General features: G+C 35.1%; 3 protein-coding genes and 2 pseudogenes across 3 annotated transcripts; 1 reads left to right on the top strand and 4 right to left on the bottom strand.

The window, feature by feature from the left end:
- Window positions 1-11,527: 11,527 nt before the first annotated feature.
- LOC140037955 (replication protein A 70 kDa DNA-binding subunit B-like) lies at window positions 11,528-14,859 on the bottom strand. Its single transcript, XM_072083141.1, has 11 exons — window positions 14,819-14,859; window positions 14,570-14,720; window positions 13,374-13,644; window positions 13,198-13,294; window positions 12,974-13,074; window positions 12,796-12,874; window positions 12,568-12,697; window positions 12,333-12,481; window positions 12,110-12,230; window positions 11,742-11,969; window positions 11,528-11,599 (listed from the first exon to the last, which is right to left on the bottom strand). The coding sequence occupies exons 1-11, from the start codon at window positions 14,857-14,859 to the stop codon at window positions 11,528-11,530; spliced, it is 1,440 nt and encodes a 479-aa protein (XP_071939242.1).
- Window position 14,860: 1 nt separating this feature from the next.
- Window positions 14,861-28,047, bottom strand: LOC113735908 (uncharacterized). Its single transcript, XM_072083142.1, has 6 exons — window positions 27,886-28,047; window positions 27,643-27,769; window positions 18,544-18,705; window positions 17,745-18,433; window positions 16,261-17,331; window positions 14,861-15,931 (listed from the first exon to the last, which is right to left on the bottom strand). Exons 1-6 carry the CDS (start codon window positions 28,045-28,047, stop codon window positions 14,861-14,863), a joined length of 3,282 nt encoding a protein of 1,093 aa, XP_071939243.1.
- Window positions 28,048-37,789: 9,742 nt separating this feature from the next.
- On the bottom strand, window positions 37,790-40,476 carry LOC113735909 (mitochondrial succinate-fumarate transporter 1-like; annotated as a pseudogene).
- Window positions 40,477-55,852: 15,376 nt separating this feature from the next.
- On the bottom strand, window positions 55,853-57,958 carry LOC113735910 (uncharacterized; annotated as a pseudogene).
- Window positions 57,959-70,365: 12,407 nt separating this feature from the next.
- Window positions 70,366-70,890, top strand: LOC140037956 (uncharacterized). The gene has a single exon (XM_072083143.1). The coding sequence runs from the start codon at window positions 70,366-70,368 to the stop codon at window positions 70,888-70,890; it is 525 nt and encodes a 174-aa protein (XP_071939244.1).
- Window positions 70,891-72,089: the final 1,199 nt, after the last annotated feature.

The raw sequence follows: 72,089 nt of genomic DNA on the forward strand, positions 1-72,089 counted from the left end.
ATTCTCTGATTACTTTGCATAATATTCTACATGTTTCAGGTTTTCATTGTAATCTTATTTCTATTAGTCATCTCATCAAAGAACATAATTGTGTGGTTATATTTTTTTTCCAATTTTTTATGTTGTTCAGGACCTATGCTCAAGGAAACTGATTCGGGTAGGTAAGGAATGGAATGGTCTTCACTACTTCATCACAAACTATGCCGAGTCTTGTCATGTCAAAACTAATGTAGTTTCAGGATCCAATTTTCTATGGCATCAAAGGGTATGACACTCTTTACACAATCGGTTGGTGTCTATACCTAATTTTTCTCATATTCGTTTTGATAAAGTTGGCCAAGAATGTACTGTGTGCCCTTTGGCAAAGACTTCTGGGCAAGTTTTTTATCCAAGTATTAATAAATCTGTGACTCCTCTTCATTTAGTTCATATTGATATATAGGGGGACTTATCAAACACCTTCAAATTTTGGGACTCATTTTTTTTAAACTCTTGTGGATGATTGTACTAGAATAGTTTGGATGATTGTGACAATCAAGTTGCACTTCATATTGCTGACAATCCTATTTTCCATGAGCGTGTCAACACATATTGAGATGGATCGTCACTTTGTTCGTGGGTGGATTCAGTCCAACGAGTTTTGCACCCATTTTATCCGTTTAGAGGATCAACCTACAAACTTGTTCACAAAGCACTTGGTTTTGATCTTTCTCATCGATTATTGTGCAAGCTTGGTGTGTCGTTCCCCCACACTCCAGCTTGCGGAAGGCCGTTAGCATATATCACTCTTATTTTCTTTATCATCTCTCATGTTATACGATTGGGATAGAATTAATTTTGTATTTTTATACGATAAAGATAGAATTAGTTATATGACAACAATAGAATTAGCGTAGTATTCTAGTACATTAGGTTAGAAGTTTGTAATTTATCTTTGTATATATTCTTAGTTGCACATGACACTTATGTACAGATTAATAAAATTGTCACTTTTTTTTACAATAAATATGCAAATGTTGTCCATCCTTTCGGATGGACAGCCAGGATTACCTCGAGGAGATGAGGAAAAATTGAATTTGACTCCAACCCTTCTTTGACCTGTATATGAAGCAGCAATGCTCTATTAGCAATGGCTTCGGTTGACCTACACTATATATCTAGCTAGATAGAAGCTTATTTTACTACAACCTACATTATTTATCTAGCTAGATAGAATTATATTTTATCAAGTTAAATTATTTTCACTACTTGCAAACCTTAAACATGAAGCTTAAATAAGGTAAGTGTAAGCATTATTGTGATGTTAATTTTTATTATTCCAATTATGCCCTTATTAATTGATTAATGAAGTTTCATGTTATGCCCTTTTAATTTATTGTGATGATTAAAAATTCATTATATCATATCTATTGATTTAGATGAAGTTAATGGTTTATTATTATTATTATTATTACTACTACTACTACTACTACTACTACTACTATATTAAAAGTACCATGAATAAAGTTGCTTTGAAATGTAAGTGTAAGCATTATTGTGTTTGTAACTTTTATTATTCCAATTATGTCCTTATTAATTGATGATTGAGATTTCATATTATTCTCTTTATAGTTTTTAATTTATTATGATGATTAAAATTCATTAGACCATATATATAGATCTAAAAGAAAATGATGGTAGATGACTAGAAAAGACATTAAGCATTAGAGACTAAGTGGGATCTAGTCTTTATTTTTTATTTGTCCAAAATAACTTTCTCCCTAATAATTAAATTTATTGCATTTCAATAAAAATAATAATTGTAGCAGTTATGAAAAAAAACTATAACCTTAATTAAATTTGAATAATGAAGACAATAAATAAAATATAACACTCCAAAGTAATGTGATTCTACTCTAATTTTTTTTATTTTCATTAAAAATTCTTGATTAGTTACGTCTTAATTGAATTTTTAAAATCTTCAAAAATGCTAGTATTGATACCAAAATGAGGTGCTTTTAGGATAATAAAATCTTTATCATTTTTGCTTTATGTCAGATTTTGTCCAAAAATTAAAAAATAAAAGAAAACAAAAAAAAAAAAGAAAAACTCAATTATCTCTACCAATGAAATTTTAATTCTCAAAAAAATGAATAGTTAGACAAAAAAAATTTATATGTAGTGGATCATTCATACTCCATTATTAATACGAATAGCATATGAAAAAAATACAAAGAGTTTAAATTCAAAGAATATATATATCTTCATTTTTCAAAAAAAAAAAGTGCATATAACTTCATATTGAGAAATTTCATCAACCAATTGACAAATTCAACTTATGTAACATGAAAAATAATAGTGGTAGATCATGCAATAGATATTTATGCAAACAATTATTTTTATTTTATTTTTACCCTCCCATCCCTCCGCATATTTTTTCTATTCCTAGCTGTTAAGTGTAGGATTTGAATCCTAAATTTAAAATCGAAAAGAATTCTAAGAGCTCTCTTTTCACCTTTGGGCCAAGTCCAATGATTAGTAAACAATTAACTTTTGCTTAGCGTGCAAATTCAGGTCATCTAACTTCAAAAAAATTTAAAAAATTGTTGGAATATCTAATTAAAAATAAAAAATTGTAATGGTATTATCATAATTTGTTTGTCTTGGAAAACAAAAAAAAAACAAAAGAACAATTAGAAGTATTGACATGGTACAATCCATTCAAAATATTGTTAAATTTTCATCTTCTTTAATTAATTGTCAATGTATCCTCATTTGTTAAAAATTCTTTCGATATTTTATATGAATTTATAGATACAACATTTTGTGAACCTTTTTTTTTCTTTTAAAATAATAGTTTTAAGGACAATTAATTAAAGAAGATGAAAAATTAAATAAAAAAAAGAAAATAGGGAGAAGGTTAGGTTGAGTCGTATGGCAGAAGGAATTATCAGTAGGAGGTCCTCGGTTCAAGACCTCCCATTTATTGAAAAAGATAAAAATAAAAATAAAAGGGAAAATAAAAAAATTCAAGTATTAAATTTGTTTAAAATTTTGATGTATAAGAAATATTATAGCTTATGATTTATAATCATATGCAAGACATATGACCTGTTACTAGTTAACATATAAAGTTTCATCATGTTAATTTTAGTGATCATCATCTTAATTTTTCAATGTCGGTCCAAAAAAGTATTATACCACTTGCATGCCTTAGACATGACGCTCAAAAAATGATCGTTATAAAAAAAACAAAAACTCATATACCATACAAGTATAAATCATGGCAGCAATAAGGCATGAATCAAATTATCAATGTTCCAAAAATTTTTTCCATACAATTTGAAGTGGGCTAGGGGACTAGGGACTCCTTGACAAGTTTGATCATTTTGTATGTTAATTCGTGCAACTCAATACTAACCATTAAGACTTTCAAGAAAATTTACTTTTTCTAATTGGTTCTTGGCAAATACTATATATTGCCAACTTCAACTCCCAAGTTTTAAGGAGCGTAGAAGAAAGACTAGGAGGGTGTAACCGCGCTATGCGCGGTGGATCAATGCAATTATACCCTGACTTGTATTGGTCATTGAGAGTTGGTATGATGTTAGAATAAGAAGAAACATGTAAACTGTATAGGTTGTTGAGTTTGGATTAGGATAAATATGGAATTATTAAGGTGAGAGTTGGGTGTGGAAGTGAAATAGGCTGAAATCATATAATGAAAAGTAAAAACAAGAAAGGAGTAAATGTAGGAGAGTGGTGTATATGATAGCTGAAAATGTTAGAATGGTCCAAGCATTAAAAGTTATAAATGGAAAAGCGGTAGAAATGGTTTGTCAGTTGTTGATGTTGATTTCATTTATATGTAAAGTTTTATTTATAAAGTAGAAGGTGATGATTTGATAAATTGGATATAAAATGGTGGATAATGGTAAAATATATTGCGGAAAATTTTTTGCTTTTGAAATGTATGGTATCACATTCCAATATAAATTTTTTTGGTAAAATAAATGACAGTTATATATGAAGTTATTACTTGAGTTTGCCTTTTCAACTACCAAGGAATGAATATCCTCTTAAGTCACTCTTCCAATAGAGCTAGTTGCCTCTGCAGAAGGGAGTTCTTCTTTTTATTATTCCCAAGTGGAACTAAAAAGAAAAGATGCGAAGCTAAAGCGAAGAGAAGGATGTCTCAGGGAGGCATCCGAACGAAGCACTCAATACTTTAAGATGAAAGGAATGTATAATACCTTATAGTGGTGGAGAACGGAGGCAGGATAACACCGCAATCGTTAGTAGGTTAGCCTTGGGTAATTTCCCGCTTGAAAGCATGCCATCACCAATTGAATACCTTCTTAACCCGATTAATTTATAATTGATTTTTTTCTTTTTTTAGTATTTTTAGCTATGAAGCCATGTTTATTGATTAATCACAGAGTATTAATAAATAAGGATAACATAGTTTATGAATAATGTTATAGATACAAAAAGTTAATGACTAATTATAATAATAAATTGGCTAATTACAATAATGGATATGAAATACAGGGTACCAAGGGAAAATGTTTTCAACTCCATTGCTGTCAAATATTAAAACAGTAAAGATGGTCTTCGATTCTGGAATGAAAATAAGGACGTCATTGTGTTGGAGTTGATGTTGAAGAATGAAAGCTTTCCAATTTTTTTTGAGCCGCTTGCCTTTCATTCCAATTTCTGTTATGTTATCTCCAGTTTTGAGAGCTATAAGTGGAGTTTTTTGTTCATTGAGAAAGTAGTCAAAAAATCGTGGGATTTTCTGATACAAAAAGTAAAAGTTAGGGAGCTGAGTTGAAGGAAATAAGTTAGGTAGGGAATAATTTTAAGGAAAATATGATGAGGGGAAATATGATAAGGATTCTTTACCAATGTATACGGGTCGGCTGAGTGAAAGCTTTGATAGAAGCCTACTGAAGTGGATAAATCTTGTGAGAAATGAGGTTGAAGTGAAGATGTCACTATTTCTTCATGAATTGGTGGACCGGCATGAGCTGCATATAAGAAATATTTTTGTTGGAATAAAAAATGTAGGATTGGAACATTAGTATGAAATAGAAAGGATAAAAATGTATTATGAATGTCTACAATCTTGCTGAAGATGAAGGTTGGTTAGGGGCACTGTCCAGCTGAGATTAACTTGTTGTTGTAATTCACAAAAATTAATAACATCAAAGAATAAATTCCCAATATGTCGAAGCAATAGCATGTGATGTTCGTTAGTAATATTCTGTTCACAATATTCATCCCATCATGCTCCAAACGAGTCATCATTTACTGTAATATTCCATTGTTTTGTTCCATGCGTGAAGATAATTGTATGACGGCCATGTTGAGATAGTAATGATTTGAATAGGAGGTAAAACCTGCATATGATATTAAGATAACATGGTTTTTAGATGAAATGTAAATTAGAGAAAAATTTGGAAACATATGGTATTGAACAAAAAGGAATGTACTTGGCCTCTATTTTTGCATCTGATGAGAAAGCAACATCTTTGTGAAATAGTGCTTGCCATTTTGAAGAAAGTTCAGGTATGGATTTGTTGTAGTTGTAGTAAGGTTTAAACTTCAAGTGAAAGATGAGAGTTTAGAAATGAAAAAAGATTTTGAATCTGAAGGAGTTATGAATGTATGGTAAGAGTAGAGTTAGAAAGACTGGGATAGAAAAGATACGTATATATAGAGAACGAAGAAACTTAGAAGAAAATATTTTTTAACGTAATGAATGTATAAGAACAGGAATGATTAATGAAGATGGTTGAATATATCAGTTTATAATTTAATTGATACACAGTTACAGTTTGACAGAAAGTAATGATAGGAGAAAATGAGTTGGTGCATATTGTCAGACTAATAAAAATGAGATAAGGTTGCCGTAAATGAGAATGATTCAAGAAGAAAATATTTTTTAACGTAATGAATGTATAAGAACAGGAATGATTAATGAAGATGGTTGAATATATCAGTTTATAATTTAATTGATACACAGTTACAGTTTGACAGAAAGTAATGATAGGAGAAAATGAGTTGGTGCATATTGTCAGACTAATAAAAATGAGATAAGGTTGCCGTAAATGAGAATGATTCAAGAATGAGCACGTGGTTTGTTCTGTGAATCTGTATTTTTATACGTGTAAGAAAGGTAAATTGAAGAAGAAAGATAAATGGAAACAATTTTGATAACATAAAACATTTAACTTGACAAATAAAGGATTTTGCGTGGACAAGAAAAGATTGTTATGTAATCTTGAAACAAGCAACAGTATAGTTTCTGTGGCGATCCCACTTCCCCCTAAGGCGAACCAGAGGGTTGGCGGGCCGTCTGCCTAGCTCTCACTAGGACTCACGCAAGCAAACTAGTCAAATCCTTCCGAAGTATAACCTAGACTATTACAACATCGTTTCTCTCCAAATAAACCAATTACTAAAACCACATTAACTTCAGAGATAACAGTATTATAGGATAGCTAATCGTCGATTCTTAAACCTTACGCATTACAAACCACTGAATAAAATCCGACAATCCCAAATAACAAATTCATATAAGCCACATAACAAGTCTAGGTTTTACACTTTTCCAGCTTCAAGTGGCAATCCAAGACAAAAAGTCGCCTAAACTTAACATATTCCCAATCCGATCTATGACGTAAATATAATTATACATTACAAACCGCAAAGCGAAGTCATCAGATTCAATTACATTCATAAGAAAATACAACTAGGTTTCAGATCGCCCAATTGCCAGGACCTGTCAAGAAAAATAAATGATGTGGGGTGAGCTACACAGCCCAGTGAGGATCCAAGACACTCTAACAATTCAAACAAATCAAGAAAGTCGGGCATATCATATGCATGGTTCAACGTTACACAATGACATGTTATCATGAGGTGATAATCATTATACGGTAATTTGAGACATTTATCATAGTATGAGACATTTAGCATGTATAGTTCATGATTTCATGTTGGCATTTTAGCATGAAACAATTATCATGATACAAGGTAAACATATATTGTAGGATACGGTGTTCCAATGGAACTCTGTCGGTCATCTGCACCTTATGACTTCCGGATCCCCTCGGTTTGACTGGCCATCACCTTATCCCTCCAGTGGTAATACTCGAGTATACCGAAACGGTGGCCCAGGGTTCCAACCTACCCAACCGAGCCCAGTTCTGCCTTGAGTAGGTCAGTAACCAAGGGCAGGGTCCAAGTTCAGCTTAGAGCCTACAACATGCACAGGTAACCAAGTAATTCGACAAAAGATAGAATTCATCATTTGAGTAGGTCGAGTGAGGTAAAGTACACACTCGCCTAATAATGATGGACAACTTCATATAACATGTGATTCATGATAATCAAGTAATCAAGTGGATACTTAGCACGTAAGCAATACAAGTTGATTTCATGGGAGCATGTAATTCACGGATATCGAATAATCATATAGATTGGAAATCATGTGAGTAAATAGTCAAGTAATCAGGTAGTCATGTGGGTTGGTAAACGGTTCACGGTTAACGGTTGACGGTTAACGGTTGAGTAGTGACGGTTATTTGGCAGGCATTTGCCATATTAATAGGCCATCATTGGCCGTTATCCCATTTTTACCATGTGAGAGTCGAGGAGATTCACTCCAATGACGTATGCAACCATAGCATACCAAGTCATGTTATTCGAGCATTTTCAAGCATGGGTATGGTAAATATTTAACACATAGTACTTAACACTTAGTAATCATGAAATGAGCATGTCCTAGACTTATTCCATTACGTATTCCTATATGGAACACTCACCTAGCAACAAGAGCAATAGGTTCAATTTGAAGTTCAAGCGTCCTCTGTCGGATCCTCTTAAAAGGTCCTCATGTGCGCCTGAACAAATAGTAATAGTCTATCATTTACAATCCCTACTATTGATGAAGATCGTATCATAGTACAATCTTAGGAAAAATCTCGTGAAACAAGCCTTAATTATCCTAAATCGAGAATCTCAAGCGGGGTTTCAAAGTACAAGAGAAATTAAGTCTACATCATGAAAATCAAGGATAAAACATTTGAATAATATCGAAGGAATAAGGAGTACTTGAAAAACTCCATTTCCGTGGAATTCGGAAAATTTTCAGTTTTGATACGATATTTTGAAAAATCGTATCTCACATTCTACATGTCAAAAATTAGAAAGCTTGGTACCGTTGGAAACCTCTTCTAAAGTATTAAAAGTTCCTAGAATACACTTTTCTAAGATTCCACATGGAAAACATTCAAAAATAAGCTCAAAATCTCTGTTTTGGTTCCTAAGGCAGATTTAGGTTGGTTTTTGGCCAACTTTGAAAATTCGGAAATATTCACTTGATTGGAACTAGCTTTTGAAATTTGGAACTCTATTTTTGTTGTAATCCAAGAGTATAAAAAAATAGACGGAATGAGAAACAGAGTTTTTAGCACCAAGATACGGTAGCTCAAAGTTACTAGAATTTTCTTGTTAAACAAGGGTTTTCCAAAATCAAGTCTCGAACTTTGGTAATTTAGTTGGGCAGCGAAATGAACTCGGATTGGTACCAAATTTGACATGATTACACTACGATATAAGGGCTATTCCTCTATCAAATTTCATAGAAAAATATGCACAGAGAGTCACTTAACAAAATCACTCAAGTTTCCAAAATTTTAAGGCAAGGCTGCCTTGTGTATGAAAATTTCCTTTTCTAAACTTTTGGCCAAGAGAAAATCCTCTAAACATGGTTCATTTGTATAGGTAAAATCTAAAGAACATTCATGGTACCTTTGGTGGGTGTTTAACACCAAGAAATTTAATTATCAAGTCTATGCCAAGCCTTGCATCAAATCTGTCCAAAAGTTAGGATTTCCAAGAGCAGGGCAGGTTCCGTATTTTGATCACCACTCACTCAATTCAACTCGGAATTGAGCATGGTTGGTGGCGTTGGAAAATAGATTTGTAGGGCTATAATTTCACAGAAGAAACCATTTTCAAATTCCATTCACAAACAACTCGTTTTTGAGCATCAAGATACAAGTCCTGTCTTGTCTCCTGGAGAGAAACGAAACAGGACAGTGATTTTCAATCGAATGGTGTGGCTCACTCAAGTGGAACCAGAATGTGCATTTGGTACCAATGGAAAGCTGGGAATGTCTAGTTTCAAATGCCACTAACAGCACTCAATTTCGACATCGGAGTACAGAGTTATGGCCAAAACAAGGGGACTGCCTGAGTATTACGGGAACAGTTTTCCAGATTTGGCAGATTTTAAAACTCAACATGCACTCACCCAAATCACGTAAAATTTTGAAGAAACTTTAAACACAACCTATATTTCACATTTTTATCAGAAACAAGTCAATTGGACTTCAAGAAAATACACTAAATTGCACGAAAATAGCAGGGCAGAAACGGCATATTCACATGCAACTCCGCATTTGACTTCCTTTTCATTTTTGCCACTTAACTCTACTAAATTAGCACTTAATCAACACAATCAGCATCCAATCCTAGCTAATCAGATCATCCAAGTCATTGTGAGATTTCATAGAGCCACTCACCAATTTTCCATTAAAACTCAAAAGAGCCACCATCGGCTAAGCTGGAATTTTTCCAGCGGCCATGCAGTCCTCCAAACAAGAATCCCAGCAACAAAACTCAAGCTTGTCACCATAAAACTTACATGCACCACCCTATAAGCATTCTACAGGACATAAAACATGGATTCTAGTCATAATCTAGCAAAAGTTTTGGAGTAAAGAACCAACACTGCAGCTTTTCCCTCTCGTTTTGCTGTCCAAAATTTTCCAGTTTTGAGATTGCTTTAAAAGTCAATATTTTCTTGCTTTTAACTCCTCAAATACCACATGCATGTCTAGATAAAAAAGGTAAATGGTATATGAAGTGAGATTTTTGACCAAAACCAACAAAACTTTGAAGTTAAAGCTGCAAACCCTCAACTCTACTCCAACAGCCCTCTATTATCAATCATGATCGGAATTTTCAGCAAAGTTTCCTCAACGCCAACACTTATCTCACTTGGATTCAAGTCAAATGCTACATGTAGGTCAATATTAATGTATTATAAGGTGTAAACAACAACAATATGCAGTTTTTCAGTCAAAATTCATGGAGAAAACTGGAAAATTCTTTCTTTCCCTCTTTCGGCCATCTCAACAGATTTCCAGCAAGTTTCTTCAACATTTGCAGCCAAGTTTGCCAACGTTTCACTAGTTTCAAAGATAAAAATCTTATAAGTCAAGAGATTAAACATATATCATGCATTCCTAGTGAAATTTCTTCCAAGTTTTTGAATGAAAAGCTGTGAAACTCCAGCTCTCCTTCCCTCGGCCAAAACAGAAATTTCCAGCAATAAATCAATCTTTAAACAAGATTTTTCTTCAACAAAACTCACTTTTCTTAACTAAAAACCAGCATGCAATATGAGTAATCAAGAGTATTAGAAGAATGAGGGGTTTTAATACAATTTTTTTTTACCTCCCTTTTCTGCAAAAATCTCAGCTGGAAAATGCGAACAGCTTACTTCATCTCTCTCGGTTCCTCGAGCAAATCGCACCAGGTTTTCTCTTCTTTCTCCCCTCGATACAGCTAATATGAACACCAAGAAACCGCAGTCTCTTCCTCACTCTCAACTCTCTTTTGTGTATCGAAATGAGAAGAGAAAATGGTTTACTCTCTACCTCACTCTCTCGGTTGCAGCTGGGAAACGAAAGAAGGAACCAGAAATTCTCTCGGTTTCAAGACAATAGAAAGGCAGCTGGTTGCATGGTTATTTATTCAAGTATTGAGGCTTTAATGGTCTTTTAACATTAAAAGTATTTATTTCCTAAGGAGTTGGAATCTTATCATCTTCAAATATTGCCTCAAACTTTAGTTTATTCTAATTTACATACCCCTATAAGAATTTTTCTCACACCATCCTAGGTATTTCCATATTCTTGATTTACAAGAAATTAAATTTAATTAATCGTATGGTATATGAAATGTTTTTTTTAAAAAAAAACACAAGAAAATAAAATAAATTCAAAATATATGTAATTTCTCGAATCGATTATTTACTCCAGTCGTGTATTTACTATTTTCACTTAACGAGCCTTCAGAAATTAAATTTCGAAACGAATCGCTTTAAAAATATAACTAAGCTATGGATACATTTAATTAGGCCTAAAAAGGTTAGAAAATAATAATCGGAGAAATCGGATGAGTAAATACATGTTTGAGCCCGTAAAATAAAATAAATAAAATAAGCAAAATTTTCGAGTCCTCACAGTTTTGGACAACAAGAAATCATTATGTAATTCTGAAACAAGGAACAACATAGTTAAATAGCAGTCATTTTATGATTTCTGGGAATCATAAGTTGTTGAACAAAAGACAACAGCAATATTATGATTTCTTAAAATCATAAATTGCTGAACAAAAAGCATAGAAGAGGAATTTAGTTTGAAAGTAGCAATCCTAAGTTTCAAAAGAAACTATAGAACATGAGAACTTAGGTCAGTTTTGGCTTCTTGCTGCTGCTAGTTCCTTCAAGTTGAGAAGCATTCTTTTCTGGTTCTTCAACCTGATTAAACTTTTCATTCAGTGAAAGACGAAACTTTGAAGTTGGATTGTTTTCTTCAATAGTTACAGTGCCTAGAGAACAATGACATTAATTTGGAGTAAGAAAAAAAGATTATTTATCTGTGATAAGTATATTCATATACTTGAAGTTGTGATCTGTGAAGGGCCATCCTGATCTGAACTGATAGAAAGGGAACAATTGATTCATTGACAGAGGAAATTGGGGTAGCAACATCGACAATTTCAGAATAATAAATGATTGTATATCGCTGCTTTGTGTCTGCAACTTGAGTTTGTACTGGCTTAATGTGTATCAAGAACCACTTTGACTCAAGATCTGTGTGGACAGTTTCAAGTGGAAGTTCAATGTTCTGTGAATTAGAAAGTATTTAAGCAAAAGTTTTCAGAAGGCAGAGAATATGGTTTCAGTTTATGATTTAGCATAAGTAAATAATATAGTATTGTAATAACAATTGTTTTGTTAATAATTTGTTGGCAGTTGAACATGAACCTGCTTAAAGTGTTCCATTATTTCAAGAGCATTGAACGTCAGCAGTTGTTCAGCTTGTTCTCCAAAGATAGAAGCTGTGATAACTCCAGTATGATCCCATAAATCTACATCAAATCGACACCTACAAAAATGTTTGTAAATAAAAGCTTAGCATGTGTAAAAAATGATGATGATAGTAAACTGTAAAGCTTTTTTGAAAAAAAAAAGATTGGTTTCAGTAAACCTTGGCTCAGCAGGATGTTTTTCTTTACAAGTATTATAGCTAAAAATGACTCCATGTGCTGCTGCAGTACCTCGATAAAATTTTTGCAGCTCATATACCAGTATTTCTGAAATATGTGCTAGAAAGTGAACTGTTCTTTGACCCATGTACTCTAAACTCAAAAGTAAAAAGTATGAATATGTTGTTTGATAACTAAATGTACCGTAAAATAAGCTATCAGTGAAGATGTTTATACCTTGTGGGAAGGATTAACATTGCAACTTATGGTGGTCTTCTGATCTGGTTTCAATGAAAGTTCTGGATTGTATCTAGTATAAGTTTTCTGTTCCAGAATAACTGTCAACTCCTTGCTATTTCTTATTGCCCTACAATAAAATAAGGTTACAGATGTAAAGAATAAATTATATAGCATGAATCATGAACTACTAAGAATGATAATGAAAGGGAAGAAATAAATCAAAACCAATTCTTTAGTTCCCTTGCTTCTTGAACAGGAGGATCAACGAGGATTGCAGAATCAAACCACGTGGATAGGGAAATGCCTACAGAGAATACTTATTGACTTAGGACCATTTGTTAGACAGAGTTATATATGTATATAAATGTATCAGATGATGGTTAGGGATTAAATTGTAAGTTACCATTGTAGTTGTTGACTTTTATCCTTCGGGCAATAATAACAGGATAGTTGTTCATGGCAGAAATTATCTGTTGTCCTTCATTTTTGATGAAATCATCCCAACTAGAAAGTACAACAGTCTGCGATCAACTATGAAATAAATAATTAGTATTTAATAAGATATATGTAATAGGAGAAATTATAACTACTGATCGTTATATATAAGACAAGAATTGGACATCTTACTTTTCATTCACAAGGACAAACTTTTGAACAATTGGCTCTCTGTAGTTTGTGGTAATTGCCTTTTTCTCCAAGGCTTCAATAACTATTCCAAGGACATCTGCAAAAAAGGAAAATTTGCCAAATATTTCATGCAGAGATATACATAGTATTTATATAGATCAAGTAACGAGATATACCAACTGATTTAGTCTTATCATCCATATATTGTGCCAAATCTGTAAACTTTGTATAGTTGAACTTGACAAGCATCATATCTTCATCATCAATAACCTCTTCAATAACAGTTTTGCTGGTGATTGTCCACTGATGAGTTATTTCAGTAGTCTGATATTTTGGTAAGATCGGCTTCACTTCAGCATTGGATATGTTGTATTTCTTATAAACTTGAAGGATTGAGCTCATTCTAGGGATGTCATTGTTGAGAATAATGCCTTCAACTTTCGATCCCTGTTGTATTATAACATAAGTTTATGTTATTCATGTTTATTTTTTATGAAATTTAAATATGCATATATCTAATATAGATATTTTTGGTTGTGTACCTCAGTGTCAATAAATATGAACTTTTGTTTTTTTTGTTGGGGTGGACATTGATTGAGTAACTTGCTGTTTTTCCTGAACTCTGATTTTGCATGTCCAACTTTGCATTTCAGGCATAATTTCTTTTATTGTCAACAACTTTTCCATTCTGCATTTTCATGGATTGAAGAGAAAAAAGATATCAGAAGGATTCATATATATAGCAGCAATCATTCTTGAAAAAAAGAAAGTTATTATGAACATAAAGTACCATATCAGTCAAAGAATAACATCAGTGCCGAGTTAGCTGAAATATTTCTTGAAATACAACATTTCTAGTCTTGCAATCAACTTTAGTGTCTCCAAAAGTTCCAGCCACAATGAGAATTTTAACTACAGCTGATGTTTTAGCTCTAGATAAGGCTACGTACAACTGTCCATGAGAGAAAACCGGCTCACGAAGGTAAATCCCCACATAATCAACAATTTGTCCTTGAGATTTGTTAATTGTTAAGGCAAAGCAAAGCCGAACAGGAAATTGTGTTCTTATAAATGGGAGGCCATTCTTTTCACTATCAGATGTTTGAAGAGGAATTTTAGGCAAAAAGATTCTTTTTTCTTGGTGCTAGCCAAAAGCTATTTTAGCACAGATTGTATGCTGTTTGAGCTCACTACATATGAGACGTGTACCGTTACACAATCCTTCTACAGGGTTCAGATTTCTCCAAAGAATGAGGGGACAATTTTCTTTAAGCAACAATTTGTGAGGATAAAGACCTTTTGGGTTTTATGAATTGAGAAAATCTTCATAATCTCCTTGGTGACGCTAATCAACAGCTTTATTAGAGCTAACATAAACATGAAGATTTTCGGGAAATCTTTTTATCATGATATCATTTTGCTGATCAACTGAGCTGTTTTTTGGAGTAAGAATGCACATATTGATCATAGTATAAGGATCATTTGAATAAGCCAATAAATTTAGAAATACAGATTCTATCAACCTGGATACAAGAAACGTAAGTCAAGACACATATAAAGGGCAAATTTAGAAAGAGAAGAAGTAGTAAACAGAGACATAGCTGAATGACAATTTTATAACCTGTTTAGAGATTCTTCTTTTTCATAATATGGAATGACCATGTCATTCGGTAAGGTTATTGCCCTGTGCATCAACAGGCTCTCTTCCTTCACCCACAATTAAAAGAAACTCTGAGAATGTTGGGTCCAAAATGGCGCGCATATTTTCTGTTAGTTTCAACATATGAAATTTATTCCATAGAGGTGAATTAGGAAGGCTAGCTTCTATGAGAGTTTGTTTTGAAGCCTGCTCAATCACAGGTAAAGTTTGTCGAAAATCTCCTCCAAAAACTATCACCTTTCCTCCAAATGGTAGCTCAGATTCTATTATGTCTCTAAGCAAATGATCAAAGGCTTCAATAGTTTCTCTTATGGCCATTGATGCTTCATCCCACAATATCAGTTTTGATTCACAAAGTAGTCTTGCAACACTATCTTGCTTACTGAGCTGGCAAGTTTTATTTGTTGATAAATCCAATGGTATTTTAAATCTAGAATGTGCTGTTCTTCCGCCTGGAAGAACAGATGCTGCGACACTGGATGTTGCCACTGCAATAGCAACATGTCCTTGAGATCTTAAAGTAGCTAAAAGTGACCTATAGAGAAAGGTTTTACCAGTTCCACCCAGACCATCGATAAAGAAACTTTGGCCAACAGAAGAAGAAATTGCATGTAGAATTAAATCATAAGCATGCCGTTGCTGAGCATTCAATTTAAAAGGTAAAAGCAGATCTTCTGGTAATACTTCAATATTCCTTTCACTGTCAATTTCCTTTGTTAACTGTTCATGATATGCACCTCTAAAAGTATCTAGAACTAAATGGTAATCATCAATATTTTTACCCATCTGCTCAAGGAATCTGCTGATATCTTTCAAGACTTTATTTCTGATTTCAGCACAAGAATAGTGATAAAGTTCTTGTGATCTTTGATAATCACTACATAGCCGTTGTTCAAATTTGTCCCAGAGTAATTTAGGATCGGTGGGTGAACAATGAACAAGAACAGTAGCAAATAACAATCTCAATGATGATGGCGTTTGAAAAACTGCTGCTTCTTCAAGTGTATCTTCTATATATGTATCAGACTCTAATAGACCAAGGTTCAAAGCAGCTTCTCTGAAGCAATTCATTTTCTGACCATTAACAGTTAAAAGGTCATCAAATGACGTAGGTGCTCGGACATGATTTAGCAACAGTCTAAGATAATATTTTTCTCCTTCCTTAGGAGTAACAGTTACTAGTCTTCCAATAACCTTTTTACATTTTATCTCAATCCAAATTTTAAATTTAGTGGACCAAACAAAATGCTCGGGAAAGTCTCTACAAAAGCACTTCAAATTTTCAACTTTTGAGTTTGCTTTGTTCATTTCAAAGAATTCGGTTAGCATGGTCTTTGAAAAATCAATCTTTTTCATCAATTCCAAAAGATTTGAATTTTTGTTGAAACTGATAAGCTGCTGACCAGGAAGATGAACTTGAAGAGAATAAACTGCTCATTTAGTCGAAATTCATAGATTCGCCAAAATGCTTCATGGGGTGAAATCCATCTTCCCTGCTGGAATTCTTTTATTTCATCGACATCATCAGAGCTTTCTCTAGTAACAATCTTAAAACTAACAAGATCATGCCCTTTGAAGACATATTTGTATAAATATTTCACTAGCTTCAAAGTAGAACAAACTTCTACATTCATGTGGCAATCAAAAAGGGCCAATAGATAAGGACAATATGGAATAACCCATCTATTGTCAAGTTGGTATCTACGTACCTTTATCTTTTTACCATTATCTCTCATCCTATAACATGGATAACTGTCTTCAACATGGACTGTTTGTTCGCAAAAATTTTTTGGATAATGATTCTTGCATGAACCATTCCTCATACATGGGCTAGTTTGGTCCATAACTCCGCATGGACCATGGATCATGTGTTTAAGAACAAGAAAGTATAGATTAGGATATTGATGAGGATTAGGCAGCTCGGCAGATACTATCCTATCATAAGATTGAGGATTCAACAACTTGAATTGTGGTTTCAAAATTAATAACAAATGGGCATGAGGAAATCCTCCTTTTTGGAATTCAATAACATAAACACATGCAGCTACTTCTCCAAAGATTTTCTTATCTAAAAGTTCAGATTTAAGCATTTCAAATTTTGCTCTGAAAACTCTAGATAAAAGACCTGGTCTATCTTGAGGTTTTTCTGTAAATTGCAGATTGTCTTGAATTTCTTTCCACATCGGATTACATGTCATCGTAAGAAAAATATAAGGTTTTCCATACTTTTGAACCAAGGCCATGGCATCAAGATATTGATGCCTTATATCTCGTGGTCCGCCTATGAATGAAGTTGGTAATATTACTTTACGACCAACCTTTGAACCTTCAGTCTGGCCTACTGAAAGACTATCCAACACTTCCTCAAGAATTTCAGTATGAATATCGTTCTGTCTTTTTCGTTGAAAATCCAACCTAGAAGTTTCAATTTTTACATACCCATCAATAGAAAATTGCTTTAATAATCTAAGTGTCTGCAGCAACATGGATTCATCGTTATCTCTAATATGAAATCTATAACAGTAATATTCTCTAGCCAAAACAATGTATTCCTCTTTTTGCCACGGTCAGTAGCTATAAAAAGGAAAGAAATAGTATATCAATGAAGAAATGTATTTATTTTAAATAATATTCAGAAATTTGGAAAGACAACATGTGCATTTGCCTCTTCTTTCCAGATCAATCAAATCAGAGGAGTGCTCAACAGAAGATGGATCATATTAATTTCATCCTCACATAAATCATCACCTCTCTTTCTCTTATAGACTCGTTTAATTCCATGGTACCATCCAGATTCACCCCGAGAAAATAATAAAGGATATTATAAAGGGTCATAACATCCGTAGTAGTGTTGAATCCTATGACTTGTATTTGAGTGACTATAGACCAGAATATGTGCTTGTTTATCAAGAGACTCATCATCACTTTCAATCCATATTGCAGCAACTTGGGAAGTAGAATGGAGATTATATACACGCTGGTCTAGACTTGGATAGCAGCTAAGAGCAATGTTGAAGTTGTTAATATTTGGCACATATCTGAGATCTTTGAAAAATCTAGCATAAGGATTCTCAGAAAGAATATCCATCAATAACCTTAAAGTGCTCTCGCGCAACTTGTCACAGCTAGCTACTCTTCTTTTGAGCTCCTCATCAGTATCAAAAATATATAGCTGAATTCCAGAAGACCTATCACCTGATTGTGATAAGCCATTCAGAAAATGATAAACTTGACCTTGAACACGAAAAGTATAAACACCCTTCGTATTCTTTGTTAATTCGGAATCATATTTTGCAACAAAAGCTGTGAAAGCCAAGTTATTATTATAGGTGCAAGCTAATTTTCTAAAATGCTTGCTTTCTTCATCATTTCCTATGAAAAGACGTATGAGAGCATAAGGCATGCGAGGAGCCACAATAGAGATTTCCCCTTTGGAACAATAAAAAGTAGGAGATTCTAAATTGAACCTCTTAGCCCCACAATATTGACAGTCAGGAGCATCAGGAACGAGTAAAGGTGCATCGGGAATATGATCAATTCTTGAAAGATATGTCCTGGCACTATTACCATTTGCCCCTGTAGATGGATCAATACAGCGGATAGAATAACAAAGTCCGGTTTTGCAAGAGGAGGAAGTATAAAAATGACTTAGATAGTATTAAGGCCACTAATAAACACAATGCAACCTGGTACGCGGGCTCTGTTACGGATAGGATGGCTACATTTTGGCCTGCGAGGAGTAATAGTAGCAGCAAGATTAGAGCGATTTCTATGTCTTTTTCTGCTTTTGGCAGCATCAGCCTTTGCTTGATGTTGCAGAGCTGAATTTTCATGGCAAGGCTGGATAACTGCAATAGTAAATCTTAATAAGATCTCCATTGCAGAATATCTTGCCATAGATATGTTACAGACATGGTGGATAGAACATTTTCTTTTTTTTCTTCCGTGATCAGAAGAAACCTGTGAGGACTCGCAAATTTCTTATATTTTTCTCAAAAATGCCTTTTTATTTAGAAATTATTCATTTATTAAAGCCCTACCACCCAATCACACCACAATAAGTGCAAATGAACATGAAAGTAAAGGTTTTCACTTTTCATTTTCAAGATTGGAGCAAATTAGGGTTTTCGCGATATTTCGCCGGATGATTTTTCGGTACGGAGCAAGGATCAAATTTGGTGATTAAGAGTGACTTTTAAGTGAGAAATAATATGTAATTAGGAGCAATGATATAAGGTTAGTGAATAGGAAGTAAAAACTCTAGTACGTGTGTTTTAATGAAAAACGGCGCGAACCGACGTGTACCGTGTACTACCGATTTAACCACCACTTGATCACCACTTTCTTACCATACAAGCTCATTACTAATTGACCAAAATATCTTTCCCCTCATGATTATCTCTTGACCAAAATATGTGGCCCAAAATGCAAGGAAAGAAAGAGAAAATTGTGTGGTTGAGGTTAAGCCAAGTGTTGACCAAACTTGTGGTTAGAATTAAGTCTTATCTTTCCACCTTCTTATAAGACAAACTAAGCTCTTTCTTCTTCATTTTTTCTTGCTTATGGATGAAATTTTTGAGAGAGAAAAGGGAGAGCAAGAGAAACCATTTTTTTCTTCTTGATTTGCACTAACCAAGTGAGGAAATCAAATTCTAAACCGATTAAAGAGTGAGTTGTGATCTTTGGAAGCTAGGGGAACTAAAATTTTCAAGAGGAGGTGAAGTGGTACTCTTGCAAGCCTTCTTTTGAGGTATAAAATCTGATCTATGGCTTTGATCATTTTACTCTTGTTTAAGATGTTAAATAGTTCTTGTTTTGGGTTAGATTACAAGTTATACAAGTTGTTGTGATGATTTTTAGATGATATAAGTGAGTTAGGATTTGATAAATTTCTGCCCAAACTTGCTATATGGTTACTATATGTTGAAAATAAGATTATACAAGGGGCTTTGGTAGTGATTGGAACAAGGAATTGAAGAAAGTTCAATTGAAAACCAAAATTTCCAGATTTCTGGAATTTCATGTTTCACTTCTGCCCGGTTTTAGTACCCCATGTTAGAGGCCGAATTGGGCTTGGAATAAAACATAAAGGTTGTAGAGAATGGTATTTTATAGGTTCCTATAAAATTTCAGCTCAATCGGAGCGACGTAGCCTGTGAAAAGACCAAAATACCCTCACTGTTTTAAGGTTTTTCCCAATAGTCCGTTTGGTCAGTTTATCCAGTTTATCATGTTTATTCACTAGGATCTGTACTGATTTAGCCTTTTTCCAAAACATGAAAGTTTTAGTACCCTGTCTTAGCTTTTCAACTCTACCAAGAACGTCTCAAATGGACCTCGGTAGACTGAGATATGGTCATTTGAATGCAGTACGGTTGATTAGCCGAATAGTTAGAACCAGGTTATATGAACTGGGAATTTGATTAGGTTACCCTGAAAATTTGACTACGTGCTCTTCATGGAAGTTGTAGGAATTCGTCTTAGTTTCGAAACGGTATAAGTTACATACTAATCCGATAAGCGTAGCCCCGGATGTGTTCTTTCCGCAACCACACGTCAAATCTGTCTTTTGTAACTTCATTTCCGCACTTGTTATCACTTGATTTTTGTTCTTATGTTGTTATGAGCCTATGGAACGGCTATTTACTTGAATCTATGATATGTATGACTTTGGGCTGGATTGAGTAGAAGAAGGAAGCCAAAATGGCTGGAAAATTAGGTAAACACAAAGGGCATGCTGCCGAAATTTACGCTCGAGGACTAGAAGATTATACTTATACTTTGTACTAGTAGTTATTTGGATTTTTTTTAGTTTACTTAAACTTTGGAGGGGTTTAACTGTAATATTTTCTCTTGGCTATTATTAGGGTTTCTTGGCGATTGAGAGTGTTATCCGGAAGGATACTTTGGACATTATTTTGCTTAAATAGGTGAGTGTTCTATATACGTTTTGTTTCTATGACTATGTGGATTGTTGTGACTATGTGGTTATTTGTGAACATTTGATTAAATGTTAATTGTTTTCTATGATTTCTAAAATGAACTTTTGCTAGGCGAGTGTGTACTTTATCGCACTCGACCTAAATAAATATGAAATTTTCGGTGATTAAATGTTGAAATACTAGTTGTGCATGAATGTAAGGCTTTTTGGCTGAACGGGGCCCTTGCCCTTGTTACCGATCGACTCGAGCCAGAAGCGGATTCGGTCGGGCGATATGGTGACCTGGGTGAATTTGGTATACTCGAGTATTACCTTGTAGTCCGGCCACGTCCGGATGGGTGGAGTCCTGCCAACGTCCGGATGGGTGGAGTCCGGCCAACGTCCGGAAAGAGATGAATGAACGAACGCAGGCACGAGGGTTTTACTTCTCAAAAAGGAAATTTTCAAATCATTTGAGGAATAAGGGGAAATGTCAAGGGAACGAACGAACGAACAAATAGCTCTGTGTGAGCATGTATCCTTTTAATGAGTGTATTATCATTGCTTTATATGGGACATGTTTTCTGGATTATTTGTTATTACATGATTAATGTCCTTGTCCAATTACTTGTTTTTGTATATAGAATATCACTGAGCTTTTAGCTCACCCCTTTAGTTGTTTTCCTTAACAGGGGAAGGCGAGCAAGGACGGGAGCTCGGTTTAGACTAGCCTAGACTAGTTTTTTTTTTATTTTGTAATGGTTCTCGCCCTAGTGCTTGGCACGGGTTGGATGTGTGGTGAACTGAGAATTTTCGTGTATTCAATGTTCGTACTCCCTTTTGGGATAGTAATGTACATAAGTTTTGCGTTAAGTTTGGATCGTCGTTATATTTATTCCCGTGATTTATTTCGATTTTAATTGAGGATTGAAGTGAATGAGTGAGTCCTGGCGAGAGTTGGGCAGGCGACCCGCCGAACCCTTTGGTACGCCCTAGGGGGAAGTGGAGCCGTCACAGGTGGTATCAGAGCTTAGGCTTCAGATTCCTGTAGTGTATCCTAGGCTTGAAGTTTAGGATGCCGAACTGTAGGATTTGATTTGATTTGATTTGACTTGAAAGTTAAGCGATTGAGGGATAAAACCTATAGCTGTTTCGCGTGGTCTCGGCGCAGAGTGACCCTGGACTAAGTGGTGAATAAGTATGAGGAACTAAGTGAAGCTATGAATTGCGAATGTTATAGGCCTTAAATCTTTCTCATGATATCTGAGGATGATAGATAGGTATGTCAGGTAGGAATTCCGATTGTAGATAGTTTACTCTTGGGACTACAGCTCGAGATGTGAATTATCTTATTTCGGATTCTTGTGCCTGAGTACTCCAGAGTTGAGTTAAGTACTTGAAACTTGCATTTTGAGAACATGAACAGGCTTTGTCTGACTAGAATGAGCACAAGAGGACAGGGACATCTAGCTTGGATAGTAAGTGATGTGAGGGACTGGACGGGCTGATATTGGGACGATTTCACCTTTTCCTTTTGATTTACCTGTATATTGTTACTACATGACGTTACTATACCTGTGTGTACATGGTTATCTGTCCAACTTGATATGTATTTGTGTATTTGCTTATCCGTCTTCTTGATATGGCATGTTACGTGCGTATATGTTTATTGGTGTATTTGGAATACTAGAATTTGTTACTGTAGTCAATTTATTGTGTTTATTTACTAAATTACCTTTTTGGGAAAAAGAAAAGAAAAGAGAGAGGGAAAACATATATATGGACGGGAGACGTAGTCATGGACGTGGAGTTAGTCGTGGCCGTGGAGCTAGGCAAGCTCAAGAACCGAGAGAAGAAAGAGAAACAATGGCCGAGCAAGAACAGGGACCGAGAGTTGAGGCTGGAGATCAAATGGCAACGGCGATGCAACAAATGACAAATATCCTCGCACGACTGGTAGATCAACAGGGTCAAATGCCAGTGAATCAACCCCGAAATCCTGAGATAGGAGAGGATAAGACTCTTGAGAGATTCCAAAAGTTTCTACCTCCGAAATTTCAAGGAGGGCCTGATCCGGATATAGTTGAGCAGTGGTTGGAGGCAATGATTAATATCTTCGCGGCTTTGAATTACACGAAGCAAAGACAAGTAAATTTTGCTGTATTTCAATTCGAAGGACCAACCCGCGCGTGGTGGAATGTAATTAAGGCCAAGTGGGAAAGAGAACAGACGGTATGGACATGGGCGAACTTTGTAAGGGAATTTAACGAAAAGTATCTCCCACCTTTAGTCCAAGAAAGGAGAGATGACGAATTTATTGGCTTGCGTCAGGGAACCCTAAGTGTGGCCGAAAATGAGACCAAATTTACTAGACTATCTAAATTCGCTTCCGAATTGGTGGTTACGGAGCGACGGAGAATAAGACGATTTGTACAAGGACTAAATTTGGAAATCCAGGAGGCATTAGCAGCAGTTCAAGTTAATACGTTTACAGAGGCTCTTGAGAAGGCCCAAAGAATTGAGAATGTGAAAGCCCAAGTAAAAACCTTTCAAACGCGGAAAAGAGATATATCCAGCAGCACACCTGAGGAATTCGGAGAAAAGATAATGCTCTCCAAAGTGTAAAAAGTGAACCATTCACCCCGCCTACCTTGGACAGTAAGAGCATTTGATGAAAGGTTTACGAAAGGAAGTCAGATCGGATCAAATGATATTTCTCGAGAAGATCCAACAGTAGCTCCTCGATTGGCTTGTGAATACTGTGGAAAGGCAAATCACACTGAGAATGATTGTAAGCGGAAAGGGAGAAAATGTTTGATTTGTGGAGATAGCAATCATCAACTTAGCAATTGCCCGAAGAAACAGCCACGAGAGGGTAGTACTCAACAAGTGGAAGGAACCAAACCGAAACAAACTAATGAAAGAGGAAACCAAACAAAAGGATCAGCACAGGTGTATGCCGTAGATCAGCAACAAGTTATGGGGTCCTCCGAGGCGACGGAAGGTATGAATTTCGAGGTCGAAATTCTTTTAAGGGGGAGAAAGTGTGAGAACTCGCAAATTTCTTATATTTTTCTCAAAAATGCCTTTTTATTTAGAAATTATTCATTTATTAAAGCCCTACCACCCAATCACACCACAATAAGTGCAAATGAACATGAAAGTAAAGGTTTTCACTTTTCGTTTTTAAGATTGGAGTAAATTAGGGTTTTCGCGATTTTTCGCAAGATGATTTTTCGGTACGGAGCAAGGATCAAATTTGGTGATTAAGAGTGACTTTTAAGTGAGAAATAATATGTAATTAGGAGCAATGATATAAGGTTAGTGAATAGGAAGTAAAAACTCTAGTACGTGTGTTTTAATGAAAAACGGCGCGAACCGACGTGTACCGTGTACTACCGATTTAATCACCACTTGATCACCACTTTCTTACCATACAAGCTCATTACTAATTGACCAAAATATCTTCCCCCTCATGATTATCTCTTGACCAAAATATGTGGCCCAAAATGCAAGAAAACAAAGAGAAAATTGTGTGGTTGAGGTTAAGCCAAGTGTTGACCAAACTTGTGGTTAGAATTAAGTCTTATCTTTCTACCTTCTTATAAGACAAACTAAGCCCTTTCTTCTTCATTTTTTCTTGCTTATGGAAGAAATTTTTGAGAGAGAAAAGGGAGAGCAAGAGAAGCCATTTTTTTCTTCTTGATTTGCACCAACCAAGTGAGGAAATCAAATTCTAAACCGATTAAAGAGTGAGTTGTGATCTTTGGAAGTTAGGGGAACTAAAATTTTCAAGAGGAGGTGAAGTGGTACTCTTGCAAGCCTTCTTTTGAGGTATAAAATCTGATCTATGGCTTTGATCATTTTACTCTTGTTTAAAATGTTAAACAGTTCATGTTTTGGGTTAGATTACAAGTTATACAAGTTGTTGTGATGATTTTTAGATGATATAAGTGAGTTAGGATTTGATAAATTTCTGCCCAAACTTGCTATATGGTTACTATATGTTGAAAATAAGATTATACAAGGGGCTTTGGTAGTGATTGGAACAAGGAATTGAAGAAAGTTCAATTGAAAACCAAAATTTCCAGATTTCTGGAATTTCATGTTTCACTTCTGCCCGGTTTTAGTATCCCATGTTATAGGCCGAATTGGGTTTGGAATAAAACATGAAAGTTGTAGAGAATGGTATTTTATAGGTGCCTATAAAATTTCAGCTCAATCGGAGCAACGTAGCCTGTGAAAAGACCAAAATACCCTCACTATTTTAAGGTTTTTCCCAATAGTCCGTTTGGTCAGTTTATCCAGTTTATCATGTTTATTCACTAGAATCTGTACTGATTTAGCCTTTTTCCAAAACATGAAAGTTTTAGTACCCTGTCTTAGCTTTTCAACTCTACCAAGAACGTCTCAAATGGACCTCGGTAGACTGAGATATGGTCATTTGAATGCAGTACGGTTGATTAGCCGAATAGTTGGAACCAGGTTATATGAACTGGGAATTTGATTAGGTTACCCTAAAAATTTGACTAAGTGCTCTTCATGGAAGTTGTAGGAATTCGTCTTAGCTTCGAAACGGTATAAGTTACATACTAATCCGATAAGCGTAGCCTAGGATGTGTTCTTTCCGCAACCACACGTCAAATCTGTCTTTTGTAACATCATTTCCGCACTTGTTATCACTTGATTTTTGTTCTTATGTTGTTATGAGCCTATGGAACGGCTATTTACTTGAATCTATGATATGTATGACTTTGGGCTGGATTGAGTAGAAGAAGGAAGCCAAAATGGCTGGAAAATTAGGTAAACACAAAGGGCATGCTGCCGAAATTTACGCTCGAGGACTAGAAGATTATACTTATACTTTGTACTAGTAGTTATTTGGATTTTCTTTAGTTTACTTAAACTTTGGAGGGGTTTAATTGTAATATTTTCTCTTGGCTATTATTAGGGTTTCTTGGCGATTGAGAGTGTTATCCGGAAGGATACTTTGGACATTATTTTGCTTAAATAGGTGAGTGTTCTATATACGTTTTGTTTCTATGACTATGTGGATTGTTGTGACTATGTGGTTATTTGTGAACATTTGATTAAATGTTAATTGTTTTCTATGATTTCTAAAATGAACTTTTGCTAGGCGAGTGTGTACCTTATCGCACTCGACCTAAATAAATATGAAATTTTCGGTGATTAAATGTTGAAATACTAGTTGCGCATGAATGTAAGCCTTTTTGGCTGAACGGGGCCCTTGCCCTTGTTACCGATCGACTCGAGCCAGAAGCGGATTCGGTCGGGCGATATGGTGACCTGGGTGAATTTGGTATACTCGAGTATTATCTTGTAGTCCGGCCACGTCCGGATGGATGGAGTCCGGCCAACGTCCGGATGGGTGGAGTCCGGCCAACGTCCGGAAAGGGATGAATGAACGAACGCAGGCACGAGGGTTTTACTTCTCAAAAAGGAAATTTTCAAATCATTTGAGGAATAAGGGGAAATGTCAAGAGAACGAACGAACGAACAAATAGCTCCTTGTGAGCCTGTATCCTTTTAATGAGTGTATTATCATTGCTTTATATGGGACATGTTTTCTGGATTATTTGTTATTACATGATTAATGTCCTTGTCCAATTACTTGTTTTTGTATATAGAATATCACTGAGCTTTTAACTCACCCCTTTAGTTGTTTTCCTTAACAGGGGAAGGCGAGCAAGGACAGGAGCTCGGTTTAGACTAGCTTAGACTAGTTTTTTTTTGATTTTGTAATGGTTCTCGCCCTAGTGCTTGGCACGGGCTGGATGTGTGGTGAACTGAGAATTTTCGTGTATTCAATGTTCGTACTCCCTTTTGGGATAGTAATGTACATAAGTTTTGCGTTAAGTTTGGATCGTCGTTATATTTATTCCCGTGATTTATTTTGATTTTAATTGAGGATTGAAGTGAACGAGTGAGTCCTGGCGAGAGTTGGGCAGGCGACCCGCCGAACCCTTTGGTACGCCCTAGGGGGAAGTGGGGCCGTCACAAAACCAGACAAATAGCAAAAGATATTGGGAAAGATAACAATTTAAAGGACCAATATTATACCTTTAGAGAGACATCTAGGCTCAGAATTAACTTGAGTAGAAGAAGATGCAAGGTCTGTTGAAAAATGATCCAAAGATTTGTAGTTGATAACATTATTGATTTCAGAATTTAGCTCATTCATATGATGAAAAGCATTATCTAAATTCTGATTTTGAATATTAAACCTCTGGTTAATCTCATTAGGCAGAACTGTATTATTTTGAGGACCTCAATTCAATGTTTTTTACAAAGTGTTCTTGCGTTGCTGCCTAGAAGATTGAACAGTAGACCAAAGATTAGAAAATGGAAAGCATGCTTCTTAGCTGAGGATCCAATGTAATAGAAGAAGGAATAGAGTTTGCTGATGAACAACTTAAAGATTCAGAGCTGATACATGTTTCAAGATCAAATTTTGGCTTTTTCGTAACTTGGAAAACATTATCTGATTTATCTCTCTAAAGATTGAAGACTTGCTTGTTCTTGGCAGAAAGAATAGCAGTGTTTTTTGAGACATGAGATGGTTTTGTCAATATGGTATTCATGTACCTTTTCCTAGAAGACTGTGCTGCAGGATAATCATGAGAAGATCTACATTGTTCTTCTCTTTGCATGATGGCACCAGTTTTTTTTCAACCTTTACCACTCCCTAGCTCACCAATAAGCGAAGTTTTTGTAATGTATATAAATTAAAGGCTCGATTTGTATCAGGATAGGATGCCTAACTAAAAATAAGGCAAAATACTGGTATAACAATAGAGTGACAAAGACATGGCTGATCTGTAGGGAAAAATCAGGCTGGATATACCTTCAGGAATAATAAGAAATGGATTTGATTCAATGGGAACAACAGAAGAAGGAGCAGGACAAGAAACATTAGTGACAGCCGCTCCACTGCTGGTCATGTAGTTCAATCCCTCTCTTATCAGAACATCCTGATCATTAGCAAAACCAATTGAGCTATGTTGTAACATTTCATTAAGCGTAACATTGTCATTTCGACTATCCTGATGGTACTGTCTCCACGCGAAGAAGCATTAGGGAAGAATACACCTGTTTCTACATAACCAAGTGGAACGCTACGAACAAAAGAACGCGATGATTCTTTTCTTTTCTTTGCAGCTCTAGCTTCACTTCGGCGGCGTAAAAGTGCAGCCTTCTCACTTTGGGGCATTTCTGCATATCGTTTTCGACGTATTGCATCTCTATCCATCTAACTTAATTAACCAAGAAACAAGGAACAGAAAATAATTTATAAAAGCATAGGCAAAGGAAAAAGAAGACAAAAGAGGGAAAAGTAGAATATAAGACCAACACAGCAATGAACAATAAAACTCAACTAACAGAACCAGGAAAGAAATAGATATACAGTAGAAACAGATGTAAAGATTAATATCTATTGAGAGCAAAAGGAAAATAAAGGAGTAAACGAAAACTAATAAATAAGCAACATCAAAATACAAAAGGCCTGTTGAACAATTATCAGACAAATTCATATCATTTTGCAAGACTTTAAGAAGAAACAAAAACTGCGAGAACAAAAACTGAAAAAGGGGAAAAAAAGAACGAACATATAACCTACAGCAAAATAAAAAAGAAAAACAGGTTGCAGAGTATATAGAAAATGCCGAAGAAATAAAAAACTGGTAGAACAAAAATCTATATAAAAAAAAAAGAGAATGTTCAGCTAACCTGAAACAATACAAGCTGCAGATATAAGAGAAGATAACAAAGAAAGAAAGTTCCGTACAGCAACCACTGACGAAGAAAGCTGCATGCAAAATGTAAAGAGGAAATAGGGGAAAAACGTAAAACACAAATAAGAACAAATAATGGACAATTAAAAGGTGAAACAAAGAATCAAAGAATGCAGAAAATTTAAAATAGGCTTACCATAACGTAACGCTAAAATACAAAACACCCATAAACAAAGTAAATACAACTGAGTTAGTCCATGAATGACCAACCAAAAAACATATCGGAATAAACCGCATTATAGACGGAATAGTTCAGTAAAAGGAAAAGCTCACCTGACCAATCTTTATGAAGGAGAGCAAAATGAAGAAGAAGCTTCGGAGGAACAGAGCAATAAAAGAAAAAATAAGAATCGAAGAAAGCAAAAAAGGAATGATACAAAAAAGGAATGCAAAACTTAACATATCACTAACCATTAGTATAAGCAGAAAATCCTGGTAACAATCCATAGCTTTACCTGCAGCGGGTTTGACAGAACAAAGAAATTGCAGTGGGTTGGACAGAACAAAGAAACTGCCATAGTCCTTCTTTCAATAGCCGTCAACAGTGAAGGAATTATGATTTTTTACAAATACAACCCAAGGGTAAATAGAAATTGACCTCCTGACATGAGCATGAAGAAAACGGCAAAAACAAAACCAATTCGTTGTGGCTGGTAAGAAAAATATAATAGGAGGGCAAAACTGTAATACATTGTTCTCATAGTCAACTAAACTGAGTTATTGCAATGATACAATCAAGTCCCAATACATATGGGAAAAGGCAGAACAGAAATGGAAAAGAGGTCCAATCGGATACAACCAAAGTGAAGACAATAAATGTACCATTTATTTAAAAAATATAATAATAGCATTCCCATTTTAGATTTTTTTTTTGCACAAACATTGCAATTGGCACATGCAAGGACGACCACAAATTGTCCAATAACATTTTGCCACATCAGAAAAAAAAGAAACGGTCTCGGCAACACCTCTACACACTTAGTACATATGTGTTAATAATAAGCAACAAGATCGAGACCATGATCAACCAAGGCCCCTCGGGGTCAGCTCAGCCGGTGAGGCCATGGGGTAATCCTCATGGTGGCACAGGTTCGAGTCTGATCTCACATACCGCTTGGGTGCTCTTGGGAGGCGGGGTATTTCAGGCACAGGGGATTAATCGGGCGCCGTAAAGATTGACCCGGACACCCCTGTGTTGAAAAAAAAAAAAAAAGATCGAGACCATGATCAACCAAGACTTGACTTACGTGACTGCAACCAATCGCATATAGCTTAGAAAGGAGGCATGTAGTCTCGGACGTCATGGTCGTACTGAAAATTTAATAATTACTTTGCTTTCCATCCTTTCAAAAATATATCTCTATTCCCCCAACATGATTATTGTCTTGCCCAAGCATGATTATTATTGGTTATTTTTGTGTTTCTTTAATTTCTCTTTATAAAAGTGTCCTACAATAAATCAAATGCTTAGTTTTCTTATGTCCTTGTACACTTTGTATAACTTCTAAGTGACAATAAAATGAATACCAATTTCTCTTACAAACCAACGCTTAATTTTTTTTTGGTATTATTTATAGTCAATGTTTTCAATTACGGACAGGTAGGTGACTCGATTGACTTACAGGTTATGGTTTTTCCCGATTCAACTAACCAACTCAGTAATTCATTGTTTTTTATTTTTTTAAAAAAACTATCAAAATTATCCCTTTCATTCTATGGGCTGTAACCATTCTCTAGATTCCCTCACCATCCTTATCAAATGAGAGTCACATACAACAAATGTAATTTTTTTAGTACCCTCTTAAAGAAAAACCCAAAGAATCAAGAGAAATCTTTCCATAACATGAAGAATCAAAAAAATAATTTTTTTAAAATGGAAAAAAATACTATGATATCTTCAAAACACAAAAGGCAGGAAAGAAAACTTCAGAAACAAACAAATTGTTATTCAAGAAAAGAAACTTCAAGCAAAAGAAATTATTCAAGAAAAGAAACTTCATCATCCAAGAAAATAAGAAAAAAAAGGAAAACTTCAAACCAGAAAAGATCTATTGGTTTGAAATTAGTAACAGAGATAGCAATGGAGTTGGACTTGAAGTCCACGTCACTTTTTTTTTAGTGTAACTAGAAGAATTTGAAGTCCATGTCACTTTTAATATAAATAAGAGAATTTGAATTCAAAATATCTCATATACACTTTTTTTTCTCCAAATCACTCAACATATGGCTTTGCCCCTTTCCACATCGCATGATTGGTATTTGTAGGAATGAAATGGATGGCCCACTGCAAACAAGTCCAAACTCGGGCCATTTTGTGAAGTATAAATTAAAAATCACAGTTTGCAGTTCAATCGATTCTCGACTAGTTTAGCCCTTTTTTCCGAGTCTTGAAGACTTCCATCAATTTTCGCTATTAGCATTGAAGCGGAGTGGAAGTACTATCAATTCGCGGTCAAACCGATCGATGGGTTAATCAGGTCCAGTGACAAGATTCAGAAAAGTAATTCTTTCTCAATATTTACGAAAACTGTTCTCTCTCATTTTACAGATATTTCTCCAATTGAACACATTCGGACGCAAATTCTTGATAAGTAATTCTTTTGTTTTGCATGGGACCCCCCCCCAAAACAAAAAAACCATACCATTCTTGAAACTGACAAAACCGCAAACTTTACTTTCTTCGCCAGAGATCATAACTTTACTTTCTTCGCCATCTTCATTTTTTGAGAAGGATTTTTGGAGATTTTCGGAGGTGGTTTTAGGCCGAAGGGATGGGTTGCAATCGAGGATAGAGAGGATGGTATGGAGGATGAAGGGGTGGAGAACGGTAGCCACCTCAAGGACTTGAAGGAGTTGGGATGTAGTCAAGAACTGAAGAGTATTGTGAATGCATTCTCCTTCTTGTTTCTGAAAAGTCATCAAAGTATCAACTTCGTTAGTTTTCTTGAGATTAGGCTTTGGATTAGCAGTAGAGTTAGAAGTAATGTTGATTTTGGGAGAAGTGACTGGAGAAGAATTAGGAAGGCAAGGATTGGAGATACTGAACTTGGAAGAGAATACAAGTATTCTACTTTTGTGAGAGTACAACTGCTTTGAAAGTCTAATTTGGCTCATGTTTTTGTCTTTAAATGCTATTGGCGAGAATTGAAGAGCGGAAGGTATAAGGATGGGCAAGCTCAGCCTTGCAAGAGAAAGATTAACCGCGGTGGTTAAGAAAAAGGAAAGAGTCGAAAAAGAGTTGCAGGTAGGATTCAATTGCCGAACTTGAAAAGGGCATTGACTGAACACCTTCGCCAGCCCAACCTTTGCTACAAGATACATAGTTGATAGCAAGTTTTACAATCATAGGAAACTACAAACCCATTGATTTCAATTTAGCAGTAGTATTTTTCATTTCCATCAGATGTTGGCATATGTTACCCTCTCTGGTGAAATACAAATTAAGTTCACTCAAAAGTTCTCCAAAGACAGCCTTTACACGCTCAATGAACATCTGGCCTATAATTTCCAGAAATTTTGATCTATTCTGATAGTCAAATGTCCCCTCATGAAACTCTTCAACAATTGTGCTCTTCATGTAATCCAGACTTAATTTATTTTCCCTCTCCCACTTATTAAAAGCAACCCTTTCAGTATTTGTTCTATGAGTAGTAACTCGGTTGAGATGGTTGGGACTCCGTAATCGCAGTAACAATATCCATAAAACCGAAAACAATAATTATCCTGCCTTATTGTTTCTTGTGATTGGTTACGTCCAAGTGATTTAATGTTAGGAAAATGAGCAGGCATCATAGTTATATTATAAACTGAAAATGATACACAATAATTACTAAATCAAAATACCAAGACAAAAGTTGATATGTAACGTTTAGGGCTCATGCTCATGTTCTGTCCCAAAGCTTTGAAAAATAGGAAAAAATTTTTGGGAAATCAGTAGATTAAAATTTGAAAAGTCAGCCAAAAAACTTGAAATAGTGTGCAGAGAATTGAACATGAACCAAGATTTATAGTTGATCCTTTTGATCAACTTGTAATTTTAAGTGTCAATTAATATGCATGACTTGAATAAGAAATTGGAATGTTAACTGGTGTAACTTTGAAATTCTATTGTCCAATATTTTTTAAAAACAAATTAGAACTGTGATTGAAGTAAAAATGAGAACTTGATTGCTCAATAATTTAAAAAAATGGTTTTTTTTATTCTGTGCCCTTAGTTGTCCAATGGTTTAAAAAATTTAGCATGAGGATTGCAATAAACTGAGAACTTTTTTTTTTTTTTTTGAGAATAATAATTAGACGTGCATCTATATAGATTGCTAAACATGGCCACACTTACAGAAAATTGAAGAGGCATTTGACAATATACCACCCTACTGTCTGTCAACCTTCTAAATTTGTTGAATTTCAGGCAATGAATAAACTAGATCGCACCAGCTATTTAGTTGAAAACTGCCGTGCATGGCACCAAAATACTGGCTCATTCCCTCTTTCAGTTTAGAAAGAGCCAGAGCAACAAACGATCAAAGTAACCTAAAGGATTTGCGAACTTTTATCCCTAGGACTGAACTGACGTCTAAGAAATAAGGGTAGTTACAAGGGTGCATTATGCCGAAGAATCAAAGGTCACATCTAGGAGCTTTTTGCAATTTTGCTTGCAACCTTTCGAGTTTCAAATGATTCAATAGCCATTTGAAGGGATACATCTCTAGACAAGTTTCTACCATTCAATAACCGTCTAAGAGACATGAAATTCTATATATGCATCAATTTGTGTTCTTTTGGCTGCAGACAAAAAAGACCTACAAATTCTAGAAAAATTTCGGGTCTTTTGGAGGTTGTAACAATTTAGCACAGAGTTTTGTAACCAAACATTATTTTATCCTAGAGGATGTTTGTCCTTCATCTTTTGCACAATATAGTGGACGAATAAAGTATTAAGGAAAGTGATTTGTAGTAATGATTTGAAACTTTTTTCTTGTTAGTTTTGCAGCCGTTTCACAGTATTCTTTTTTTGTTGTCCAAAAATCTTAAGGCTTTATTCCTCCCTTGAAATGGAAAGCACTATAAAAGATTTGGCTTCCAATATTTGTTAAACTTGACCGTTTTGATGGAGGGAATTTCATTCGTTGAAAGAAACGAGTGCATTTCTTTCTTTCTTGTGGCCCTCAAAGTGGTGTATGTTCTAACTACTCCAAGGCCTGCAACAAATGATGAAGAAGAGATGTGGGATGACATCCGCAATAAGCAAAAATAGGACACGGATGATGAGATTTGTAGGGAACATATTCTCAATGCAATGAGTGATGGGATTTTTTATGTCTATCATTCGGTGACAACTGCCAAGGAACTTTGAGGCACGTTAGAAGCAAGGTACATGAGGTGGGATGCAACAAGTAAGAAATTTCTTGTCTCAAGTTTCTTTAACTATAAAATGGCAGGCAAAACGTCTATTATGGATCAATTTGCTGAATTTGAAAAGATGTTTAATCATTTTCTCAACACAATATGTTCATGGATGAAACAATTGTTGTTAGCCCTATAATTGATAAACTACCACCCTTTTGGAAGGATTTCAAGAGAGATCTCAAACATAAAAAGGAAGAGATTGCTCTTGAAAGTCTTGGTAAATCTTTTTGTGTTGAGAAAGAGTTTAGAATACAGAAGAACAAAGATGTTCAACTGAAGGAGGAAGAAAAGGACACGCATCCCACTTCCAAAGTGAGCATGATTGAAGAGGGACAAATAAGCAAGTCCAAGAATAACAACAAATCCAATCAATCAAAGAGTCAATCCAACAAGAGCAAGAAAGGAAGAAAAAGGGGAAATGCTACCATTGCAAGAAAGAAGGACATTACAAATATGAATGCAAACTTCTCAAAAAGAAGAAGATGGAGAACCCTGATTCTTCAAACAATGAAATCGAGAGTCTTGTGGCTATGATTTTTGAACTCAACGTAGTTAAGGAAGATTTTTCTTGATGGATTGATTCTAGTGCTACCCACCATGTATGCAAGAGCAAGGACTTCTTCTAGTCTTTGAAAAAAGTGGATGATGAACAATCCATAGTATACACGGCTAATGCTGTGACTGCTATTAAAAGGGTTGGAGAAGTAGATTTAAAGTTTACATTTGGACATATTGTAACTCTTACAAATGCACTGTTTGTTTCAGAAGTAAGAAAGAATCTAGTTTCGTGTAGTTTGATGAATAAGTTTGGATTTAAACTTGTGTTTGAGGCTGATAAGTTTGTACTCTCCAAAGGTGGCATGTTTGTAGGCAAGAGCTATCTATGTAATGGCATATTCAAACTAAATGTCATGCCTATTAATAAGATGAATAAGAATATTTCTTTTGGTTATATGCTTGAGTCTACTACTATTTTATGGCATAATAGGCTTCGACATGTAAATTATAGGAGGAGACATGATATGATCAAACTTGATTTGTTGCCTAAATGTATCCAAAAGGGGGATGGTAAATGTAGAACATGCTTGTTAACAAAAACAAGTAGAAAGCTATTTTCAAATATTGAAAGGAAAACAAATAAGTTAGATCTTGTTCATAGTGATATTTGTGATTTGCATGATACCATATCTCTTTAAGAGGAAACAAGTATTTTGCCACCTTTATTGATGATTGCACTAGATTTGTTTTGTATATTTGTTACATTCAAAAAGATGAAGTCATGCATATGTTTAAGATATACAACGTAGAAGTAAAACTTTTACTGGCAATTTAATTAAATGCATAAGAATTGATCATGGTGGTGAGTACTATCAAAAGGAATTTTTTGAGCCCAGTGGTATTAAGAATGAAGTCACCACTCCATACACACCTCAACAAAATGGTGTAATTGAAAGGAAAAATAGAGTACTTATGGAAATGGTGAATGCAATGCTATCAAATTTTGTTTAAGTCAAGGTTTTTGGGGAGAAACTGTACTTATAGTTTGTCACATATTAAATAGAGTTCCAAACAAAAAGAACTCTATAACTCCTTATGAACTTTGGTACAAAGGAAACCCGAATCTCAAATATTTGAGAGTTTAGGGCTGTAGAGCCATTGTCAAAGTTCCTGAATCTAAGAAAGGGAGATTAGGTGAAAGAGGTGTTGAATGTATATTCTTAGGATATGTACAAAATAGTAAGGCCTATAGATTCATGGTAATAGAACCCAATGATTCAATATCAGTTAACACAATTATTGAATCAAGAGATGCTATTTTTGATGAGAAAAGATTCATCTCAATGTCTAAAGAAATTGACAATGCGCTAAACCAGAATGAATTACCTAAAGATAGCTTAAATGATGAAAATAAAATCATTGAACCTAGAAGGAGCAAAAGAGCTAAAAAGGTGAAATCTTTTGGTTCAGATTTTGTTATTTACCTTTTTGAGGGGACAAGTGATGAAATAAGTAATACTACTCCTTATTGCTTTAATACCGAAGCCGATCCTAAAACAGTTGATGAAGCAATGAAGTCACATGACGCTTCATTCTAGAAAGAGGCTATAAATGATGAGCTGGACTCAATTATGTGATCCTATATCTTAATTGGATTATGCCAAAGTTATTGGATGTTTGATGTATATAATGACGTGTACAAGGTCAGATATAGCTTTTGCTATAGGCGTGTTAAGTAGAAACACAAGCAATCCAAGCAAACAGCATTGATTAAGTGTAACTAGAGTCTTAAGGTATCTAAAACATATAAAAAACTATGGCATTTGCTATAGTGGCTATCCTTCAGTATCAAAAGGTTACTCGGATGCTAGTTGGATAACAAATGAAGATGATCATTCTTCTACAAGAGGTTGAATCTTTCTATTAGGTGGAGAAGCAATTTCTTGGGCATTCAGGAAGCAGACATGCATAACTAACTCCACCATGGCAGCTGAATTTATAGCCTTGGCTTCAGCTAGCAAAGAAGCCGATTGGTAGTGCTACTATGCTTGCTAAAACTTATAGCCAAGTGTACAATGACAAGTCTAGATATGTTGGATTAAGGCATAGTCTAGTAAGAGATTTGATCACGAATGGTGTGATAACCACAGATTTTGTAAGATCAAAAGAGAACCTAACTGATCCTTTAATCAAAGAATTAACAAAGGAAGTGATGGTTAAAACATCTAAAGGGATAGGGTTGAAATCCTCAATTCAATGCTAGATATAACAATTAGCCTTGAATTCAATGAGTACAAGTATATTGATATAGTGGTTTGAACACTATAAAACATCCCAGAAGGTGTAGTGTGATTTTTGTTGGGTTTGGATTTTATCCCACCAATCGTTATTTTGTTGGACTTGGGCAACCATGAGATAAAACCCAAGCCCAACAAGGTAACAGTTGGTGGGATAAAACTCAAATCCAATGAAATAACGGTTGGTGGGATAAAACCTAAATCCAACAATTTTTTCTGCTTGAAATTGGAAGGTTGAATTTAGAGTTCTTAACAAGTCTTGTAAAATGCTACAAATGGCAGGGGCATTAAGAACTTGCCTATATGAATGTTGGATTGATGGCATCCATAAAGTTTTGGATTTAACTTTGAACACATTCATGAAAGGATAGGGATACAAGACTATCACTTGTATAAACAAATTGAAAAGAAGTGAATCTATATGTGTTAATTTATGTGGCTTGTTACATATACTCTTGGTTCAAAACTTGTCTACCAAGTAGTATTAACAAATTAAAATCAATTAACACTAAGATGGTAGTTTAATCAAAAGATACCATTGTTTATGCATAGATTATCAAATTTTTCAGTGATCTATAAAGAAATTTTTAATAGATTATAAATGGCGGGGGATTGTTGAAGTCAAAGGTCACACCTAGCAACTTTCTGCAATTTTGCTTGTAACCTTTCAAGTTTCAAATGATTCAATCGCCATTTGAAGGGGTGCATCTCCAAAGAAGTTTCTACCATTCAATAACTGTTTAAGGGACATGAAATTCTATATATGGATCAATTGGTGGTCTTTTGGCTGCAGACAAAAAAGACCTACGAACTCTAGAAAAATTTCTACTCTTCTCTTCTTTGTTCTTTGGGGGTTGTAATAATTTAGTGCAGGGTTTTGCAATCAAATTTCATCTTTATTTGAAGGATATTTGTCCTTGGTTTTTTGCACAATATAATGGATGAATAAAGTCTTAAGGCAAGTGATTTGCAGTCTCGATTTGAAGCCTTTTTCTTGTTAGGTTTGTAGCCATTTCATAGTATTCTCTATATTGTTGACCAACACATTTTGCGTATATGTCCTCTCATAAATACCAATCACCTGGTCAGCCACAGGCCACATAATGGCTTTGGCCAGGTGGGATCCTCATAAGCCTGGGTAGCAGACCCTTCGACAAGGCAAGCAACCTTTCCTCTGCATATGTCATTGAGATAGCATGAAACATTCCCTTGTACTTCAATTCACCACCAGAATGGCTCTAAGTCATCAGTTTTGTCTTCACAACATCAAAGGGACCAGTGCACACTAGGCCAGTTGTTCCCCTAAGAAATTCAGATACCATAAACTGCCAAGGTTGAAGGACTTTTCCATCACCTTTATGTTTCTTCCACAGAATCACATCAAAAGCATTTTTGGCTGTGAATGTGACAGCCTGGTTCATCCCGGACCACGAAGGCCTTCTTCACGAATGATTGTCCTAGCACAGTGTAGTCTCTCTTGTACTTCATAAGTTCAGGTTTCAAACCTCTCTGTTGTTGTAATCTGATCTTCACCACCTCAAAAGGTGGAACAATAATGAGGGCTTCAAGCACACCAGCTCCAAATCCTGAGAGAAGCCTCCATTGAGGGCTAAGCTTCCTAGTTTCAGAATCCTTGAAGACAGACTGCAGGACCGCATTGGAGCCCATCTGAAGTGCATACTTGTGGGTTAAATGAGTAGTCAACCCCTTCCACAAAGCCCGAACATCTTCATCTCGTACTATAGTGGAGTCCCAGTGGATTATGCCCTTATAATTACCAGATCTATCCAGTTGAAGGCGGGTTTTTATAACCTCAATAGGCTGTTGACAAGTAGATATTTTACATATTTTTAGTGTGTTTTAATGGTTAGTTTTGGTGTGTTTTATTTAGTTTTATAGTTAATAAACTAGGATTCTAGTGAAAATATACATTTTATGGTTAAAGTGTAAAAATTTCATTTTATGGATTTTTATGGTAAAAACTTCATATTTTGTAGGTTTAATGATTCAATCATCAAATGGAGTGCATTGAGAAGATAATTGGATGATTGATGATGATTTAAAGTGATAAAAATAAAATATGAAGTGTAAAAGAGAAAATGCAATTTAAGAACAAAAGAATGCAAGAAAAGTCAGCTTTGGTAACCTATGGTATTTTGGCTATATCTTGAGCTAAATATATTGGATTGAAATGATTCTTGAACCATTTTAAAACTAAGAGATGTATCTAAATTTTATATGAAGATATCAAAGTCCAATTCAGCAATTTTCCTGGTCGAAATGTCGAAATATAGAAGTCAAAGTCTGCTGTCGAAAGCTGACAATAGAGCTCTGACCAGTCAGTGGTAATTTGATCATATCTTAGTCCACAGAACTCCAAATAGGATGATTCTTGAGGCATTAGAAATATAATTCAAAGATATACATTTTTCATGTTTTATACAAGAGCTAGTTCTGCCGCAATTATAGAGAAAATTGCAGTTGAATTGTCCAGATTTTGGTCAGAAATGGTTGCTCTCCACTTATGCAACTTGTTTCCTTCTTCGATAATTCACAGCTATTGATGAACGTGTAACAACCAATTAGCAGCTGTAAAAGGGATGTTTCAGGCCTCATTTCTTGACTACATTTATCTATATATAGCCATGGACTTGCAAGATTCAAGATAACTTTGGAAGGCTAGAGAAACTCACCGGAAATGTAGCTTTCATTAGTTAGGGTAGTGTTTCCTTCTTGTATTTGTAGCTAAACTTAGATGAAGTTGAGGATGAAGATGGAGAGCATGGAGTTCAAGTGACATGGGTGACATTTCTCCTATCACTTTATTTCTTGTATTGCATCTTATGTTTAGTTATAATACGAGTATGGATTTTTCTTTTATTTTCTTCATGTTTAGTTAAAGTTCATGCCTAGAGTTATGGTTGAACTTGTTATATCTTGTTTGTGATGTTTACTTGGCTACTTGGTGGTATTATTTTGAGCAAGTTATTTATCACTTTTGCTTATCTAATCATGATTAACTGGCCATTAATTATGATAATCTTAAGGTGTTAAGTTTGCAATGAAAATTGAAATTTAACACTAGTTTAAGTGATAAACCTAGGAAGTACACTCACGAGAGTAGATGTGTACCTATGTGACTTGTTTCATGTAATTTCATAGAAGAAATGAGTTTGTAATTAATTCATAACCACGAGAGTAGGTATGATTTAGTTACAAGTATAATTGATTCACTACGAGAGTAGGTTTCACATACATAAGGAAATTACGCCATAACTAGCCAAGATAATAACATTCACTTAACTGATAATCTCATACGCAAGAGTAGTAAGGAATTCCATATCTCTAAGAGTTTTCTAGTGTTATTTTCATTATTTTTACATTTATGGTAATCTAGATAATAAAGGAGTTCGAAAAACATCAGTAATTGCAATCTTCCCTGTGAGATCAACCCTTAATACCCTATATTCGCTCACGATTTGTATACTTGCGATAAATCACGTGTGGGGTATTTAGAAATTATAAATGTAAAACTTAATTGTAAATGAGTTAAATATTATATGTATACACCGCGCACGTCAGCTGTAAGCAAGATGCCTTTACAATCCCCCCTAATGACCCTGACATCGCTTTCAAATACAAAGGAATTTTTTTCTGATCTTGAGGTTCACTTTTCTCTGCCATTGATTCTTGAGGCAATGCAAGCGCTTATGATTGAGGCAAAAATGTGAATCCTCTTTCCCCTCGCAATAGTGATTTATGCCTGAGCTGAAAAGCAAACCGGCCAAGCCAATGCACAGGTCAAAGTGGTCCGATTCGATCCTGCAGTTCAATTGATGGTGATGAACACTGCAAAACGAAGTTTCTGGGGATTTATATATTTCATCCCTCGGTGGGTCGGCGGCCCATTGCTTACCAACCCTCCCCTTCTCCTCTCCAGTCTCAAAGGTTGTGTCTTGGCATTGTCACATGCTCTGCCAAAGCCAGCTCAGGCTTTACAACCATTCGATTAATACACAACTTGTAGGTAATCATGTCATAAATATATTTAAAAGATTTGGCTAATAGATGCTCAATAGTAAGAAAAATTTTAGATATTAATTTAAGAAATAAAAAAGCAAGAGAAGTCAATTGGAAATGATCGAACTTGATTAGTTAGTAATTAAAAAAAGGGATAATTTCAAAAAACTCCATTAAGGTTTCTAGTAATTTTAGACTGCTCCTCTCGCTTTTTAAAAATTACACATACCTTCCCTAGAACATAGGCTTGGGTTTCACCTTGATGATGTGAGACCAAAAAAGTATATGAATGCCCAAAATTGCCCTCATTTATATTTCCTTAATATGAATAATCATAAAATTTTTAAAATTCGATAATACACTTATATACTACCAAAATTTTGAGTTTTATTACTTAGCCAAAGTTTTGATATTTTTCATCCCCATAGTTTTCTACATCATTCCAAACTTTCAAACGCTTATCACTTCTTCTTTTGAACAAACTCTCTGTCTTAGATGCCAAAATCTACATTTGTGAGGACTTGTAAAATTTCTTATATTTTTCTTAAAATACTCTTTTATTTGGAATTTAGGACTCTACAATGGCTTTACTATTCATTCACTTCCCCTAGAATTACAATTAATCATAGAACCAAGGGTTTTCCTTTACTTTCAACGTTAAGAAAAAACTAGGTTTTTACATCTTTTTGTAGTATGAGTAATCGGTCCAAAGTGTATTAAATTTAGTGATTAAAAATGAGTTTTTGATGATATTAAATGTGGGATTAGAAATAATAATAATAAGTTAGTGAATTATAAGTGAAAACCCTAGTACGTGCGAGTTAAGGAAAAATAGTGTGAACCGACGGGTACAGTTCACTATCGATTGAACACACCACTTGACCACCACTTTCTTAACTGAATCTCTTTGTCATTAGTGTAAAATATCAGCTCTAAAACAGATTAAGCTGGCCAAAATTTTTGACTTCAAAAACCAAGAGAAAAGAAAAAAATTGAGATGTAAATTGGTGGTGACAAGTGGAAGCAATCCATGCATCTTTGACCCAAACTAAGACCAAGCTTTTTATCTCTTTCTTGGAGCTCAATTTCTGTTTTCTAAGCTCATTGTGGCCGAGACATAGAGAGGGAAAAGAGAGAAAGAAACCAAGTGAACAACCACCAAGTTTCACCTTGAATCACTTTCATTTGAGCAAAATCACTGAATCCAAACCGATTAAACCTTCATTTGAGTGCTTAGGTAGTTGTATGTGGTAAAAGTTTGGGAGGAAAGTGTTTGGTTCCACACCTACAAGGAGTTTTTGGAAGGTACATGGCTATCTTTTCCTTATCTCTTACTTAAACTCGATTAAGTTTGGATAACAACTTATACTTGTGCCAAATGATAGTTATTTCAGTGGTTTGGATGGATGGTGCATGTTCTTGAGTTAGGATTGAGTTGTTCAACTGTATTTCTTGTTGTTTAGATGGTATATGATGTCTATAATCTTGTATAGGAAGTTGAAGTAGTGAATCAAGCTAGAAATGTGAAGTTTATCTCTTGAATGAACTAAATTTCAGATTTGAAGGAAGTTTCTGCCCTGTTCTGACTAGTGTTGATCGACCATGTTAGAGGTCGAATTAGGCTTGGATTAAAACATGAAAGTTGTAGGAAATGCTATTATATATCTGTCTGTAAAATTTCAGCTCAATCGGAGCACTGTAGCATGTGAAATGACCGGAATACCCCTGACTGCCAAAAGCTTTATTTTGCAGACAGTTATATGATTTCATACTTTTGGCTTCATTTTTTTACTTTGATCCGTATCAAACCAGTCTTTGGCCAAAACATGAAAGTTTTAGCTCTATGTTTGACCTTTCTAACGCATCTAAAAACACCTTAAACGGAATTGTGTAACTTGAGTTATTGTCATTGGAATTCAGTACTGACAACCGTACTGACAAGGACATTCTAGTTCTGTAATCCGTAAATTTGACCTAGCTCAGTTGTGAAATGGATTGAGTTGTCTTCATAAAAGTTGTAGTCTTTTGTATTAGTTTCGAAATAGTATAAATTGTGCCTTAATCCGATAAACGTAGCTCTATTTGTGAATAAAATTTTATAAGATGTCAAAGCTGCCAGTTCATTTTTTGGCTTCAAAACTGATATTTAGTCGCACTATTGGACTTGGGTGATTTTGGAGCCTAATTGAAAGGCTGTGGTGATGATATTTCTTCTATGTGATGTTGGGGCTACCTTGAGAAAAATAATGAAGTCATAAATGGTCAAAAAATAGGTAAACACAAAGGGCACGCTGCCCGAATTCTTACTCGAGGGTTAGGCAGATGTACGTGTGACTTGAGTAGGAATTTGTGAACGAGTTTCACTTGAATCGTTTAGAGTATTCAAGTCTTCTTTCATAGAGGTGTATGAGTTAGAAGTTGGCCGAAACTTGTACCCTTGGAAAAATGATAGTAATGACTAATAGAAATACGTTTTTCTCGCCACTTCGACTCAAATGGAGATTTCAGAATTTAAAGAGCGAGCATGAGTTTTACAAATATTTTACTCATGTCCTTTGGTCAAAATATCCATTTTTCCCTTCCAAAACTATACTTATACTTTGCCCTAATAGTTATTCGGATTTTCTTTAGTTCACCTAAACTTTAGATGGTTTAACTGTAATATTTTCTCTTGGTTATTATTAGGGTTCCTTGGTAATTGGGGGTATTATCCAGAAGAAAACTTTGGGCGTTATTTTACTTAAATAGGTGAGTGTTCTTTGTTTGTTATGTTTCTATTAACTATATGATTTGTTGTGAATATTTGATTAAATGATAAATGTTTGTAAAATGAATTTTACTAGGCGAGTGTGTACTTTTATCGCACTCGACTTAAATAACATGTGAAATTTTCAATGTTTAAGTGATTAAATGTTAGTTGTGCATGAATGTAAGTCTTTTGGCTGAATTGGGTCCTTGCCCTTCGTTGCCGGTCGACTCGAGTCAGAAGCAGACTCGGTCGGGCGATTTAGTAACCCTGGGTGAAAGTTTGGTATACTCGAGTATTACCATATTGTTGAGTGAAGTCTGGCCAATGTCCAGAAGGGGGAGAAATGAAATGAATGAACGAAAGAAAGTTTTCAATTACAAATGAAATTTTAAATATTGGAGGAATAAGGAAATGAAAGAAGAAGGAAAGAACAAAAGGCTCCACGTGAGTATGCCTCCTTTTAATGAATATGTTATTAGTGCTTCTATCTTGTAAATGTTTCTTGGATTATTTGTTATCTATGATTCATGCCTTGGATTTAATTTTTTTATTATGTGTCTGGAACCTCATTGAACTTTTAACTCATTCCGTTAATTTTGTTTTCCTTAACAGGGATGCGCGCAAGGACGAGAGATCTGTATAGACTATTCTAATCTAGTTTTTTTGAATTTTTGTAATGGTTCTCGCCCTAACGCTTGGCAAGGGTTGGATGTATGAAAAATTTAGAACCTTTGTGTACTTGAGTTGTATTTCTTTTGAGATAGAAATGTATATAAGTAAATGTTTTAAGTTTGGAATTATTATTACACTTGTTCTTGTGGTCTTATCTTCATTTTTACTTGAGGTGTATGATTGAGTCCCTGCAAAAGTTGGGCACGCGGTCCGTCGAACCCTCTGGTACGCCCTAGGGGGAGGTGGGGCCGTCACAGATGGTATCAGAGCCTGCTTCGCGTGGTCTTTACGCGGAGTGAGTTTGGATCAAGTGGTGAATAAGTATGAAGGACTAAGTGCTCTTTTGAGTATAAGTTATGAATCATGAATTGTTATAGGTCTTAAATCGTTATCATGGTATTTGAGGACAATAGATAGGTACGTCGGTAGGAATCTCGATTGTAGATAATTTACTCTTGGGACTAGCCAGTTCGAGATATAAATTATTTTATTTCGGATTCTTGTACCCAAGTATTCCAGAGTTGAGGGCGATACTAAATACTTGAGAATTTCATTCCGGGGAACTTGAACAGGTGCATGTTTGACTAGAGTGAGTACAAGAGATCAACGGGCGCCTAGTTTGGATAGAAAGTGAAGTAAGAGACCGGACGGGGGTGATTTTAACTGAGTGTGGAATGACAAGTCGCGTTTTCTTTCGTTTTACCTTGCATTGTTCCTACATGTCTTTTGCCTGTGATATGTTAATACCTACATGTATAATACTTACTACCTTTGACTATTTGTCTAATTTGAGATGTCTCTTTGTGTATATGGTATGTCTCTTTATGTATTTGGTGTGAGATATCTTGTTATTTTAATCAATTTACTTCGTTATATACTAAATCACCTTTTGAAAAAAAAAAAAAGAGAGAAAAGGGTATGGAAGGGAGACGTAGTCGCGGATGTGGTCGTGATCGTGGAACTAAGCGAGCTCAAGAACTGAGAGAAGAAAGAGAAACAATAGCCGAGCAAGAACATGGACCGAGGGTTAAGGCCGGAGACCAAGTGGCGGTGGCAATACAACAAATGATAAATATTCTAGCACGATTGGTAGATCAACAAGGTCAAATGCCAGTGAATCAACCCCAAAATCCCGAGATAGGAGAGGATAGGGCTTTTGAGAGGGTTCAAAAATTTGTGCCTCTGAAATTCGTTGGAGGGCCTGATCTAGATGTAACTGAGTAGTAGTTAGAGACAATAATTAACATCTTCACAGCTTTGAACTGCACGGAGCAAAGACAAATGAACTTTGCTGTGTTTCAGTTCGAAGAACCGGCCCGAGTGTGGTGGAATATAATTAGGGCCAAGTGGAAAAGAGAACAGATGGTATGGACGTGGGCAAACTTTGTAAGAAAATTTAACGAAAAGTACCTCCCACCCTTGGTCCAAGAAAGGAGAGAGGATGAATTTATTAAATTGCGTCAGGAAACCCAGAGTGTGGCCGAATATGAGACTAAATTTACTAAACTGTCCAAGTTTGCTTCTGAATTGATGGCCACGGAGTGGAGAAGAGTGAGATGGTTCATACAAGGATTGAATCTGGAAATCCAGGAAGCTTTAACGGCGGTTCAGGTTAATACCTTTACGGAAACCCTTGAGAAAACCCAAAGGATTGAGGATGCAAAGGCACAGGTAGAAGCCTTCCAAACACGGAAAAGGGGTGCATCTGGTAGTGTATCTGAGGAATCTAGCGAAAAGATAGCGCCTTCTAAAATACAAAAAGTGAACCCTTTACCCCGCCACCATGGACATTAGGAGCACTAGATGAAAGATCTACGAAAGAAAGTCAAATAGGTCATGAAAAAATTTCTCAAGAAAGTCAAAAGGTGGCTTCTCACCTGGCCTGTGGATATTGTGAGAAGGCAAATCACACCGAGAATGATTGTTGGAGGAAAGGGCGAAACTGTTTGATTTGTGGGAGTAGTAATCATCAAATTAGTAATTGCCCGATGAAGCAGTCACGAGAGAGTAGTGCTCAACAATTGGATGGAACCAAACTGAAACAAGCGACTGAAAAAGGGAATCGAACTAAAGTACCAGCAAAGATATATGCCTTAGACAAGCAACAAGCTTCGGAGTCATCTGAGGCGATGGAAGGTAAAAATTTCGAAAACGAAATTTTTTTAAGGGGGAGAGAGTGTGAGGACTTGTAAAATTCCTTATATTTTTCTTAAAATACCCTTTTATTTGGAATTTAGTACTCTACAATAGCTTTACCACTCATTCACTTCCTCTAGAGTTACAATTAATCATAGAACTAAGGGTTTTCCTTTACTTTCAACGTTAAAAGAAAACTAGGATTTTTACGTCTTTTTGTAGTATGAGTAATCGGTCCAAAGAGTGTATTAAATTTAGTGATTAAAAATAAGTTTTTGATGATATTAAATGTGGGATTAGAAATAATAATAATACATTAGTGAATTATAAGTGAAAACCCTAGTACGTGCGAGTTAAGAAAAAACGCTGTGAACCGACAGATACCGTTCACTACTGATTGAACACACCACTTGACCACCACTTTCTTAATTGAATCTCTTTGTCATTAGTGCAAAATATCAGCTCTAAAACAGATTATGCTGGCCAAAATTTTTGACTTCAAAAACCAAGAGAAAAGAAAAAAATTGAGATGTAAATTGATGGTGACAAGTGGAAGCAATCCATGCATCTTTGACCCAAACTAAGACCAAGCTTTTTATATCTTTCTTGGAGCTCAATTTCTGTTTTCTAAGCTCATTATGGCCGAGACATAGAGAGAGAAAAGAGAGAAAGAAACCAAGTGAGCAACCACCAAGTTTCACCTTGAATCACTTTCATTTGAGCAAAATCACCGAATCCAAACCGATTAAACCTTCATTTGAGTGCTTAGGTAGTTGTATGTGATAAAAGTTTGGGAGGAAAGTGTTTGGTTCCACACCTACAAGGAGTTTTTGGAAGGTACATGACTGTCTTTTCCTTATCTCTTACTTAAACTCGATTAAGTTTGGATAACAACTTATACTTGTGCCAAATGATAGTTATTTCAGTGGTTTGGATGGATGGTACATGTTCTTGAGTTAGGGTTGAGTTGTCCAACTGTATTTTTTATTGTTTAGATGGTATATGATGTCTATAATCTTGTATAGGAAGTTGAAGTAGTGAATCAAGCTAGAAATGTGAAGTTTATCTCTTGAATGAACTAAATTCTAGATTTGAAGGCAGTTTCTGCCCTGTTTTGACCAGTATTGATCGACCATGTTACAGGCTGAATTAGGCTTAGATTAAAACATGAAAGTTGTAGGAAATGATGTTATATATCTGTCTGTAAAATTTCAACTCAATCTAAGCACTGTATCATGTGAAATGACCGGAATACCCCTGACTGCCAAAAGTTTCATTTTGCGGATAGTTTTATGATTTCATACTTTTGGCTTCGTTTTTCACCTTGATCCGTATCAAACTAGTCTTTGACCAAACACATGAAAGTTTTAGCCCTATGTTTGACCTTTCCAATGCATCAGAAAACACCTCAAACAGAATTCTGTAGCTTGAGTTATTGTCATTGGAATTCAGTACTGATAACCATACTGACAAGGACATTCTGGTTCTGTAATCCATAAATTTGACCTAGCTCAGTTGTGAAATGGGTTGAGTTGTCTTCATAAAAATTGTAGCCTTTTGTATTAGCTTCGAAACGGTATAAATTGTGCCTTAATCCGATAAACGTAGCTCTATTTGTGAAAAAAATTCTATAAGATGTCAAAGCTGCTAGTTCATCTTTTGGCTTCAAAACTGATATTTAGTCGCACTATTGGACTTGTGATGTACTTGAGTGATTTTGGAGCCTAATTGAAAGGCTGTGGTGATGATATTTCTTCTGTGTGATGTTTGGGCTACGTTGAGAAAAATAATAAAACCATAAATGGCTGGAAATGTACGTGCGACTTGAGTAGGAATTTGTGAACGAGTCTCACTTGAATCGTTTAGGGTATTCAAGTCTTCTTTCATAGATGTGTATGAGTTAGAAATTGGCCGAAACTTGTACCCTTGGAAAAATGACAGTAATGACTAAGAGAAATACGTTTTACGTGCCACTTCGACTCAAATGAAGATTTCAAAGTTTAAAGAGCGAGCATGAGTTTTACAAATATTTTACTCATGTCCTTATGTCTAAATATCCACTTTTCACTTCCAAAACTATACTTATACTTTGTCCTAGTAGTTATTCGGATTTTCTTTAGTTCACCTAAACTTTGGATGGTTTAACTGTAATATTTTTTTTTGGTTATTATTAAGGTTTCTTGGTGATTGAGGGTATTATCCGGAAGGAAACTTTGGACATTATTTTGCTTAAATAGGTGAGTGTTCTTTGTTTGTTATGTTTCCATTAACTATATGATTTGTTGTGGATATTTGATTAAATGATAAATATTTGTAAAATGAATTTTGCTAGGCGAGTGTGTACTTTATCGCACTCGACCTAAATGACATGTGAAATTTTCAATGTTTATGTGATTAAATTTTAGTTATGCATAAATGTAAGCCTTTTGGCTGAACTGGACCCTTGCCCTTCGTTGCCGGTAGTATCGAGCCAGAAGCGGACTAGGTCGGGCAATTTGATGACCCTGGGTTACTCGAGTAATACCACGTTGTCGGGTGGAGTCTGGCCAATGTCCAGAAGAAGGAGAAATGAAATGAATGAACGAAAGGAGGTTTTCAATTACAAATGAAATTTTAAATAATGGAGGAATAAGGAAATGAAAGGAGAAGTAAAGCACGAAAGGCTCCACGTGAGCATGTATCCTTTTAATGAATGTGTTATTAGTGCTTCTATCTTGTAAATGTTTCTATCTTGTAATAGGAATAGAGATGGAATTGGAAGATGAAGGTTGATCATTATCTTGCTTTGCACTCTTATTCTCTCCCACACTTACCTCTTGGTCCTCCCTTTTATCTTCATCCTTCTCACCCTCATTTTTTCTTACTTTCAATTACCAGAGGATCTTCTAATTGTCTATTATTATGAAGGGTAATGGCTTTAATATGCTCCCCCAGATTCACCTCAGTTTTATCAGATAATTCTCCTTGATTTCTAGTATTGACAGAATTGGCAATTTGACCTAGTTGGACATCTACATTTCTATACATCTTGATCAATTGAACTAATCTCCCCTCTAATAGCTCAAATCTTTTCGAAGTGTCCTTGGTTAGATTTTCCACAGCAATCTCCCAATTCGATTTAGTTTCCATCTATGATTGCCTTGATTGGAATCCCGACGAGTTAGCCGGCCTTTGAGCATTACTTTGATCCTTTCATCCAAAATTTGGATGGTTTCTCCACTTTGGATTGTTTGTGTTTGAGTAGGGGTTATTTTGAATATTTCTATTGTAATTATTGACAAATTGAATCTGTTTAAAGTGAACACACTCGTTAGTATTATGTTGACCCCCCACATGTGGAACAACAAGTAACATGTACATTAGACAAAGAATTCGGACCAACTCTGACTTGTCTACTTAGCAATTTCCCTATATTGTTCATTTGAACACTTAACATGTTTAAAGTGTTCATTTCGATCATACCTACTTTCACCCATTGATAATTATTTGCTGCCATTTTCTCTATTAAGTTTTGAGATTCTTAATGCGATTTTTCCGTTAACGCTTCACAAACAACTGCATCAATTATAATTTTAGTCGAGAAAAATAAATCATCATAGAAGGTTTGGACTATAAACCAATCGAAAAGCCCATGAAGTGGACATTTTTATAGCAAATCTCTAAACATTTTCCAAATATGGTGATTCATCCTCTTGTTAACTAAAATTAGTAATATCCATTTTAAATTTAGCCGTTTTCTTGATAAAAATTATTTGTTCAAAAATGTTTTAAATAAATCATCTCAAGTGGTGAAAGTATTTGGAGCATGAAAATGCAACCAGGCTTTAGCTTTATCTTGCAAAGAAAATAGGAACAACCTTAGCCCTATAACATTTTCACTGACTCCGTTCATTTTAATGGTATCATATATTTTCAAAAATTTGGCTAAGTGTGCATTTGGATTCTCAACGGTGTTATCTCCAAATTGAGATCATTGAACCATTTTGAATGAGTGATGATTTAATTTCAAAATTGTTAGTATTTACCGTTGACTGTGCTACGATTGTTTGTGAGCTTTGAATCCTTGGTAGAGTAAAATCTCTAAGAGATCGCCTATTTGTTTTCTTGTCCGTCATTTCTTCTTCAAAAGGTAATCTATAGACATTTCCTCTATATTATGTTGAACCTCTTGTTCCTCTTGTGATGTACACATTCCTTATTGTTTTAATGTCCTTTCAATTTTCAAATTAAAACGTGCAACTACGCGTAACACTTGATGCATATACAACAAGCAAGAAGAAAAGAGATAATATAGTATTTATATCACATAAACAAATAAAAATTTTAACCTATCTATTGACCAAATTCAACAAACTAATAAAGAAAATATTTAAATTAATAAAGTTTGTTAGACCCTAATATTACTGCTTCTCGGCAACAGCGCCAAAAACTTGATGGATTTTTGCTATAAGTGCAAGTTTTAATTCAAAATTACCCATTTGACTACAAGTATATAGGTCAAATTGTGACGCCCCCACTTCTGCCTAAGGCAAACCAAAGGGTATCGGCGGGACGTCTGCCTAGGTTTCGTCAGAACTCGATACAATTCTAATCCAAACTTAAGATAAATAACCAATAATAAAAGTCGAAGGTATAAAGAAAAGATCGCTTCCTTAATAAGTTCAAATTTTACATTACAATTTTCCAAGAGTACACCAACATTCCCCAAAATATACAACCTCCAAAAGTCGTCTAAACAATTACATTCGAAACCCTAATCAAAAGTCCATCAAATTGGTTTCTTCATAATTCTTTCCATTTTGGCTCCTGTTAAGGAAAAACAAAACTAATGGGATGAGCTAACGTTCAGTGAGGCCAAGAAAATCATGCAAGCACGTAATTCAAATAGCAATAAAACTTGTACGAGAAATAAAGCTATAGCATTCAACTAATTCATGAATATTCACAAAACACATTCAAGAAGGATACGGGAGCTCTCAGGAGCTCATTTCCACTTGCTTTACCAAGGCTCGAGTTACAAGGTTTGCTAATGGGTTGGGGTGCCCCCTCCAGAAGTATAAGTGATCGATGAGATATCGCTCCAATCGACTTAGAATTGTTTATGGTTCTGAGTCGACATGAGAGGTACCTCCCATCCGAATTAGTGTAGTACATACTATCGCTCAGGGAACTGATACTAGTACCGAGACAGTATGAGAGACACCTCCAACTCAAATTGATGTGGTACATACATCGCCCAGTGGTCGATGAGACATCGTTCCAATCGACTTAGAATTGCTTATGGTGTTGAGTCAACATGAGAGGTACATCCCACCCGAATTGGTGTGGTATATACTATCCCTCATTTAACCAAGGTGGGAGTTCATAAAGCCCACTTCAACCAACCAAATCCAAGCAACAACAATAAGAAGGAAGCTACAAGTTTCAAGGCCAAAAATGAAATAAGAAAGCAAGAGTTTTGGTGGAGATGTTTATACCTTCAAAACCCAAGAAGAAACTCTAGATGAAGACCAGATTTTTCACCAAAATATCACCAAGAAAATCCACAAGATCGCTCCTTTCTTCAGGCTAGAATGAATCTCCAAAGGGTTTGTGAGTTGGAGGGAGATTTGCAAGTGAAATGGAGCAAGATTGGATGGAGTTTTCTTTCTTTCTTCTTCCTTGGGGTTGCTGGCCGAAAATAAGGAGAGAGATGAGAGAGGTTTGAGTTGTGAAACTTCCTTTGGAAGATTGGAGGGAAAAAGAAATAGAAAGGTAGCCAAAGTCAACTTTGAATAGTATACATGCGCGGGTTTCGTATCGCCGTTTTCTCTCGGATTTGTTTCACTTGTACACTAATCTCCAATGTAATTCCTTTAACACTTTAATTATTTACTCTTAGTAGTCTAGTATTAATTTCTTAAATTTGCACCTGGCCGTTCATGCTCGAAATACGCGAACTTTCGACTCGCGCGTGATCGAGCGAAATTTGAACTCACTCACCTCTAATCCCCCAATTAACTTTTCTTAGTCTATTATTAATCATCCGTAATTCTCCAAAATTATTGCACTCTCGAATTGAATATTGTCTCGAAAAATGTGTATTCACTATTTCTTACTAAACGAGCCTCCGAAAAATTAAATTTATTAACGGGACGTTTTTAAAACATAAGTGAGACCTTATCCCATGTAAATGAATTTAAAATGGTTGAAATAAATTATTCGGAAAAAATAGGTGAATAAATTTTTAAATAAGCCAGTAAAATAAGATTAAAAAAATAAAAAGAAATTTTGGGTTCTCACAAAAATAGTAGTTTAGAACATATATCGGGTCGATCCCATGAGAAGCAACTATTACAAGTACTAGGTCATTTACTTACCCTATTATTTAGACTAGCTGTCAAATATAAAACAATAGATATTAATATTACAATATTTACTAACTAAATATTTTAACTAGTTTACTTGCAAGATAACAAGAGAGAAATATCATTAAATATTTGAATCTAGGAAAATAGAGTCTACTTATGGCACAAAAAATGCAAATGAGTAGATTTATCTCTTGTTATTATTCATGTTTAACTAGGGATCCATTTCCATACTTACCAACTCATTCTCATGATATAATAGCCTAGAATAGCCTAGTTTTCCCTATTCTCATGGTAAATAACTAGATCTATTCTTGTTTCCTTCATGAAATGCAATAACAATTCTCTCAAGTGCACCTCTATTCTTATGAGTAGACTCCTTAAGATCCATCTATATTGTTTTATCATTATTATCAATTTTCATTGAATAATAGTATCTAAAAACTTGCTATTGGTGATCAAGCAACAACAAATAATAAGCATGTATAAATGAACAAGTTAATACAAGTGGTAGCAAATATAAATCATATTCAACTCATATCAAGTAGTCATAAGTTTCATCTACTTCTTAAATCTGGAAATTTAGCTACTCATGTGAAATAAGATAATAAAAAGCATAATTTCATTACATGTAAACATAATGAATCACAAGTAAAAAAGAAAGAAAAATCTTAAACAAGGTGATGAACAAGCTCCTAAATCTTTTATTTCTTCAAGAAAAATCTTAACCAAGGTGATGAACAAGTTCCCAAATCTTTTATATCTTCAACAAAATGAGTGATACAATGAATTTTCCAAGTTTTTTTTCTTACAAGTTCTTACCTGGAGAGAATAAGAAAAGACTAAAACTAAGCTCTCCCACTAAAATTCGATAATTCCTCTCTGTAGTGACTAACTCCCCCTTTCTTCAATGATTTTCGCATATATCATGTTAAGAGAGTCAAAAAGTGGTTCCTGATATAGCATACAATTCCTTTCTCTTTCCTAAGGAATCTTGAGCATATGCAGTCAAAATTCTGATCTAGAATTGAGTTGGAAAGCAATGTGAAAGCATAGTAACTTGCAGAACAAGTTGCAGAAAAACAGGGCACAATACGCGATCTTAGAATACGCGACCTTAGCCCACGTATTCAAGGTCGCGTTTTCTCTTCTCATGGATGATCAATTGTGAGATAACTGGAATTAACTAATCTAAGGACCCACTTATATATTTTGCTCTATTTTTTTTTATTGTGATCCTATGATTTTTGAAGAGGCTATCAAATATTCAAAGTGGCAAAAGGTGATGGATGAAGAAATTACAACTATTGAATGAAAACACATGGGAGTTAACTGATCTTCCAAAAGGACACAAGTCAATTGGTTTCAAGTGGGTGTAGAAGACAAAATTGAAAAACAATGGAGAAGTTGACAAATACAAGGCACGAGTAATAGTTAAAGGCTATAAGCAAGAGTGTGGGGTGGATTATCCATAAGTCCTTACTCTTGTTGCAAGGCATGACACGAACAAAATAGTGATTGCTTCATGGCTTATCTTCCAGTTGGACGTGAAATCAACATTTTTACATGGTAATCTATAGGAACAGGTATTTATTGATCAACCTCTTGGTTATGTGAAGATTGGAAGTGAACATAAGATATACAAATTAACAAAGAAATTATACGAGTTAAAATAAACCCCACGTGCTTGGTATGGTAGTATAGATGCTTATTTTTTAAGGAGGAATTTTTAAAAAAAATGTCAATATGAACATACGCTTTTTATAAAGATTGAAAATAAAGGTAAACTGCTCATTGTTTACTTATATGTTGATGATGTTATTTTACTGGAAATGACAGTGCCGTGTTTGAGAAATTTAAAAAATCTATTATGGCTGAATTTGAAATGTTTGATTTTGGAAAGATGCATTTTTGGGCATTGAAGTGGTGCAATCTACTACAGAAATTTTTGTCTCTTAAAGGAAGTATGTGCAAAAAATTATGAACAGGTTTCAAATGAAGAATTATAATTTGTTAGTACGCCAGTTGAAGTGGGTTTAAAACTCATCAAAAAAACCTAAAGGAAAGAGAGTTGATAGTATCCTTTACAAGTAAATTATGGGAAGCCTCATGTCTTTGACAACCACAAGACCTGATATTATAAGTCTTATTAGTAGATACATGGAAAGTCTAAGGGAGACACATCTTCTAGCTGCCAATTTTCTTTGATACTTATAGGGAACCATTGAATATGGGTTGTTCTTAGTGACAGAGGTAGGATTTTTTTTTTTTTTTTTGGGAGGGAGGGCCAAAATTTTTTCCTAATAAAATTATCTTAATATAATATTTTCAAAACAATTTTCTTCTATTTAAATATATGACATCTAAAAATATCAAATATTAAATTTAATTATAAAGGTATGTCTATTCATAAATATGCGGTACAGTCATAACAAAAATTAACAAAAAAGATAATTTTTGATTAAATATCTTATAATATCACAAACCATCCAATTTGAACATTATGAGAAAATGCTCTCCAATATGTCACCTATGCTATATATATATATATATATATATATATATATATATATATATATATAACCATGTAATATAAATGTAACTATTTTCAATTGAAAAAAGATAAAAGTTATATTAACATACTTTAAAATTTCAACATCTTTTCGTAAAAGTAAATTGAATTCTACGCTCTTTTATAGAACTAAATTCATCTATGATTGAATCACTACTAAATTTTTCAGTAACTTCCTTCTCTACATACACAGTTAGACAATCATTCAAGAAATTATCTTCCATCTTGTTTCGAGCTTTGTCTTGATTATTTTCATAATTGAAAATGTTCACTCTATAGTTGCAATTGATACAGGAAGAGTAAGAACAAGTCCAATCAACCTGTCAATAAGAGGATATATCACTGATTTTCTTGTCTTCACCAAGTCTTGACATAACTCATGAATACCAGATAATTCTTGCAATTCATGATGATTTGGAATGTCGAGTTTAAAATGTTGAAGTTCTATTCTTAGACGTACTAGTTCTTGCTCCATAAAATCATTCGGTTAGAACTTCTCTGCAAGTTTACAAATATCATCAATTTTGAACAGCATAAATCCATTTCTATGATCTAAAACAATGCTCAAAACAAGCAATTCCACGGTATGATCATTAAACCTGCTATGTAACTCTTGCAATTGATAATCAATTGTTGCAAAAAATAGATCCACTTGATAATAATGCTCCACACTAATCTCATCATAATGACTTCGAGATCTACCACATCTTGCAATATATTGAGCATCATATCCGGGATATCAATTTGATATTGCTCACAAAATAACTTAACTTTCACCAAGAAATCATCCCATCCCGAATCTCGAAAATTCTTCAGTAGCTTTGTTGTGCTTTAGACAAGATGCATTGTATTCAAAATATCTTGAGATTTACGTTGCAATGCTATACAAAGAAGATGAGTAATTTCCATAATGTCTTTCATAAGATGCAAAGTGAAAACAAACTCAAAGGATAACAATTGATACAAAGCAAAATTTGCATCTCCTCGTTGAGAGTATGAACCTCCATCTGCTGCAATGTTACTTAAAACCACACAAGTAGCATTGAACATTTTCAGTAAACTAGAAATAGAATCCAAATAAGAACCCCAGCGAGTATCTCCAGCTCGTTTTAAAGTGCCAATTTGATTCAATCCCCTTCCAATTTCAAGTTCACCATTAGCAATCTTAGTAGCAACTTCAATTGCTTGAGCCTCCTTTAATTCATCATTACGTTTGCTAGATGCAGTAACAATGTTGATAATGAAAAATAAATTGGAGAAGAATTGGTGAACAGAAGCTACTTCTCTAGAAGCTGCAACTAAAGGAAGTTGAAGCCTATGGGCCAAACAATGAACATAATAGGCATATGGACATTCATGGCATATTAAAGCTTGCAAGCCATTCCATTCACCTCTCATATTACTAGCTCCATCATACCCTTGTCCATGAATGTTATGAATGGCCAAATTATGTTGAGAGAGAGTAGAAGAAATAGCTTCCTTCAAAGTTAAAGCCATAGTATCACGGACATGAATAACACCAAAAAACCGTTCACGGATGCATCATTCCTTATCTACATATCTCAAAACAAGAGCCATTTGCTCTCTTTTGGACTCATCACGAGCTTCATCAACTATAATGCAAAATTTTGAATTTCCAATCTCTTGTCAAATTTCTTTTCTAACCTTATTGGAAAATATATAAAGAATCTCCTTTTGAATTTCAGGAGATGTATAGGAGGCATTGGATGGAGCATTTTCTTGAACAATATTTGCAACCTGTCCATTAATAGAGCATAATTATAATTTTATAAAGATAATAACTAAATGGAAGCATATTATGAATTAAAAAGATTTCTTTCAAGCATGGATATTATATAAATTCAAGAAAGAATGCAAAGCTGGAAGAAAATCATTCTTACCTTATCATTATAAGAAGCCAACAACTTAATAAGTTGATGGAAGTTTCCATGATTAAGAGATTTTTCACTCTCATCTCGTCCTCGAAAGGCACAACCTTGAAATGCAAGCCATCGCACTAGCTGCATCAATTGAAACTTGAAGCCTTAATCGATTAATCTCAACTTGCTCAAAACTTTGTTTCTCAATGAAAGTTCCAATGTGTTGAGAAGCATTCATCAAATCGTTGCATGCTTTTATCGCAATTCTGTGAAATGAGTTAGGGCTTTTCCCCACATGTCCTAAGAAAGCACAATTAGCTCCATTATTGACCTTCTTCCAATTGTTAAAGCCACCAAGAACAAATGCACTTAATTCAACTCGTCCATTCGGCTTACTAAATAGATAGCATGAAAGACAAAAAGTAGCATCAATTGATGGAGAATATTCAAGCCAAGATGGAAACAATTCAAACCAAGAGCTACAAAAATGGCGAATATGTTTCTTTGAACCACTTGAAGGGTAATTTTCAAGCTTAACTTGATATGGCCCCCAATTGATATAAGCTCGACGAATTTCATCTTGTTGATTAAGAGGATAAACGTTTTCCGGGATCACGCTCCAAAGAAGCAATATCAATCTTTCAAGTTCAACTCTTTGAACTTTTTAGGGAGCTTCAACAACCAAACTCTCACTAAGAATAGATGATGGAGTAGCATCACTCTCCTTGTGCTTTTGATCTTCAATAATTTTTCTTTTAAAAAATGCATCAATTGTTGTTGACTTACCCATGGAGAATAAATTTCAAACCTGAATTCAATTCACATTTCATAAGTTATATACAACTCTAGCAAATTATCATAATAAATTATATATATGCCAAATTATATATGCATTATATTAGTATTTCTTTGAACCACAAATATAGTATGGAATCACAATTTTAAATGATACACACTTATTAAACAATAAAATACTTTATACATGTCAAATTAATTTTCTTGAGAAAAATATACTACAAATATAGTATAATATCACAATTTTGATACTAGAAATGTATTTTACATGAGCATAAGATAATTGGAAAGAGGAAAAGATTAAATTTCATAATAAATTAACTATAACAAGGAAAAGGTTTAGTACAGGTACCAAAGAATGGAGCCATGATAGGTTGCAATTTTATCATTTATTTTATTATTAATTTTCCCTATTATCTGACCTATTGTAGATTAATTGCTAGATTCTACTCACTTTTGATATTTTACATTTATTTCAGGGAGTAGAACGAAAATTTGATAACAAGTGCCAATTTAACAGAAAAAAAGTCTAAGGCACAGAGCTTATCCCAGGGGCATTGTTGGCAAAGGCAAACTTGTGCCCATTTTAGTAATTGCCGAAGACAAAAGCATTAAAAAGATGAACGAAGGGCTGGAGTTGGGAGCTTCTTCTTCCTCCGGAGTCCTCTCCGCAAGGGAGGGCGCCGCACAAAGCCGCCGCGCAGGAGACTACTTGGAAGCTTTAGTTTTTTTACTTTTCTTTGGTTGCTTGTCCTTCTGGCATGGCGGGTCCTCTTTGTTTTCTCCATTTCCTTAGTTTTTAGAACTTTGACTTTTCTTCTAAAGAGAGCATTGAGTAGCCGTTTTCCTTCTGGAGGTGTCAGACCAAAGGAAGACTATGAATTACCCTTTGTAGCTTTCTTTCTTTATTGAGTAAACGAATTGAATTCGCCCAGCTTTCCAATTGATTTCCGCAGCCTTCGCTATAATTTCTGGTGGGTTTAGCTCATCAATTATGAACTAATTTTTCAACTCTAGTCAAGGAGCAACGAAGGCTCTGATTCGCCTAAGAATTGTGAGATCGTTTTAATTTAATCTTTTTCTTTTATTTATTAGTATCCGCATATTTCTTGGTTGCTATGTTTATGGTTATTTAATTAATTGATTGTCTTGGATCCAGATAATTAGTTGATTGGATAATCTATTGTCAATTAGGGCATTAAATCCGTAATTGTTTAATTGCTCTAAAATAGTGGCAACTGGCATGATTAGGTTTGTGTCAGGGGAATACGCGGGCTAATCTAAAATAACCCTGGTAGTGTGTTATTTGGTTAGAATAGGGCTCCTCTAATACGTAAGGCAATTGGGGAATTAAATTCTACGGACGTACCTAGGATTATTTCTCAATTAGAGCAGTGATTAACAGGCGTACCTTAATCATCGACACAGTAAGGAGGGGTTGACTGTCTTCGCTTGTTTGGCAGTTATAACCTATTTATTGATAAATAATTGGAATTGCCTTTGCTTATCGATGATCAATTAGGTGAACCATTGCTGAAGTTATTCCTTGGCTAGATTCTTTGATTTTAGTAAATTGTTATTTAATTTCTAGTTGGCTATTTTATTTTTATTATTTTACTTTTAGTTGGATTGCTTAAATTGTCACCCCTGAGATAAAAACACCCCCTTTGTCACTGTGAATTTGAAAAGGAACAATTGCTCCCAGTCCCTGTGGATTCGACCCTGCTTACCACTATCTACAGAAATTATTTTTAGTTTGAGCAGGTTTTATTATTGCACAGGCTTCGACAACCTGTCAATTTTTGGCGCCGTTGCCGGGGACTGGCGCTAGTTATTTGTTTCTTTTTAAGTTCATCTTGCTTTCATTTTTTTTTATAGTTTATGGCTGCTAGCATTCCATATTTTGATGATAGACCGGACTTTGTTCCTGAATGGGGTTATGAGACTCATGTTCTTCCTAATGATCAATGGGCTGTTGCAAATTGTGGAACTTATTTTGACTCAGGTTATTCAACTGACACATGCCCCGCATTTCAAGACAATCTAAGTGCTCCAATTGATACTTTCGGAGATTTTCCACCCCAATATCAAATGCAGTATGACCCTTATTCAAACGGGTATGATCAAGGATGGTGGGATAATTCCAGTTTTGATTATGCGACCGGGCCAATGGATTTTCAACAGCAAGAGTCTCAACAACCATCGTCCCTGTCAGGGTACCAGCAGCAATACCAACCCCGACCACCTCCGCCCCCAAGCTCTGGTCCATCTTTGGAGGAGATGATAAAACAAGTGATGACAAACATGGCGCAAAATCAGCAAAGGACGGAGGCAATTCTTATGCAAAATCAACAAAGGACGGACTCCGAAATGCAGGATATAAGGAATCAGATAAGTCAAATGGCTACAACAATCAATCGTTTGGATTTCCAGAACCAAGGTGAATTGCCATCTCAACCTGAGTTGAACCCGAAGAATGTCAACGCCATGACCTTGAGGAGTGGCAAAGAGGTTCAAGGGCCTGAGCCTGTGATCCCTAAGGACAAGGATGAGGAGATGCAAGAATGTCAAAATGAGAAATCTACAGATGCAGTTGAAAAAGAAGCCGAAAATGAAGAAATGGAACCCCAACCGCAACCCATTGAAGTGAAAGAATCCAGTGAAGAATCATCAAATGTGGTGACACCACCTCCATTCCCTAACCCGCATTTTCTTAACTTTTATTCCATGATTTCTGTTAATGAGATTGATTTTGTTATACCGGAAGTTTTTGAGTCTCATGGCAGAAATAAGTTAAGAGTAGCTATGGTCAAATATCTTGAACCGTTGAGTGCTCTTGATGGAGGGGTGGAGGAAAAATTGAGATCACTGCTTGATTATTTGGCACCATCAACTAATCCATGGAAGACCGTAGCTCGTGTGCTCAAATATTACTCCATCTATGAGGGTTACCAGGATCATATAGAGGATGAAGCATTAAGACGAGCTACACGATTTTATCCTCCATGAACAAAACATGATAATGTCTAGCCAAAGACATTAAAGAAAGGCGCTCATTGAGAGGCAACCCAATTGTTTCTTTAAATTGATTGTTTTGATTTCGTGTGATAGTTTAAATATGTTTTCCTTGAATTTGACTGATTTTGGGTGTTAATTTTCGTTTTTGCTTATTTGTAGGTGACCTCCAGGCATGACGCGCCCGCGTGATAACGTGCAGGAAGCTCACGATCAGGAATTTCTGAAACTTCTGGGAGCTCTCTTGGCCTCATGACGCGCCCGCGTGATAACGTGCAGGAAGCTCACGATCATGAATTTCTGAAACTTCTGGGAGCTCTCGTGCTCTCTTGACGTGCCCGCGTCACGTTCGCGGGAAAGGTAAGATTCAAAAAAAAAAAAAAAACAAAGAGAATTTTTCTTATCACCGTAGCTTTAGTTTCCAAAATTCAAAAAAAAAATTTAAAAAAATTGATTCCCGTAGAAAAAAAAGAAGAAAGGAAAAAAATATTTCTCACCGTAGCTCCAATGGAGCCTAAAAAAAAAAAAAAATCTTTTTTTTTTCTTTTTCTTTTTCCTTCTTTTCTTTTCTTTCTTTTTCTTTCTTTCTTTTTTCTTTCATTCTTTCTTCTTTCTCTTTTCCTTCTTTCTTCTCCCCTGCTCCCTCTCTGTTGTCCGAAATCCCTTTGCCCGCCGCCCATCTCACCCGCGACCTCCGCCATACATCTCCCTCGCGCGAGCTTCTCTTCCTTTTGCCCCTTTCCGCCGCTACTTCACCTCCACCGCGCACCACCCTCTGCCTCGATCTCACAGCCGCCCGCCGCCGTCCACACGCCGCCACAGGCGCGGGCTTGGCCCACTGCCGCATGCAACCCCACCGCTCCACTGCCGCACCTCACGTCAAGCAGACGACCAGCTGGTGCGCCGCCGCTGTCTGGTTTCCCCTCGCACAGCCGCGGCCCTCCTCACTTCCAGCTCCTCCGCATCTCCGCCTCCTCGACCAGCCTGCGCCGCTGTTCATCCTTGGCCGCCAACCCATCCGACAGGTTTGGAATCAATTGGGCTCCCATCTGCTGCTTTAATTATTGCATTAATTCGAGTAGTTGTTAGAGATTGTTTGGGTTTCGATGACCCAGAGTTTCTGTGGCGCAGTTGGATTATCTCTGTGGTTGTGGGTTGAGTTGCGTGGCTTTTGTGCCACTTGAGCTGCTTGTTAAAATCGGGAAAATTTATTGCCATTGTTTGGGGTGTTCTATCCTTCGATTCCAGTTCGGATTTCACGGGAGTTTATTTCAATTACCTGTTGATTTATATCATTGAGTTGGGACCAAGCTTTATCTGTAATTCTGGGCCTAATTATTTGTGCAAGCCTCTGCCTCCTCGCCGGATTGGTTTTGATTATTGACTTCAGTGCACTAGATTTCCACCTAAGGCCCCTTTGCTTGCTTTATTCCCTGGAATTTCCGTCCTCTGATGCCTTCCTTTAGGGGTTTAGCCTCTGTCTTGTGCCTGGGTTAGTACTTGAGGCCATTGCTTTACTACCACTTTGCTTTGCTATGGCAATTGGTGAAATTTCGGAGGACATTTGCTGAAATTTTAGTTGAGCCAAGTTTTCTTTTGACTGTGAGTTGAGATTCTTATTACTTTGGGTCAGCCATTGGAATTGCTTCACTAGTAGCTTCTCCTCGATTTGTTTTGCCCCTGGACTACCTTTGCTGGATTTCGAATATTATTAGTGCACTAACTTTACTTCTCAATTGTGCGTTGGGGATCACTGGCGCCTACTGAATTGCATCTGCTGAGGTTTTGTGATTGGGTTGTGATTTTTCAATTTCTGAAATGCTATCACTGGTATGCCATATTATTGGGGCCCTTGTTACAATTTGACTCCATTGGGTGGCACGTTCTCTTTCTTGGGGTTGGATTAACATTTGGGGCTATTACTTTACTACTGTTCTACTCTGCTATAATAATTTCATAGATTTTGGCCTACGTTTTGCACCAGTGGTACTGGTTGGGGTATTTTGACGAGCATTTGTTATTTTCAATTGGTTGGCTACCTGATTGTGATTGTGTGGTTGTTCTCCCATTTCTATACTGCTATTGCTGGCATTGCCGCTTTTAAGTTGAGAAATTAACTGTCTACTTGGAGGCTTTGTTGAGATCTTTGGGTGGACAGAGTTTTGCATTTGCTGGTTGAATTGAGCTGAGATGTCTCAGCACTTGGGTGCATACTTCCGCCACATTGGTTTTCCTCCACCGTTCCCACCTATCCCTTCGCCACTCGAGAGGGAAGTTTCATTGTTCTCTTCACTTTAATTACTTTATTACCTCCATTGAGGACAATGTAGGATTTAGGTGTGGGGGGGAGTAGTTATGGTGCTAGTGTCTTTCATTCATTTCCTTTTTCTTTTCTTTTTGGTGTCTAGCTCTCGTGTGCATGCCAATGTTTGATGTTGGATTATTGCCTCTATTCCTACTTTTGTCAAGTTTTAATAATAAGAATGTATCAAGTTAATGTGATTGAATTCAAAAACATCTCTTTGGTGAATATCAATAATTGTTTTACTCTTATAATTTTTGGTTAACTTTCCTAGGCATAGGGAATGATTATTGGCATTTTAATGTGAATTGGTCCGGTTATTAACTTTAGTTCTCCATGTTTGAAAATGAGGCTAGCTGATGCAAGTTTTCTTTTGGTTCTTGTGTTATATTGAGTTTTTGTGATTTTTAGCTATGAATAAATTTGACTGTACTCCGCTAGTATTTACTACCGAGTAACCGGGAATTTTCACCAAAAGTGTCGATTCTCGCGTCAAAAAGTAGTAATTGCTATGAGTACGTGGTCACGTGGCGATAGAAGCTGAGTAACCGGGCTCCTTCATCCGGCCAATGTTGAAGTTCGCGTCAAAAGGCTCAAATGGCTAGCGACTAAGTCTTTTGTTACTATTGAAAAAAAAAAGAGAAAAAAAAAAGAGAGAAAAGTAGGAAAAAATATATGAAAAAAAAGTGAAGGTTGTGTTAGTGTGTAATAAAAGTCAGCTTGCCGAATTATGGATTTAATGTTGAGATTTTGGTTAATAGTTGGACCATTTGCTGATAAATGTTATGCATCATTCCTTTTTCTTAGATTAGTTAACTTAAAATTAGAGGAGTTTGTGGTTTAGAAGCTAACCGGAATGATGTTTCTTGGACTTGACCATTGATGCTTGATTATTATTTTTTTTGGTATCTTGGCAATTTATGAGATAGAGCAATAGTCACTATCAAATATTGGTACTTGTCTGCTGTTCTCATGCTTGAGGACAAGCATGGTTTAGGTGTGGGGGGAATTGATAGGTTGCAATTTTATCATTTATTTTATTATTAATTTTCCCTATTATCTGACCTATTGTAGATTAATTGCTAGATTCTACTCACTTTTGATATTTTGCATTTATTTCAGGGAGTAGAACGAAAATTTGATAACAAGTGCCAATTTAACAGAAAAAGAGTCTAAGGCACAGAGCTTATCCCAGGGGCATTGTTGGCAAAGGCAAACTTGTGCCCATTTTAGTAATTGCCGAAGACAAAAGCATTAAAAAGATGAACGAAGGGCTGGAGTTGGGAGCTTCTTCTTCCTCCGGAGTCCTCTCCGCAAGGGAGGGCGCCGCACAAAGCCGCCGCGCAGGAGACTACTTGGAAGCTTTAGTTTTTTTACTTTTCTTTGGTTGCTTGTCCTTCTGGCATGGCGGGTCCTCTTTGTTTTCTCCATTTCCTTAGTTTTTAGAACTTTGACTTTTCTTCTAAAGAGAGCATTGAGTAGCCGTTTTCCTTCTGGAGGTGTCAGACCAAAGGAAGACTATGAATTACCCTTTGTAGCTTTCTTTCTTTATTGAGTAAACGAATTGAATTCGCCCAGCTTTCCAATTGATTTCCGCAGCCTTCGCTATAATTTCTGGTGGGTTTAGCTCATCAATTATGAACTAATTTTTCAACTCTAGTCAAGGAGCAACGAAGGCTCTGATTCGCCTAAGAATTGTGAGATCGTTTTAATTTAATCTTTTTCTTTTATTTATTAGTATCCGCATATTTCTTGGTTGCTATGTTTATGGTTATTTAATTAATTGATTGTCTTGGATCCAGATAATTAGTTGATTGGATAATCTATTGTCAATTAGGGCATTAAATCCGTAATTGTTTAATTGCTCTAAAATAGTGGCAACTGGCATGATTAGGTTTGTGTCAGGGGAATACGCGGGCTAATCTAAAATAACCCTGGTAGTGTGTTATTTGGTTAGAATAGGGCTCCTCTAATACGTAAGGCAATTGGGGAATTAAATTCTACGGGCGTACCTAGGATTATTTCTCAATTAGAGCAGTGATTAACGGGCGTACCTTAATCATCGACACAGTAAGGAGGGGTTGACTGTCTTCGCTTGTTTGGCAGTTATAACCTATTTATTGATAAATAATTGGAATTGCCTTTGCTTATCGATGATCAATTAGGTGAACCATTGCTGAAGTTATTCCTTGGCTAGATTCTTTGATTTTAGTAAATTGTTATTTAATTTCTAGTTGGCTATTTTATTTTTATTATTTTACTTTTAGTTGGATTGCTTAAATTGTCACCCCTGAGATAAAAACACCCCCTTTGTCACTGTGAATTTGAAAAGGAACAATTGCTCCCAGTCCCTGTGGATTCGACCCTGCTTACCACTATCTACAGAAATTACTTTTAGTTTGAGCAGGTTTTATTATTGCACAGGCTTCGACAACCTGTCAAGCCACTTCACTTCAATTTATTGGATTCGATTTTCTAGCACCAAGTGACCAAGCCACGGAAGCCACCAAACGGTCCCAACCAATCACGCGACACCCTTGATGAATCTTCTTTGAATCTTTGTTGTATTCTTCTCCAGTTCTCCTGTCTTCTTTGCAGTGTGCTCTTTTCACTTTACTTTTGTCACCAACTACCAAGTACCACCATGAAAGAAAGAAAGAAATGAAAAGTGACCCACACTTTCCATTTTGATTCGCGTATGACGTATCAGAGATGTAGGCAATTAGCTTACTTTGTAAGCTTTTCTTAGAATAGTAAAGATAAAATAATTTTTTTAAATCTTTTACCCATTGGGCTAAGTTATATATTTGTATATGGGCTAATAAAATAATTATTTTTGTTTTAGTCCATTAACAATTATGAATTGGGTCTTTTTATTCTAATACATCACATTAGGTCAATTTACTATGGAACAACAAATTATATATTTAATTTTTGAAAGTTAAATAATTAGTACAATAAAAAATAAATAAGTTTTTTTGAAAAAAATTAATTCAAAGATGACTAATTCATATATATATATATATATATATGTATATCAACTCTCATAATATAAACTAAAATTGTAAAAATTTAGGGGGGCCATTTTTTTTTACACACATATTTACATATTATAAATTAAAATTTTCAAAACTTAGGGGGGACCATGGCCTCCCTTTGCCCCCCCTTGGCTCCATCATTGGTTGTTCTACAAGAATAGTGAAAAATCAGATTTATTTGATTTTATTGACAGTGACATACAAGCAATCTTAATGATAAAAAAAGTATGTCTGGGTATATATTCATGATGCGTTCAGCAACTATTTCATGGTGTTTAAAGAAGCAACCAATTGTTACCTTATAAACAATTGAAGTAGAGTTTGTAGATGCAACGGCTTGTGCTTGTCAAGCAATTTGGCTAAAAAATATTCTCGAAGAGTTGCATTTTCAACAAGGAGGAGCTACTACAATTTACTTTGACAATAGTTCTGCCATTAAATTCTTTAAAAATCTAGTTCTATATCGAAGAACCAAGCACATAGATGTGAGGTTTCACTTTCTAAGGGAGCTCATAAGGGATGGAATAATTGATTTTGTCTACTGCAAAAGCGAAGATTAGATTGCTGACATAGTGACCAAACCATTGAAGTTATATACGTTTCAAAAACTAAGGAAGCTGCTTGGAGTTTGTGCAATTGATAAGTTTTATTAAACTTAATGTTTGGAAAACTTTCAATTTGAGGGAGGGATTGATAGAAATATTCACTTATTTTTAGTTGACAATGTGAATAGAAGTTTGTTTGTTTTATTTTATCTAGTCTGTGGAGCTAGTAGAGCAAGTGGGGTTAGCGGAATTTGTTGTACGTGATCACTTTATCAATAGTTAGACTTCCTGGTTTGTAAGTACTTATCCATTGTTTTGAACTCTATAAATAGAATAGTTTCATGTTATGAGTGATGTATTAGCTTTACAAAGGCATAAAGTCTAGTTGTTTTCTTCTCTTATTATTTTCTCAATAATTGTATCATTCTCCCCATAATCTAGCATTTAAATTCACTCCTATAGGTAATAGTCTAGAGCATGCCCTCAGAATAATTTTTGAGAACTGTCCAGTTTTCATATTTTATTCCAGAAGTTCTTTTCTTTGGTGGTTGATAATGATCTTTCTGCTCCTCCAATTTTTCTTAAGTTCTTCACCAAGTGATATGATGACTTAAACATCAAAATTGCCATTCCTTGTATAAAACCAAACCATCTCATCCTTGGCCACCATTCCTCACCAAGTGAAAAGTAATTAACACATACTTTTAGGGAGTTTTTAGTATAAGTACCCAATTTAGTCTAGGAGTAGGTATTCCTTTTTTCCTTTCTTTTTTTTAAAAAAATTTTAATCTTCAAATAATGCAGAGAAAGAGAGTTATATTCATGAAATGTTTGGAGGTCATAACAACCATTGATGAACCATCAAAACCAAAATCATGATTATTCTAACTAAACAAAAGAGATCACTAAAGCAAACCAAACTACGTAAGGCTAGTGGTGAGAATAGGTATGAGTATAGTAACATATGACATGATACAATTGGTAAAATTGGAATTTTGAATTTTTGAAAACTTGAACCAATTTCATTTCTTGATTCATCAGCATCAAATTGAAGTCCATTTCAAAGTAAAATCAAAACTGTTAATAGGACATGCAATAGGTCAGAAAAAACTACAAAATCTAATGGACATGCATAAAAAGACTTGAAGTCATGGGTGGCAATTCTCGATATAACCTGAAAACATGATTTGAACATAATACTAAATTAGTAGACATGAATTTGTTGTTCACAGATTCGGGTCAAATGAGGTTAGATCCGAATAACCCGCTAAGCAAACAAATCCAAATTAAGTTAAACATGGGTTGGTACCAATGATGGAGCCAAGGGGGGGGGGGGGGCAGAGGGAGGCCATGAGTTTTGAAAATTTTAATTTATAATATGTAAATATGTGTGTAAAATAAAATTGGCTCCCCCTAAATTTTTACAATTTTAGTTTATATTATAAGACTTGATATATATATATATATATATATATATGAATTAGTCATCTTTGAATTAATTTTTTTTTTCAAAAAAAAGTTATTTATTTTTTATTGTACAAATTATTTAACTTTCAAAAATTAAATATATAATTTGTTGTTCCATAGTAAATTGACTAATGTGATGTATTAGAATAAAAAGACCCAATTCATAATTGTTAATGGACTAAAACAAAAATAATTATTTTATTAGCCCATATACAAATATATAACTTAGCCCAATGGGTAAAAGATTTAAAAAAATATTTTATCTTTACTATTCTAAGAAAAGCTTACAAAGTAAGCTAATTGCCTACTTCTCTGATACGTCATACGCGAATCAAAAAGGAAAGTGTGGGTCACTTTTCATTTCTTTCTTTCTTTCACGGTGGTACTTGGTAGTTGGTGACAAAAGTAAAGTGAAAGAGCACACTGCAAAGAAGACAGGAGAACTGGAGAAGAATACAACAAAGATTCAAAGAAGATTCATCAAGGGTGTCGCGTGATTGGTTGGGACCGTTTGGTGGCTTCCGTGGCTTGGTCACTTGGTGCTAGAAAGTGGAATCCAATAAATTGAAGTGAAGTGGCTCCATTCTTTGGTACCTGTACTAAACCTTTTCCTTGTTATAATTAATTTATTATGAAATTTAATCTTTTCCTCTTTTCAATTATCTTATGCTCTTGTAAAATACATTTCTAGTATCAAAATTGTGATATTATACTATATTTGTAGTATATTTTTCTCAAGAAAATTAATTTGACATGTATAAAGTATTTTATTGTTTAATAAGTGTGTATCATTTAAAATTGTGATTCCATACTATATTTGTGGTTCAAAGAAATACTAATATAATGCATATATAATTTGGCATATATATAATTTATTATGATAATTTGCTAGAGTTGTATATAACTTATGAAATGTGAATTGAATTCAGGTTTGAAATTTATTCTCCATGGGTAAGTCAACAACAATTGATGCATTTTTTAAAAGAAAAATTATTGAAGATCAAAAGCACAAGGAGAGTGATGCTACTCCATCATCTATTCTTAGTGAGAGTTTAGTTGTTGAACCTCCCTAAAAAGTTCAAAGAGTTGAACTTGAAAGATTGATATTGCTTCTTTGGAGCGTGATCCCAGAAAACGTTTATCCTCTTAATCAACAAGATGAAATTCGTCGAGCTTATATCAATTGGGGGCCATATCAAGTTAAGCTTGAAAATTACCCTTCAAGTGGTTCAAAGAAACATGTTCGCCATTTTTGTAGCTCTTGGTTTGAATTGTTTCCATCTTGGCTTGAATATTCTCCATCAATTGATGCTACTTTTTGTCTTTCATGCTATCTATTTAGTAAGCCGAATGGACGAGTTGAATTAAGTGCATTTGTTCTTGGTGGCTTTAACAATTGGAAGAAGGTCAATAATGGAGCTAATTGTGCTTTCTTAGGACATGTGGGGAAAAGTCCTAACTCATTTCACAGAATTGCGATAAAAGCATGCAACGATTTGATGAATGCTTCTCAACACATTGGAACTTTCATTGAGAAACAAAGTTTTGAGCAAGTTGAGATTAATCGATTAAGGCTTCAAGTTTCAATTGATGTAGTGCGATGGCTTGCATTTCAAGGTTGTGCCTTTCAAGGACGAGATGAGAGTGAAAAATCTCTTAATCATGGAAACTTCCATCAACTTATTAAGTTGTTGGCTTCTTATAATGATAAGGCAAGAATGATTTTCTTCCAGCTTTGCATTCTTTCTTGAATTTATATAATATCCATGCTTGAAAGAAATCTTTTTAATTCATAATATGCTTCCATTTAGTTATTATTTTTATAAAATTATAATTATGCTCTATTAATGGATAGGTTGCAAATGTTGTTCAAGAAAATGCTCCATCCAATGCCTCCTATACATCTCCTGAAATTCAAAAGGAGATTCTTTATATATTTTCCAATAAGGTTAGAAAAGAAATTTGACAAGAGATTGGAAATTCAAAATTTTGCATTATAGTTGATGAAGCTCGTGATGAGTCCAAAAGAGAGCAAATGGCTCTTGTTTTGAGATATGTAGATAAGGAAGGATGCATCCGTGAACGGTTTTTTGGTGTTATTCATGTCCGTGATACTATGGCTTTAACTTTGAAGGAAGCTATTTTTTCTACTCTCTCTCAACATAATTTGGCCATTCATAACATTCGTGGACAAGGGTATGATGGAGCTAGTAATAGGAGAGGTGAATGGAATGGCTTGCAAGCTTTAATATGCCATGAATGTCCATATGCCTATTATGTTCATTGTTTGGCCCATAGGCTTCAACTTGCTTTAGTTGCAGCTTCTAAAGAAGTAGCTTCTGTTCACCAATTCTTCTCCAATTTAGTTTTTATTATCAACATTGTTACTGCATCTAGCAAACGTAATGATGAATTAAAGGAGGCTCAAGCAATTGAAGTTCCTACTAAGATTGCTAATGGTGAACTTGAAACTGGAAGGGAGCTGAATCAAATTGGCACTTTAAAACGAGCTGGAGATACTCGTTGGGGTTCTCATTTGGATTCTATTCTAGTTTACTGAAAATGTTCAATGCTACTTGTGTGGTTTTAAGTAACATTGCAGCAGATAGAGGTTCATACTCTCAACAAGGAGATGCAAATTTTGCTTTGTATCAATTGTTATCCTTTGAGTTTGTTTTTACTTTGCATCTTATGAAAGACATTATGGAAATTACTCATCTTCTTTGTATAGCATTGCAACGTAAATCTCAAGATATTTTGAATGCAATGCATCTTGTCTCAAGCACAACAAAGCTACTGAAGAATTTTCGAGATTCGGGATGAGATGATTTCTTGGTGAAAGTTAAGTTATTTTGTGAGCAACATCAAATTGATATCCCGGATATGATGCTCAATATATTGCAAGATGTGGTAGATCTCGAAGTCATCACGATGAGATTAGTGTGGAGCATTATTATCGAGTGGATCTATTTCTTGTAACAATTGATTATCAATTGCAAGAGTTACATAGCAGGTTTAATGATCATACCGTGGAATTGCTTGTTTTGAGCACTGTTTTAGATCCTAGAAATGGATTTATGCTGTTCAAGATTGATGATATTTGTAAACTTGCAGAGAAGTTCTATCTGAATGATTTTATGGAGCAAGAACTAGTACGTCTAAGAATATAACTTCAACATTTTGAACTCGATATTCCAAATCATCCTGAATTGCAAGAATTATCTGGTATTCATGAGTTATGTCAAGGTTTGGTGAAGACAAGAAAATCAGTGATGTATCCTCTTATTGACAGGTTGATTAGACTTGTTCTTACTCTTCCTGTATCAACTGCAACTACAGAGTGGACATTTTCAATTATGAAAATAATCAAGACAAAGCTCCGAAACAAGATGGAAGATAATTTCTTGAATGATTGTCTAACTGTGTATATAGAGAAGGAAGTTGCTGAAAAATTTAGCAGTGATTCAATCATAAATGAATTTAGTTCTATGAAAGAGTGTAGAGTTCAATTTACTTCTAAGAAAAAATGTTGAAATTTTAAAGTATTTTAATATAACTTTTATCTTTTTTCAATTGAAAATAGTTACATTTATATTGCATAGTTATATATAGATATATATATATATATATATATATAGCATAGGTGACATATTGGAGAGTATCTTCTTATAATGTTCAAATTGGATAGTTTGTGATATTATAAAATATCTAATCAAAAATTATCTTTTTGGTTAATTTTTGTTATGACTATACCGCTTA

The sequence above is a fragment of the Coffea arabica genome, chromosome 3c (genome assembly GCF_036785885.1).
Source record: "Coffea arabica cultivar ET-39 chromosome 3c, Coffea Arabica ET-39 HiFi, whole genome shotgun sequence".
Lineage (NCBI taxonomy): Eukaryota > Viridiplantae > Streptophyta > Magnoliopsida > Gentianales > Rubiaceae > Coffea > Coffea arabica.

What these genes read in the sequence shown, in the direction of transcription:
- LOC113735908 (XM_072083142.1), bottom strand. Translation starts at nt 28,047, where the DNA reads ATGGATAGAGATGCAATACGTCGAAAACGATATGCAGAAATGCCCCAA. An exon ending in TTGGTTATGTAGAAACAGGT is followed by an intron (nt 27,770 to 27,885) that starts GTATTCTTCCCT and finishes GCTAATGATCAG; the next exon opens with GATGTTCTGATAAGAGAGGG. An exon ending in ATAAACAAGCACATATTCTG is followed by an intron (nt 17,332 to 17,744) that starts GTCTATAGTCAC and finishes ATGTTGCTGCAG; the next exon opens with ACACTTAGATTATTAAAGCA.
- LOC140037956 (XM_072083143.1), top strand. Translation starts at nt 70,366, where the DNA reads ATGGCTCTTGTTTTGAGATATGTAGATAAGGAAGGATGCATCCGTGAA.
- LOC140037955 (XM_072083141.1), bottom strand. Translation starts at nt 14,859, where the DNA reads ATGGTCATTCCATATTATGAAAAAGAAGAATCTCTAAACAG. An exon ending in AAAGAAGAATCTCTAAACAG is followed by an intron (nt 14,721 to 14,818) that starts GTTATAAAATTG and finishes TCTTGTATCCAG; the next exon opens with GTTGATAGAATCTGTATTTC. An exon ending in ATGTTAATCCTTCCCACAAG is followed by an intron (nt 12,482 to 12,567) that starts GTATAAACATCT and finishes TTGAGTTTAGAG; the next exon opens with TACATGGGTCAAAGAACAGT.